This window comes from Psammomys obesus, unplaced genomic scaffold, assembly GCF_907164565.1.
Source record: "Psammomys obesus unplaced genomic scaffold, mPsaObe1.curated_primary_1811, whole genome shotgun sequence".
Taxonomy (NCBI): domain Eukaryota; kingdom Metazoa; phylum Chordata; class Mammalia; order Rodentia; family Muridae; genus Psammomys; species Psammomys obesus.
In genome coordinates, this window is record NW_026592776.1 from 1463815 (window position 1) to 1535903 (window position 72089).

Below are 72089 nucleotides of genomic sequence, written 5' to 3' on the forward strand. Positions count from 1 at the left end.
CTGTAAGCAAAGACCCCAAGCACAACATTCAGACACATTCTAAAAGTGTACTCTGGAAATTTGGCAAATGCCATTTCCTGTCTTTCACATGTGACTGTAAATTTCCAGAGTTTCCCTATTCAAGGGCAGCTTAAGTAACCCATAAAGAAAGGGTTAAACATTTCAGATGATCTGTTTTTACTTTCTTTATTTTGAAAAAGCACTGCTTTGAAGAGAAAATAAAATTGATAACTGAAGTAGATGATGGAGGAAGGGGGAAGATAATAGGGGTAGGGATTAGGTATGGGGAGAGCGGGGTGGTGGTGGGGAGGATCAGGAGAGAGAATGGAAATCAGTGGGGTTAGGCACCTCTGGGACAGGGGAGTCTATGAGGGTGACCCTAGCTGAGACTTCCAGCAGCAGGGTTAAGGAGCCTGAGGTCACCACCTCCTGTATGTAGCCAGGTGGGACTTCCAGTGGAGGGATGGGGGCACCAACCCACCCATAAAACCTTTGACCCAAAATTTGTCCTGCCTCCCAGAAGTGTAGGGGTAAAGATGGAGCAGAGATTGAGAAAATGGCAAACCAATAACTGGCCCAACCTGAGACCCACCCCATAGAAGACTGCCAACCCCTGACACTATTGATGATACTTCCAGACAGGAGTGTAGTATCACTGTCTTCTGAGAGGCTTCATCCATCAGCTGATGGAAACAGATGCAGAGAACCACAGCCAAACATTAAGGGGAGCTTGGAACGGGGTTGTGGAAGAGTGGGAGGAAGAATTGAGGGAGCTGGAGTGGTCAAGGACACCACAAGAAGACCTACAAAGTAATGTAACCTAGGCCCATGGGGGCTCGCAGAGCCTGAACCACCAACCAAAGAGCATGCACAGGCTGGACCTAGGCCCCCTACACATATGTAGTAGATGTGCAGCTCGGTCTTCATGTGGGTCCCTTAATAATGGGAACAAAGGCTGTCTCTGACTCTGCTGTCTGCCCAGATTACAGATTATAGGTATATAGATTCCATGATGTACATACAGGCAACATAATAAGGAGAGAAAGGAAACTTTTCCTAACCCAGAAATCAAAATCTAGTGTATGAATTGAAGTTTAGAGGTGCTGCCAGGCCAACAGGACAATCAAAATCTGCTCTCCACATTCCACAGTAGATCAGAGGGCAAGTCCAGGTGTAGAAACAAGTCCACACACTGAAGTCCATATGGGAGAGAACACTGGCATTGTTGTTGAACGGGGAAGCTAGGCCCAGGGTTTGACACTCTAGAGCCCTGATACCTAAAGTAGAGTCTGCCATCCACTCAGGAGGCTGTAGTCTGAGGATGTCTGGACACCTAAGAGCTCAAGACAGACTAATCATTGGGGTGGTTCTGAAGACAGCCCTTCAACATGAACCTAGTGGCTATTTAGTGGAGGAGAACTGGCATCAAGATTTTTTTTTTTTTAAATCTGCTATGTACTTTGCAGAATGTAGACATTCATGGCTGTAGAGTCATCGGTAGCACTCTGAATTAAATGGTTCGGTACATCTGATTTCCACGGGGAATGGTATTGCCTTTGCAGACTGGTTACCCAGAGTGTGTGTTTCCAGTTGCTACCTGCCCTACCCTATTTTCTAACCGGGATCTAAGCATAAAAGGTTCTGGAATAGAATTCACCTGTCTGCTGAATGCCTTGTTAGGAATGGCCAAAGGTTGTTGTGCCTGTACATATGTATAAAAGCATGCGTCTACCCCTGCCCCAAAATGTGTGTGTGTGTGTGTGTGTGTGTGTGTGTGTGTGTTTGTGCGTGCATCCTGAACAAGTGGTCTGCAGGGTTTGAAGATTGTATGTTACTACTTGAGGGTGAATTTATAACTTATTAATTTTTCATCTGGCATTTTCCTTTTATGTTTCAAGCCCTGGAACCTGGATTTAGGAATGTACAGATGTTGGAAAGCCAAGACACTTCTTCTGCTTGGATATTAATTGGCTTTGTTGTGGAAATTATTTAACTTTGTTAAACTATTGTATAGCTTAAATATACACAGTACAATATCCTAAATAAACGAAACATAGGTGGGCTTGTTAAGTTGAAAATGACTACCTAGTGTGCTAGCAATTTTTTTTTTCTTAACTTGGAGCAAGCTTATAACCAAATGAAAAGGGGGAGCCTCAATTGAGAAGATACTTTCACCTCATTGGCCTGGAGGGAAGCCTATGGAGCATTTTCTTTGTATCTTTTAATTGAGAATGTTTTTTTAATACAATCTACTTTGATCACAGTTTCTCCTCCCCCACCTCCTCTCAGATTCTCCCTACCTCCCCATCCACTCCCTTTTCTCTCTTTAGAAAACAAATAGGTAAATAAAACAAACCAGAATTTAAAAAAAAAAAAAGAGCACAGGAAATGCACACACACACACACACACACACACACACAGTCCACAATAACACAAAACTCATGAGCATTACATACAAACAAAAGACTAGTAAAAAAGTCTGCATTTTTACAGTTATAGAAAAATTTATTAATAACCCCCATCAGTATATTACAGTTGTTAATTATTTGCTTTATTTCCTTTTCTGTAAATAAGGCAAATGGTTAAGTAGGAACCTTTTCCAGAATAATCAGTCTATAAAGAATGATAAGTTGCAGCAGTCCAAGACAGTATCGACCAGCGCGCACCGTATCTGAGGATCACAGGATCTGAAACTCCGAAACTGGTGAGTGGAGGGGCAGCTGAAGCTAGAACATCCACATTGACGCTTCCTTTGAGAGAGAAGACAACCTGTGAGCTGGGACAGTTTGGATCCAGGTCACCTGTGGCCTTCTTCAAGAATGAGAGTGGCGAATAGTCAACACCCCTGCACTTCCCCTAATCCCAAACACCGGCCTCCCTGCTTAGCAGTGTATGTCTGTCCCAAGCAGGGGCCTTTGTGCTTGGGGACTGAGACAGCAGAAGCTGCTGCAGTACGGGCAGTAAGGGCTTCCCAGGCTAGTGGCTGCGGCAAGTGGCTGTACTGGCTTCCCAGGTCTGCAACTTTGGCTAACCCAAGCAGGAGCCTCCACGCTCACTGACTGAGACAGCAGAGGCAGCTGTCCCAAGTAAGGGTATCCCTGCCCTGTAGCCAAACAGTGGACACCACTGAGCTAACTGATCTCCTACACTCTCAATTGCCCCTGTGAACCCAAATTTGAGAGTAGTTAACGGGAGAACAGGCAAGCTAGTGAGGGTGCCTTCAAGTTACTGCTTGCAGAGCCCCAGATCCAGGGTCTGTCTACATTAGCAGCCAGACATCGGATCCCTCCCACCCATACCCCCACTGTGGGCAACACAGGGACCCTAGGGACAGTGTTCTCAACAATGAAGGTCCTGTTCTGTGGGTCTACCAGTGGAGTCCAGGCAAACAATTCCTGGAGCCCAGACAGATCTAAATACCAGGAGGACAGTACAACAGGCCTGTAGGCCACTGAGGTATTCAGGGCACTTGTGCATTCATATTGTGCCCGCGAACAGTGCCAGCACTCCCTACTGCACTTAAGCTCCATTCTTCCAGGCATCTAACACGCTCTAGCACTGTGCCTTTAAAGGCACACTTCTACCCCCACACCCACATATGCACCTGTGACCTTACTGCCTCAGCTACAGCTAAAACACCAACATCCACCCTCTCATGGTGGACCTTTCCCATCTTCCTGAAGAATATATTCCAGAGACAGATAGACCCAATAGGAAGTACAGACTCCAGGAACAAACAGCAAAGGTTACAGATAAGCAGATGGCTAGAGGTCTGCATAAGAACACACCCAACAAAAATCAGGACATCATGGCTTCACCAGTAATACTCAAAAGCCAATGGATAGTTTAATTAATTGGAAACACAGGTAAATGATTTTAAAGCTATGCTTATACAGTTATTAGAAGCATATAAAGAGGAAGAGAACAAAACTCTCAAAGAAATAGCCACACAAATAGAGGCAAATTAAGAGGAAATGAACCAAGCTCTCAAAGAAATACTGGTAAATAAAACAACACAAATAGAGGCACATGGAGGAAATGAATTTAAAAAAAAATAGAGGCCATCATGGAAAGACAGGAATCCACACTCAAACAGGTGAAGGAAATGGTGCAAGACATAATGAAATAGAACAAATAAAGAAAACACAAACAGAGAAAACCCTGGAGCTGGAGACCTTAGAGGAAAGATGAGGAACCACAAAGGTAAACATCACCAATAGAGTACAAGAGATGGAAGAGAGAATCTCAGGTGCTGAAGATACAGTTGCAGAAATTGATACATCTCTCAAAGAAAAAAATAAAATGAAAAACGTTCCAAACACAAAACATCCAAGAAATCAAGAATGCCATGAAAAGTCAAAATATAAGAATAATAGGAATAGATGAAAAAGAAGATTCCAAGCTCCAAAGTCCAGAAAATATTTTCAAGAAAATCATAGAAAAGAAAATTTCCCAACTTAAAGAACAAGAAGTCCATTAACATACAAGAGGCTTACAGAACCCCAAATAGACTAGACCAGAAAAGAAACTCCTCATGTCACATCACAGTCAAAACACTAAATCTACAGAACAAAGAAAAAAATATATAAAAATCAACAAGGGAAAAGGCAAAGTAACATATAAAGATAGACCTATCAGAATCATACTAGACTTCTCAACAGAAACAAACAAAACCAGAAGATCCTGAGCAGATATCATACAGAGACCACAGATGTCAACCCAGACTACTATACCCAGCAAAGATTTCAATCAACATAGATGGAGAAAACAAAATATTCCATGACAAAACTAAACTTAAACAATATCTACACAGCCATACAGAAGATACTAGAAGGAAAACTTCAATTCAACGAAATAAAATACACCTCCCAAAAAACCCACTGGATATAGATAACTTCACAACAAAATTAAAAGAAAACAATTAATAGTAACACTATCAACTCCACAACAAAAGGAAATAACATTCATTGGTCACTATTATCTATCAACATCAATGGATTCAACTCTCCAATAAAAAGACACAGAATAACAGAAGGGTTGCAGAAACAGAATCCAACATTCTGTTGCATCCAAGAAAACACACGTCTGCAACAAAGATAAACACTATCTCAGAGTAAAGAGCTGGAAAAATATTTTTCAAGCAAACGGACCCAGAAAACAAGCTGGAATAGCTATCCTAATACCTAATAAAATAGACTTTCAACCAAAATAAATCAAAAAAGATGAGGAGGGACACTACATTCTCATCAAAGGAAAAATCCCCCAGGAGGACATCACAATCCTGAACATCTATGCCCCAAATACAAGAGCACCTGCATTTGTAAATGAAACATTATTAAAGCTTAAATCACACACTGATCTCAACAGCTTAATAGTAGGAGACTTCAACACTCCACTCTCACCAAGGGACAGATCATCTGGACAGAAGACAAATAGGGAAACAGTGACATGTATAGAGGTCCTAAGTCAAATGGTCCTAATAGATGTCTACAGACCTTTTCACCCAAACTCAAAAGAGTATACCTTCTTTTCAGCAACTCATGGAACCTTCTCAAAAATTGACCATATAGTCAGGCACAAAACAAGCATCAACAGATACTGGAAGATCAAAATCAGAATGGCCAAGATCATAAACTCAATTGAGAACACATACTGGAGAGGATATGGAGAAAGGAGAACCCTCCTCCATTGCTGGTGGGAATGTAAACTTGTACAACCACTTTGGAAATCAATCTGGCGCTTTCTCAGACAATTAGGAATAGTGCTCCCTAAAGATTCGGCTATACCACTCCTAGGCATATATCCAAAAGAGGCTCAAGTACACAACAAGGGCATTTGCTCAACCATGTTTGTAGCAGCTTTATTTGTAATAGCCAGAACCTGGAAACAACCTAGATGTCCCTCAACAGAGGAATGGTTACAGAAAGTGTGGTATAATACACAAGGAAATACTATTTAGCAATTAAAAACAAGGAAATCATGAAATTTGCAGGTAAATGGTGGGAACTACAAAAGCTCATCCTGAGTGAGGTATCCCAGAAGCAGAAAGACACACATGGTATATACTCACTTGTAACTGGATATTAGGCATATAATATATGATAAACATACTAAAATCTGTACACCTAAAGAAGCTAAGCAAGAAGGAGGACCCTGGGGAAGACCATCAATCCTTATTCAGAATGGCAAATGGGACAGACATCGGAAGAGGAAGAAAATGAGGAATAGGACTAGAGTCTACCACAAAATGCCTTTGAAAGAGTCTACCCAGCAAGGTATCAAAGCATATGCTGAGATTCATAGCCAAACTTTGGGCAGAGTGCAGGGAATCTAATGAAAGAAGGCTGAGCTAGAAAGATCTTGAGTGGTCACGAATTTCACAAGGAGAGCAACAGAACCAAAAAATCTGGGTAAAGGGGTCTTTTCTGAGACTGATACTCCAACCAAATACCATTCATGGAGATAACCTAGAACCCCTGCACAGATGTAGCCCATAGGAGCTCAGTATCCAAGTGGGTGCCCTAGTAATGGAACAGTGACTGTCTCTGACATGAACTCAGTGGCTGGCTCTTTAATCATCTCCCCTTGAGCAGGGAGCAGCCTTACCAGGCCCTAGAGGAGGACAGTTCAGTCAATCCTGATGAGACTTGATAGGCTAGGGTCAAAGGGAAGGGGAGAAGGACCTGTGCTATCAGTGGACTTGGGGAGGCACATGGGAGGAGATGATGGATGGAGGGTGGGATTGTGAGGGGATGAGGGACAGCAATGTGAATAAACCGTAATTTATAAAAAATGAAATAAATCAAAAAATGATAAGTTGCTGATCATATTCCAAGCAAGGACCATGCATGGAGATAACCTAGAACCCCTGCACAGATGTAGCTCATGGCATCTCAGTCTTCATGTGTGGGTTCCCTAGTAATGTGAACAGGGGCTGGCTCTGACATGAACTCAATGGTTGGCTCTCTGAAGGGTGGGGGGAGAAGCAGCCTTACCAGGCCACAGAGGAGGACAATGCAGCCTGTCCTGATGAGACCTGATTGGCTAGGGTCAGATGGAAGGGGAGGAGGACCTTCCCTATCAGTGGACTAGGGGAGGGGCATGGGAGGAGATGAGGGTGTGAGTGTGGGATTGGGTGTGGGTGATGGAGTAGACTACAGTTGGGATACAAAATGAAAACAAATTGTAATTTTAGAAAAAATAAATTCATTACAAATAACATAAAATTGGTTACTGAGCTACCATGGGCTTCATCCGAGCAGAGGTTCTAGGTTATATCCATACATGGTCCTTGGTGGAGTGTCAGTCTCAGAACAGACCCCTGTGCCCAGATATATTTGGTCCTTATGGAGCTCCTATCCTTTCCACGTCATACTAACTTCCCTTCTGCCAAAGGTTTGGTTATGAGTCTTAGTATCTGCTTTGAAACACTGCTAGGTAGAGTCTTCCAGAGGCCCTCTGCAGTAGGCTCCTGTCCTGTTACTTGTTTTCTCCTATGTCCAATGCACATCTTATTTGTCTTTCTAAGTGGAACAGGGACTATTTCTGACAGGAACTCAATGGCAGGCTCTTTGACCTCCCCACCCCCAAGGGAGGAGCAGTCCTGCTAGGCCACAGTGGAGGACTTTTCAGCCAGTCCTGAAGATACCTGATAAAACAGGGTCAGATGAAAGGGGAGGAGGTCCTCCCCAATCAGTGGACTTGGAAAGGGTCAGGAAGGAGATGAGGGAGGGAGGGTTTGGGAGGAAATGTGGGAGCAGGATACAACTGGGATACAGAGTTAATAAAATGTAACTAATAATAATAAAAAATAATGGAAAAAATAACATAAAATAACTTGCCAAAAAGAAAGATACTGAAAAAATTTACTAGAAAATTACATTTTTCCCAAATATATATTAATATGAACTTTCACAGTCCCATAAATTAAAGTCTGTATTCTTAAAATGTTCTGAGACTTGAGGGAAGTTACTTAACCCTTGAAAATCTGAATGGTAGTTTCCAAATCTATAAAACGGGGATAATGATATTTGGTTTAAGATATGTTTATGAAGATAAAAGAACACATAGAGATTGTTTAATGTGATTCATTGCTTGTAGCAAGTATAGGGAAAATGGAAGCAATTGCTGTTAGAGGTAAAGGTACCAAGAGAAGGTATGCCACCCAGCAATAGGATTCATTATATTTTTACACTATGGACAGAATTGTAAAACTAATTAAACCAACCTCACTGATAGTGAGGTTTATTTGCTACTCTACAAGGTACTTAAGAGTTTAATTCTCTTCCAGAAAGACAGAAAGAGCCTTTTTTCACCTTCCAACAGGCAGAGTGATTTTTGTAGACCACAGATGACCTCCCTTCAAACCCAAGCATTTGTTATTTCTACATCAATTAATAATTCAAAACAACCTCTCAATAACAAACTTCCATTTCAGTAAAGCCAAGAATACACTACTGGATGCTTCTAAACCTGGCAAGCACACCAATGCATCCCTGGGTGGGTTTTTGCTGTCTCCCTCATCATGTCCTCTGGCGGGCCAGCACTGCGGGCATTGGCGAGTGCTGGATACAACCAGGCAACTTTCCAGGGTCAACTCCTTCACGGTCTGCAGGTCCTAACACACTTAGAGGGGACTTCCAATCCGTTAATTTGCCGTGAAAAAAGTAAGAGCGATGCGTTCTGTCATCGACAGTCTCAAACAGCCGAATGAGATAGACTAGGCTGCCTTCCAAGATGGATGAGCTCAGCTGATGCTGGGAGTAGCTGAAGAAAATGTTCAGTACAGCTGAGATAACCCAAAAGTTCTTTCCTGAGCTGCTCACAAACCCTGACACTGGAGTGCATGTGGAGTTTATTTTACTCTTTCAAATTTGGATTGAGAAATGCTTCTGACCCTCTCAAACTGCAAGACTCCTAATCTGCCCCCCTCCCACTGCCTGACCTCATCAGGTTTTGTTTCAATTTGTCTGTTGAACTGTGTGCTTTCATTCCATATTAGATGAAGAGCTAGGCTGAATGTTAGTGGGTGTGTTTTCAGCTGCTTAGGAGAGGCAGACAAGCAAAGTAAGATACATGCTCAAGACAGGCATGCTATTGGGTGCTGGACAGAAGCCCAAGTGAGTTACATGCCAAACCATGAGATTTAGATCTTTAAAATTTAAGTTCAAGAACAGCAGAAAGGAGTGCTCCAAATCCTTCCTCCCAGATCTTACAGTGGCTTGGAATAAGTAGGCCACAGCCAATCAAACACAAAGGCAAACTACGGAGAAAGAGGGTGGCTTTAAATTTTGCTGGTGTGTGTGCAGACAAGTGGAAGCTATTTCACTCTCTGGGACAGCCAAGGGCAAGGTGGTGAATATTTATCTTAATTCTAATTATTATGTTTTTGCAGATGTTTTCTGTAGTTGGGGCTGGTTACATAATTGGCAGGGCTAAAGTGTTTAAAAACCCCATGTTCAAAAAAACAGGAAAAGGACTGGGGAGATGGCTCTATGGGCAAAGCGCTTGCTGTAGAAGCATGAGGACCTGATGTCTGATTTCCAGCACCCACAGAAAACGCCAGGCGTGGAAGCTGCTCCTGTAATTGAGTGCGGAGGAGACAGAGATCAAAAGATCCCTAGAGTTCACTGGCCAGCCAGTCTAGTCAAGTGACAAGCTCCAGGGACAGTCATAGACCTTATCAAAATACATATGGTGGAAAATAATTAAAGAAGGCATCCCACATCAACCTACGGCTTCCACATACACGTGTGCACACAGACAGGAATATGGATACGCATGCATACAGAAAAGTAAGCAGGAAGATAAGTCAGTAAAATATAAAGTGTTTCATGAATGCCACCCCTTTCCTCTTCCTGGCTGTGTTAGTTCTTGCTTAGTGTCACACTAACCCCCGCAGGCACTTGAGTATCCATCCTGGGATGTAATGTACATACGTCTTCACCCTCCAGGTTCCTCTCACCAGCCACTTGACCAACACGCAGGATCCTAACTCTGCTGTGGGAGTCAACCCCCTTCCTATAGTCGACCTCCACAGCACCCACAGTAGATGATCAACCGTCGTGGAATTGGAATTCCTGTACGTAGATTAGGGCAGGCTAGAAATCCATGCCTACCGAGTTGCCTGCGGAACCCATCATTGTGCTGTCAGACTGAAGTGACCATGTCACACTTGTGGCCATGTCCCATAAAAGACTCTGTGAGGCCCAGGCCCTGCTCTAAACCAGGTAGCATCTCTCAGGCACAGGACCTGCCTTGACCCTAACATTTGTGGCACTAAACCAGGTGACATCTCTCCCTTGGTTCCACATTCTGTTCTCCCCACAACATTCTACTACTGCCTGGATACTGCCTCAAGTAGATGATGGCAGCAGCCATAGGGAAGAGACGGGTATGATCAAATCCCCACTGAAGGGTAGACTTGACTTCAAACCATAAACCACTGTTTCATTGTTCTGCAGGACTTCATGTACAGGACAAAATTAAGCCAAGCATTCTAGTTCTCAATTGGCCTCAGCTACTCTGATGGTTGAGGCAACGGGATTGTTCAGTCGATCCCAAGTTTTTTGCCATTTAACTGGACAATGTAGTGAGACTTTGTCTCAAGAAAAGCAAAACAAACCACAAAAACAAAAGCCACTAACAAACGAACAAACAAAAAACCACTCCAAAATTCAAATATTAAAAACATTAAGAATTGCAATATCATAACACCAAAACATTGAACCATAGATAGTGACTTTCTGAGATTATGAGTTTATGCCAGACTCTCATAAAACCATCTGCAGTCTCCAACGTTTCTTAAAAAGAAGTCCTCCAGGCTGATTCTAAGCAGACAGTCAGCAGAGCTGAAATTTAAGGCTGAAAATATTAGGTCTTGGCACAGCTCCATTTGCTGACACTTATTTATAGGTCGTTTGTGCTTTTGAGTTTCTCTATAAGTGTTTGTCCCATCTGAATTATGGAAGCATAATCTCCCAGGGACAGAGAATGCCTATTTCATATCCTGAGATATTACTTTGGCCTCAGATCCACTCCTGTTAACCTAGCATGACTGAAGGAAAGAAATGAGGCACTGGCAACTCTTAAGGCTTTGGTTTTTTGTCACATAGGATCATCTGGATCATTTAGAACCTAACTGACCCTTTTCCATGGGTCTTTGAAGTGGGAGTATTTGGATTTTGGCTGCACTGGTTTATAGAAAGCACTGATGATATGAAGCCTCCAACATAGCCACTGTTTTCCAGTATCCAGAGGCAATGATATTGTTAGGAACCTGACAGCTACTGCCTTTACTTCTTTCTACATCTGTGTATATAGAGAAAACTCTCTGCAAGGAATCCAGTGTCAGCCAGAGGTTCTCAACCTGAGGGTTGTAACTCCTTCAAGCATCAAAGGACTTTTTCATAGCAGTTGCATAGCAGATGTTCTGCATATCATAGATATACAATTCATAACAGTAGCAAAAATACAGTTATGAAGTAGCAATGGAAATACTTTTATGGTGAGGGTCACCACAATAAATTAGGATCTGTATGAAAGGGTTGCAGCATTGGGAAAGTTGAGAACCACTGTGAAGGTTCTTTTTTTAATTATTTTTATTTTTATATTAATTACACTTTATTCACTTTGTATCCCCCTCCCTCTTTCCCTCTCAATCCCACCCTCCCTCCCTCATCTCCTCCGATGCCCCTCTACAAGTCCACTGTTAGGGGAGGTCCTCCTCCTCTTCCATCTGACCCTAACTTATCAGGTCTCATCAGGAGTGCCTGAATTGTCCTCCTCTGTGGCCTGGTAAGTCTGCTAACCCCCTCGTGGTGGGGGGTCAAAGAGCCAGCCACTGAGTTCATGTCAGAGACAGTTTCTGTTTCCCTTACTAGGGAACACACTTGGATACTGAGATGCCATGGGCTACACCTTAGCAGGGGGTCTAGGTTATCTCCATGCATGGTCCTTTGTTGGAATATCAGTCTCAGAAAAGACCCCTGTGCCCAGATTTTTTGGTTCTGTTGCTCTCCTTGTGGAGCTCCTGTCCTCTCCAGGTCTTACTATCTCCCCCTTCTTTCAGAAGATCCCCTGCACTCTGCCCAAAGTTTGGTTATGAGTCTCAGTATCTGCTTTGATACACTGCTGGGTAGAGACTTCAAGAGGAGTAGATGGTTGGAACTATTGAAGCTCAGGGCTGAAATCAATGAATTAGGAACAAAGAAAATAATTCAAAGAATCAATGAGACCAAGAGCTGGTTCTTTGAGAAAATTAACAAGATAGACAAACCCTTAGCCAAATTAACTAAAAGGCAGAGAGAAACTATCCAATTCAACAAAATCAGAAATGAAAGGGGGGACATAACAACAGACACTGAGGAAATCCAAACAATCATTAGGTCTTACTACAAAAGCCTATATGCCACAAAATTTGAAAATCTAAATGCAATGGACAATTTTCTTGATAGAATCCATTTACCAAAATTAAATCAAGATCAGGTAAATAGATTGAATAGTCCTATATCCCCGAAGGAAATAGAAGCAGCCATCAAAAGTCTCCCTTTAAAAAAAAAAAAAAAAAAAAAAAAAACACCCAGGGCCAGATGGTTTCAGTGCAGAATACTATCAAACCTTCAAAGAAGAGCTAACTCCAATTCTCTTCAAACTATTCCACTCCTAAGCACTGTGAAGTTTCTTAAACATGACCATCCTCTGGAAGGGGAGAAGGAGAAGAGGGAAGGAGGGAGAGGCTACAGCTGGGATACAAAGAATAAACTGTAATAAATAAAAAAATTAAAAAGGAAAAAAAAGCCCCTAACCATCCTCTTTGTCACCATCCAAAGCATTTTAAAAGCCCTGCTTCATCAAAGACCCCTAGGCTCAGATTTATTGGTTCTGAGACTGATGCTCCAACCAAGGACCATGCATGGAGATGGATGACCTAGAACCCCTGCACAGATGTAGCTCATGGCAGCTTAGTCTCCATGTGGGTTCCCTAGTAAGGTGTACAGAGGTTGTCTCTGACATGAACTCAATGGCTAGCTCTTTGATCACCTCCCCCTGAGAGTGGGGCCAGCCCTATCAGCCCACAGAGGAAGACAATGCAGCCAGTCCTGATGAGACCTGATAGGCTAGGTTCAGATGGAAGGGGAGGAGGACCTCCCCTATCAGTGGACTGGGGAAGGGCCATGGGAGAAGAGGAAGGGAGGGTGGGATTCCAGGGGGCCAAGGCTACAAGTGTGATACAAAGTGAATAAATTATAATAAATTAAAAAAATTTAAAAAGTAAAGGAAGAAAAAAACTTAATAACATTTTTAAAAAGCACTTTTTCACTTCTGTGATAAGCAAATTCTTCAATGTTGTTTCTAACAGGCTGCCTCTCCTGTCTGCAATTGGCAGTCACTGTTCTCATCTTTCAAAAACAGTGACATTAGTCTGTACTTTTTGTGAAATACACCGTCACATTACACAGAGAACATTCAAATAATGATTTCAGTGATTGCTCAGCCGTTAAGAACACATACTACTCTTGCAAAGAACCTGAGCTTGGTTCCCAAGTCCCATATCTGGCTGTTTGCAACTACCTTCATTTTATGGGGACACACTCCCTGACCTCAACCCACACATACACATAATTGAAATACATAGTTTTCAAAAGAAATGACACAATTCAGTTGCTAACTTGTTAAAAATCATTTAAGCTAAGCAATATAATACTTGATTTCCTGACATTTATTTCTGTAATATTAGCATGGTAATGAGCTTGAAAATATTTTGCCCAATTACCATGGAAGCTGTTTCTTCTAGACACCATCTGTCTTCTTTCACTTACATTTCCAATCATAGGTCATAAAACTGTAGTATTCCCCTTGAATGATGTTTCCTTCTGTGTGTGATCCAGGTGCAACCACTGAAGGCTTCTGGACCACAGTTTCTTTATTTGTAAAACCAAGCTAAGACTCACTCATCCCACAGAAATATTTCCAGCATCGAGGGAGAAAACAGGACTCATGTACCAGCACAAATGGGAAAAGCCCATGTGAACCCAAATGGTTCTCTATTTGTAATGCTTACTTTCAGGAATTGACTATTTGTGCCTAACACTATTGACGAGGTTCCAACCCAGGTATCTGTCACAAATTCGACTATATGAGCCCTAGTGAGAGCAGTGAGTATCTCACTTTCTATCTTTTCTCCTAACTGATTTCAGTGAAGGCCCTAGATGCCCAAGCCCAAAGTGAGCACGTTAGCAGGGCCAACTCAGTTCCTTAGGCCATGTTTCAGAAGGAGGAGGCTTGAATAGTAAAGGCTTTGCTGCAACCTAGAAACAGGGCTGGTTTCAGAGCTTGTGTTTCCTTCCATAGGGTCCTCTCCCCCCACCCCCAGGAAACTCCCCTCTGATCATCCACCCTGACAAAGCTTTCAGGGGCATGCCATTTCACACCAAGTTTCTCTGATCATAATGACCATCTACACATAAGGACTGCTTCAGAAAGCAGGCTGCATGGCTGGGTATACTGGTTTCATATTCATTTCTCCAATTCCTTTGTTTTCAGAGGCAAACCTTGCCACCTCTGTGAGAAGGGTCAGACTCTTTCATTTTAACTTGAGTTACAAGATTAAGCACACATGGCCAGAACAAAGCACCATTAAAGCAGGATATCAGTGAACTAAAAAAAAAAAATCATTTTATTTAGAATTAATTTTAGAGTTGCAAAGCCAAGAATACCTTTGTACACTTGCACTTGTTAATATATTACCTTATTTCTCTTTTTAAAATTTTTTTATTATTATTAATTACACTTTATTCATTTTGTACCCCCCCATAAGCCCTTCCCTCCTCCCCTCCCGATCCTACCCTTCCTCCCCTTTCTGCATGCATGCCCCTCCCCAAGTCCACTGATAGGGGAGGTCTTCCTCTCCTTCTTTCTGATCTTAGACTATCAGTTCTCATCAGAAGTGGCTGCATTGTCAGGGTTCTAGGTTATCTCCATGAATAGTCCTTGGTTGGCGAATGAGTCTCTAGGAAGTTCCCTGTGTTCAAATTTTCTTGTTCTGTTGCTCTCCTTGTGGAGTTCCTGTCCTCTCCAGCTCTTGCTATTTCACACTTCTTACATAAAATTCCATTCACTCTGCCTGTCAGTTGGCCGTCAGGCTCAGCATCTGTTTTGATAGTCTGCAGGGCAGAGGCTTTCAGAGGCCCTCTGTGGCAGGTTCCTAGGTTGTTTCCTGTTTTCTTCTTCTTCTGATGTCCATCCTCTTTGCCTTTCAGAATGGGGATTGAACATTTTAGTTAGGGTCCTCTCTTTTGCTTAGTTTGTTTAGATGTACAGATTTTAGTGAGTTTATCCTATGTTGTATGTTTATATGAGTGAGTATATACCGTGTGTGTCTTTTTGCTTCTGGGACAACTCACTCAGGATGATCCTTACCTTATTTCTCTTAACAATTACTGTACCTGTATCTCCTTCACCTTTACCTGTATCTCCTTCACCTTATCTGGGTATTTTTCCCGAGTCTCTCTCTCTCTCTCTCTCTCTCTCTCTCTCTCTCGCACTGTGTGTGTGTGTGTGTGTGTGTGTGTGTGTGTGTGTGTGTCACACACAGAGTGGGCGAGAGAGATAGAGATAGAGAAAGAAAGCTCATGTGCACATTCACACAAAAAGGCAAATCAATGCTCCTTCAATCACTTATATATATATTTTTTGAGATGGACTCTCACTGAACCCAGAGCTAAACTGGTGACCAGCAAGCCTCAGAGATCTTCTTGTCACCATCTCCCTAGTGTTAGGATTACAGGCATATGTCACTGTACCTGAATTTTTACAGGGTTGCTAGGGATCCCATCCAGGGATTTTCTGGGTGTCCTGAGGTCAGATTTGATGTTTCTCCCACATTGGGGTTTCTTGCTGACAGGGAGACCCAGTCTGTGGTATTTTAGGGCACACAGTTCAGTCTGGGATGGTGTCAGAGCATGCAGGTGTGTGGTTCTGGGCTGGAGACTGAGTGCCTGCTGGGACCCAGGAATTCTTCTGGGGGTTAGCTGGGTGACCTGAGAATGGACTTGATTGCTAACCACACCGTGGGGTTTCGTTTCACCTGGGAAACACATCTTACTAAAAGCAATCTACATATTCAATGCAATTCCCATGAAATTCCCAACAAAATTTTTTCCATCCTTGAAAGAACAATTCTCAACTTCATATGGAACAACAAGAAACCCAAAATAGCTAAAACAATCCTCTACAATAAAAGATCTTCTGGAGGTATCTTCATCCCTGATCTCAAGCTGTACTATAGAGAAACAGTTATAAAAACTGCATGGTACTGGCATAGAAACAGACTGCTGGATCAATGGAATCTAATAGAAGACCCTGACATAAATCCACACACTTATGGACACCTGATCTTTGACAAAGATGCCAAAACCATATAATAGAAAAAAGACAGCATCTTCAACAAATTAAGCTGGGATAACTTGATATCTACACGTAGAAAAATGCAAATAGTTCCATATTTATCACCCTGCACAAAACTAAAGTCCAAGTGGCTCAAAGACCTCAACATAAAACCAGACACACTAAATCTCTTAGAAGAAAAATTGAGGAAGAGCCTGGAACTCATTGACACAGGAGACAACTTTCTGAACAGAACACCAACAACACAGGCTCTAAGATCAACAATCAATAAATGGGACCTCATGTAACTGAAAAGCTTCTGTAAAGCAAAGCATTTTTTTCTTCTGTCAGCAGAAAAAAATGACAGCCTCCAGACTGGGAAAGGATCTTTACCAACTCTCTATCTGACAGAGTGGTAATATCCAGTATATATAAAGAACTCAAGATATTAAAAAAGCAACAAATCTAGTAAGCCAATTAAAAATGAGGTAAACAGAGAAAGACAATTCAGCAAATCCTGATGAGACCTGATAGGCTAGGGTCAAATAGAAGGAGAGGAGGACCTCCCCTATCAGTGGACTTCTGGAGAGTCATGGGTGGAGAAGAATAAGGGAGGGCAGGATAAGGAGGATGAGGGAGGTATTACAGCTGGAATAAAAAGTTAATAGGTTGTAATAAATAAATAAGGGAAAAAATAATAAAAATAAATCTTCACACTATTATATCTGGAGGCCTATAGTATTGGTCTGTTACTCAACAATGCAATTAATTTATATTACCCAACTTCTTCCAGTATCCTCTCAGTGGATTACCCCCTACCCCTCCAGCCTATATACAGTATGGATGGAGTTACTTTATGCTCATACAAATATCATCAATGGCTTTTCATCAGAATGCCATTGTAGATTTACAATTCATTGATCATTCTTTCTTGAGCCAGTCTTTAACAGAAGTGGTAGAAGATGATTTACCCCCAACACCAACACCAAAATCACACTGACTTCCTGCCTCTTGATATTCCTCAATAAGTAGAAGCCAATTTCTTTGTTCTACTTAGCCAATTTTCTGTGCATGCATCTTCTAAATATTTATCTGCCTATCAGTACAGTCCCAAGAATTCTTATCTTTATCTGGTGGTTTGCTGTTGGAACACAATTCTGGAATGTAGTCATGTGTGGAGATTGCTTGTGAGAAAACTCTAAGACCTAAGTTCCTTCAAAACCATGGAATTGCTTTTGGATTATGCTTTGTGCCCTTCCCAGGCATAGAGGATAGGAGTGAGTTCACTTCAAGTTATTCATTACAGGTTGCTATTGTGATTTATTCATGTGCCTTTATGAAAACATATGTTTTTGTTGCCACATGTGGCTTGTCTTTGTGACTGTACACTTTACTCAGGTAATTCTTCTCAGTATAAATTGGCTGGTTCTCTGAATAAAGTTCGCTTTAGTTTGCTTTCTTTTCAGTGCCAGTCTACCAGGTTGAACTGCCTTTAAAATGGTAAACACTTTGAAATTCATCATTCTTCTTAATTATGTTGGTGCTCAAACTTTCCCAGATTTGGTCAGGGTGAATCCTGCATCTTTGTGACAGGCCCCAATCATTTTTCTCTTTTTGCGTGTTATGGTTGCTTTTCTCATTCCTGAAGTAATAACTGACAAAGGAACTTTAAGGGGTTAAATCTTTATTTTAGCTGGTAATTCCAGGGGATACATTCCATTATATGATATGTCATCAGGAATGACCCTGACTGGTCACATTGTAACCACAGGGGGGCTAGTGCTCAGCTCTTCAGAAATGAATAAACAGAACTTTATTCAGTTCAGGACAGCAGCCCAGGGAGTGGTGCCACGATGATGCTGTGCCTTCCCACCTCCATTTCCTTAGACATGCCCAGAGACTTGTCTCCTAGGTTATTCTGACCCTGTTAAGTTGACAGTGAAGACTCACTACCACAGAGCACATCTTTACTTTCTTCCTCTTGTGTGAATGCTATTAGATATCAAGATCTAAGTACTAGATGTGTTCATTTTATTGGTGCATCTTTGCTTGTTGGCTCCTTCACTGGAAAGAGCTGAGACATGTATACATCTCTTATATATGCATGTATTTACATACCTATCTATACACATACTTATCCAGACATGTGTGCACAAAACATGCATATGCATGTACTTATATGTAATTCAGAAATCGTTAGTTTTCACTAATGCCCTTCATTTATCCCTCACTTTTCCTGTTTTATATTTCATTGCTTCTTCCATATTCAGAATGCTGACTCTCACTGACATCATATTTTACTAGTGTATACAATTCTATGTTACATCTGAACTAGTTCAGCATTGTATAACTCAACAAACAATAGACAGTATGCAAGATGAATCTGAATTGTCATCACCCTGACCAGCTAAGGATTCGCAATCAAATACTGTGCCCTTTAGTTACTTAATTTGATACTCTTCATTGCCCCCTGTATGGTTATAATGCTTCCTTGATATATAGTTTTCTCTCATTTTTTTCTGTTTCCTTCCCATTCTTATTGATTATATCTCACTTTTGTACATGCAGAATACTAATGCACTTTCAAAAAGTCCATCAATAACACAACTCACACTCAGAGAAGTGCCATGTTGGTCTCAAGTTCCTTTGAGGTTCTTCCCCCATAGGATGCCAACACTAAAGTTTTCTGGTTTCCCATTTTGGAGGGTTTCATTTTGTAAAGGAAAGCAGGACTGTTCTTCCTGTTTTCTGTTCTTTTTGTACAAACTTAAGAGGAGTAACATCCTAATGGACTTCTCCAAAATTGCTTTCTCTAAGACACTCATCAGTTGATAACGATCTCTTATATAGTTCTACCATTGTTGTGTGGTTCTCCACAGAGTGCTTCAAGTTCATTTAGTTACTCTCCCATGCTTAGGCATTGGCTGCATTTCCAATATCTTGCAATTGTGAATAATGACACAGTAAAGTATAGATTAAGAGAGAAGTCATGAGTACATCTAGTAAGAACAGCAATTTCAAGTCACCTTGCTCAGATCAACTTAACCAGTAACTGGCATAGTCCAATCATTCCAAAAGGTAAGCATGGTCTTAACTGTAATCTTGTCAAGTTTTTAGTGGTGGTGGTGGTTTCTTTGGTTTTTGTTTGTTTGTTCAAGACAGGTCTCATGTAGCCTAAGCTGATCTCAGTCTTAGCACGTAGACAAGGATGACCTCAAACTCTTGATCCTCATGTCCTCACCTACCCAGGGTTAGTATTGCTAACTTTCTTTACCCTTGTCCCCATGTACCAAAGGTTGGTATTGCAAACTTTATTTCTTTCCTTTAGAAAAAATGATTTATACATTTATCAGAAGAAACACATATAATCTCATTAGCCACCCTACTTGGGTATTTTTTTAAAAGATTGATTTATTTTATCCTATGTGCATGAGTGTTTTGCCTGCGTGTATGTATGTGCACCATGTATACATGTGTGACTGGTGCCCATGGAGGTTAGAAGAGGATGCCAGATCCCCTGGAACAAAAGCTATTGATAGATGGTCGTGAGCTACCATGTAGGTGCTGAAAACTGAATGTGGGTCCTCTACAAAAGCAAGCCAAGTACTCTAAACTTCTGAGCTATCTTTCCAGTCCCAGCTTTAAACACCAGGAACAAGAGCAACAACCCATTTTATAGAAATAGCAGAAGGAACACATATGATGCCTTCCTTATTCTTGGATTTCTGCCTGCCTAGTATTAATCAAGCTACACTCAGTTTTTCTTAAAGTTCTATAACTGCACATAACAAACCCAAAGAAGAGTAGGAAGGGTTACTCATACATGTGGGAACAGACTGTGTCAGCTCAACTGGTATTTATTGCACATTAAGTGCTTGCAGGAAATAAGATAATAAAAGGCAATGTACAATGCTGTCGTGAAGTTAAAATTCCACCAGATCTTTCCAACAAGTTTCCACCTGATTTTATGTATCTTTATGACCCACCGAGTTTAATTAGGGTTGATTGCCTGAGCATGGGTGTGGAATTTTTTACTGGAGCATGGATGACTTACCTGTGGATACACACTCAAGAAAATGACATCTTTTTCTCATTTAGTAACCACTATTCAGTAACCGTTCAGTAATCTTATTCAGTAACCGTGAGCCTATAGCTCCTCAGAGAGAGATGTGGCTTCATAAGCTCCTCCTCTTCCTTCATGACAGGATGTTGATGGGCCCCATGTTGCGAAGATTTGTGCATGTAAGCACAACTACTGTGTGTTCCTGATTCTAACAGCCATGTAATATCCAGATGACAGTGTTTAAGAACACACCTCTCAATTCTGTGGCTCTTATATTCTTTTCACTCTCTCTTCCATGTAGAACATCCTTCTATGAACTGGAATCAATTGTATTCCTGTTTGTGTCAGTGTTTGTTTTAAAAAATGTGTGTAGTTTCTCCCTTAACCTGGCTAGCACCCATATAATTGAGACTGGACTATTTTATTTGTTTAACATGCTTTAAGGCACAATACTGATCAGGTATTACTCTATTCTTAACCCTCTAGGCTAATCTGACTTCCTTTTTGCCAAAATCCCCAAGATATTTGCATTTTATGGCTTTTACTTCTCCAGCTCCATGTCTCCTGGATCTCTGCAAGTGGCTGAATTCCCACTTCTCTCTCCTCCTCCTTCTCGGGCTAGCATGAAGTCCAGCTCTATTCTTTTCTCTGCTAAGTTATTGGCTCTTGACATATCAGGGAACAACTGGGGGGAAATGTTTAGACAGGAGAGTCTCAAAACAAAGATTGCAACCAGATATGAGGGCACAGAAATCAGAATTCGAATCCTCATGCAGTACACAATGACATTATGCCTACATGTTTGTTAAACATTGTGGTGGTCCTTCTCATGGGAGGATCATATTTCCATGCTCTATGAAACTTGGACCCAGCCATGCAAATTACTTTAGCCCATAACATGTAGACAGAAGTAATGTCTGTCATTTCTGAAGATAAGCATCAAATGCCAGCTTTGTATTCATCCTGTCTCTTCGTTACCTTTTCCTAAAGGAGATTCCACATAGAGACTATTCTGAGCCCTTCACAAAATAAGATAAAATAATAAGCACATGAATATGTGCTACTTTAAGATAACTCAAAATACCCATCAACAGGAAAATTATGAAAAATTTCAGTATATACTCATATTGTGGAATATTTTCTGCAGTGAAAAGGAATAGATAACTGGCATGAATTATAGCAAAAAAAATTCAAATATCTAATCATGAGTTTGAAAGGTCAGATAGTAATCTATATATCTTGCATAATTCCATATATAAAGTTCTAGAATAGGTGATTGACCGTGGTAGAAATCAGGCTAATAAATGCCTTGGACCAGTGGAGGAGGGTTTGACTAGATAGGAGGATGAGGAGTAGTGTGTGATCACAGCAATACTCCATGTATCTATTGATTGCTGCTCACACTGCTCTCTATGTCTATCCATAGAACTGTGCACATAAAAAATTAATACATTTTATCATAAGTAAAACAAAAAGTTCTACAGATAAAACATCCCATTCCTCTGTTCTGGTTTCCAAAGTATAGATTATGTGCAGGAGAACAAGTGGCAATTAAGCATTTGTTGACAGAAGCCAAGGAGATTGTGGAGCAATTTCTTATTGCAGCATGGTTCTCATTCGTTGCCTCATTGGACTGACTCCCCATTAGTGCATACAATGATTTGAGAAAACCTGCTTGCCAGAAGAAGGCCCTGGATCTCATTACAGATGGTTGTGAGTCACCATGTGGTTGCTGGGAACCGAACTCAGGACCTTTGGCAGAACAGCCAGTGCTCCTATCCTCTGAGCCATCTCTCCAGCCCCGCTTGATGCTATTTTATCTAGTAGTTCTCAATCAATTTTGAGTATTGAGTATTCTTTCTTCAGAGAACAGAAGCATAGTACAAAAGTACTCCAACAAATTACAATCTGCCTAATCTTTCACATCCATTTGTTTTTCCTGTCTCTCTTTTTTGTGATACTGGGGGTTGAATACAGGTCTTCCTAGGCAAGTGCTCTAATACTATATCTATAACCCTCCTTTGTAGAATCTTAGAACCCTCTCTTTGTAGAATCTACACAGCAATTAAAAACAAGAAAATCATGAAATTTGCAGGCAAATGGTGGGAACTAGAAAAGATCATCCTGAGTGAGGTATCGCAGAAGCAGAAAGACACACACAGCATATACTCACCTATAAGTGGATACTAGACCTATAAGATAGGATAAACATACTAAAATCCGTACACCTAAAGAAGCTAAACAAGAAGGAGGACCCGGGGTAAGATGATCAATCTTCACATGGAAAGACAAATGGGATGGACATTAGAAGTAGAAGAAAACAAGTAACAGAACAGGAGCCTACTACAGAGGGCCTCTGAAAGACTCGACCTAGCAGTGTATCAAAGTAGATGCTGAGACTCATAACCAAACCCGGGCAGAGTGGAGGGAATTATATGAAAGAAGAGGGAGTTAGTAAGACCTGGAGAGGACAGGAGTTCCACAAAGACCAAACATATTTGGGCACAGGGGTCTTTTCTGAGACTGATTCTCCAACCAAGGACCATGCATGGATATAACCTAGAACCCCTGCTCGGATGGAGCCTGTGGGAGCTCAGTATCCAAGTGGGTTTTCCTAGTAAAGGAAACAGGGACTGTCTCTGACATAAATTCAGTGGCTGGCTCTTTGACCTCCCCACCCCCAAGGGAGGAGCAGCTTTGCTAGACCCCAGAGGAGTACATTGAAGCCAGTCCTGAAGAGACCTGATAAGCTAAGGTCAGATGGAAGAGGAGGAGAAGGACCTCCCTTATCAGTGGACTTAGAGAGGGGCAGGGAGGAGATGAGGGAAGGAGTGTGGGATAGGGAGGGAATGAGGGACAGGGCTACAGGTGGGATACAAAGTAAAAAAGCTGTAATTAATATAAAAAATAAAAAATTAATAAAAAGATACAAGCGTAACCACAATAATAATTATGACCAAATAATGAGAACTATTAGCCTTTTGCCATTGACTTAGTCCATCATGACAATTATATTATAGGTACTCAGAAAAATATTCACTGTCCTTTTCATCAGCTTTCCTAGATTTCTGATGGTCTCCAGATAGGTACCTGATGTGGTTTACATGTATAATGTCCACTATATGCTCATGTGTTTGAACATTTGACCCTCAACTGTTGGTGCTATTTTGGAAGGTTGTAGAACCTTTAATACATGGAGCCTCATTAGAAGAAGTGAGTCACTGGAGATGGGCCTCGAGGCTTGGTAGCTTACCCTCAATTCCATTGCTCTGTCTACTTCCTGACTACGGAGATAATGTGCCTGTCTAGCTCCTACTCCTGCCCTTTATGCCATGATAGACTGTATCCCTTACACTGTGAGCTCAAATAAACCCTTCTCCTCTTAAATTGTTTTTTTGTTTGGGGGGTCAGGTATTTAGTTATAGTAAGAAGAAAATTAATTAATTCATTACGTGTCCCTGCTACATGAACTATCATCCTCTATTGCTGGCCATTCTAAGATCTCATGGGACCAATGCTATGGGGTGGTCTGTGATAAGACTAACTAAGATAAGTAAGAATGCAGGACACCCTGCTGGTCTTAGTATGCTAGAGAGTGCTTGAGTGGAGCTCCTCAGCCTTAGGAACTAACCACTATCTTTTTAGTATTTCAGAACCTTCATCAGAGCAGACAAGGGGCAGACATCTTCTATTTTTGCCTCCAAATTAAAAAAAAAAATAATAATGAGAATCAACTCCAGAAAAAAAAGGCCTGTAAGTATCCATAGCCTACTGGTTCTGCCAAAAGACTGGCTCCTGGTTTAAAAGATGTCAATTTGGACACTTTGCTTTGTGAGGGTCCTTCATGCTCTCTACACGACCGCTCAAAAGTTACAGGATGCAGCTATGGGGAAGTTTGGAGCCACAATTCTGGTGTCATCAAGCACTGAAAAAATTTTTAAAGTTTTGGGATTGTTCCCACATTTAATTCAAGGACACTAAGTCACTGGGATGAAGAGGTAGCCAATGTCTTTAGGATGTAGTCTACAAGGAGATAAAGCCTTTCTCTCTTTTTTTTAATTACTTTTATTCCTTGTCAATCATATGCATATATGCATGTTTGTAATACATTGTAATCATACATATCGGTCTTCTCACTTTTTTCCTCTTCCCAACCACACCAACATCATTCCCTACCCCCTTCCTCCTACTAAGTCCCCATCCCATCTCCATTTTTTTGCTTTTATTGTGTTTTTAGAGTTAAGGTCTTTCTTTCATCTTTAAAAAAATTATAGTACTATATTTAAATATTTCCATCTAAATTTTCAATCCCATTTACAAGGAATTTTTCGGGAAATTTCCTAACACTGAAGTCATGGTAGGGTACTTAGCTTCAGTCCCACTGAGCCCTTGTGGGAAGGAAAAAATTCAGTGGTAAGCTTATAAATGGAAAGATGGGAAAGTAGACAGCATAGGTGAAGGAAGGAACGAGATAGTAGTAAATCTGATTCTGAAAATGGCTTGCAATTTAAAATTCAACTGGAAACAAGACCTGGAAGCAAAATTCAGGGGGGAAAATGGTATGAACTATAGGTAGCTCATTAGTAGAGCATGTGTTTAAGCATCATGAAATGGAGCCTTGGGGTCCATCCCAGCACAAGATAGAGGAGCCTATCTTTTCTTAAGCTGAGAGAGAGAGAGAGAGAGAGAGAGAGAGAGAGAGAGAGAGAGAGAGAGATTAGAGTGGCCGGGAACATGGCTCAGTTGTTAAAGCACCTGTTGTGCAAACATTATAACCTGTGATCAAGTCCCCAGCACTCAGGTAAAAGCTGGCTGTAATGATGCATGCCTATAACCTCAGTAATAGTATAGGAGACTTGAGAGACGAGTAAACCCCTGGAGCCAATGGACAGCCAGACTATATGAATGTATTAGCATCAGGTTCTTTGTTCTTAAAGAGCCTGTTTCAAAAAATAAGATGAATCATAACTGAAGAAGACATTCTATGTTGACTCCATTAATCCATTACCTGTCCCTGCTACATGAACTATCATCCTCTATTGCTGGCCATTCTAAGACCTCATGGGACCAACACTATGGGGTTATTTATAAATAGTGGATATATATTTTTCACAGTTCTTGAGTTTAGGAATCCAATATCAAAGTGCCAGCAGGTTCAGAGTCTAATGTGAGCCTGGTCTCTCTCTGCTTCCAAGGTGGACACTTGTTGTGGAGTCCTCCACAGAAGACACAAATGGCAAAATTAAAAAAAAAAAAAACACCAAAAGACTCAAACTTTTCAAAATCTCTGTCCTAATGGAATGCATCCACTAAGAAAGTCAGAACTCTGCAAAGGCCTAGCCTGTAATACTACCACAGCGAAGATTAAGGTTCAAGATGGATTCTGGAAAGAACAAACATTCAAACTCTATGAGCTAGTTAACTGCCTTTTAATAAGAGCAATAGAAACTGTCAACCACGAAATTACAATCCACAGACAGTCACGTATGCATCTCCCTGTCTTATCAGAGTAACAAAACAGAACTAAGGCCCTAGAAGTGTCAAGGCATACTGACGTTGGCACAACCTAGACAGACATTGCAAAATTGCATTAGTTCCATTGTGGGAACTGATTGAGAGAAAATCCTGACAAGTGCACTTAATTCGGGAGTTGGGGAGGTGGCTTGATTGGTAAAGTGCTGGCCGTATGAACACAAAAAAAGCAGAATTCACCCCCACAACCCATGTTAAATAGAAGGGCATGGTGGAATGCATGTAATCCCAGTGATGGAGATATGAAGATGGTGGAACTCATGGTCGCACTGACTAGCCAGCCTAGTCCAACCAACAAGGTGCAAGCCAACAAAGAGAGTCTGTCCCCCCAAAAAAACAAAGTAGATAACACCTAAAGAATGACATCTGTAGTTGACCTTTGACCTCCATATGCATTTGCACTTATGTGTGCCCATGATTACAAGCACATAGCATGCACACACACACACACACACACACACACACACACACACACACGCACACATACACAGAGGAGATTCAGTGGGGGTCTTACAACCTTCCTCTCTGAACCCTACATTCCCAAGAGAAAAGAAAGATCTCCACAAAGGCCTCTTGTTGTGCTTCATAGAGGACATTAATCTATGACCTGTCTTCTAGATTTGCCAGCAGCTCTCTAGTGACAAGGAGAGGATTCTAGCCTGATGTGAGCTAGCCTTCTGCCTGCTGATGCCCAACTAACAGTCTCCCTGAGCAAGTTTGCTTCTCACAGATGGTGAAACAATCTTTCAAATCCATGGTGCTTCCATGTTGCTACTTGCAATTTTGATATGAGTTGATGGATTTGGGGAGCTTTTTAGAACCTGAGACACATGAATTCAGTAAGACAAAGATGAATACAAGTGAGAAGTTGGTAAAACCAATGATGAACATCCTTGAGAATGTCCGGGCATCAGGAAAAGCTTTTAAAAACCAATCGCTAATTCAATGTGATTAATTATCTTCAAGTAGTTCATAGAGTGTTTCCTGAGCAGTGCTGGTCATTCCAAATGAGGTAAATAAACCACAGCTAATGTGCTGACATTTTAAAGAGGAAAGGCAGTTGCTAAAAATGCCCATCCAATTTCCACTGCTTACTACAAGTCATTAGGAGCAAGCGACGAGCTCATCGATCCGAAGGGTCTCAGATGCTATTTATTTGATTCAAACCGATTTAGCCAGAGAGAAATTTCCCTGAGACAAGCAAACAGACAGACAGACAGAAGACTTGAGCTGTCTAGAAGCTACGGTGTCCCAAACTTAGATAAGCTCACTCGAGAAGAATAACTGAGATCCTGTCATAGTAAATCAACAGAGTGACTTCAAGGACCTCACAGGTTGGCATCATGTGGAAACTCATTAAAAGTGTAGAATCTGCCCCATCAAAGAAAATGTTCTGGGAATTCATATGCACATTAGTATTTTAGAAGCACTGGTTTGTGCCACCATGCCTCGTTATTTAAGCACTCAGTGAAAAAAAAAAGTTGCTGGGTAAGGAAGAAAGTGCAGCCTGATAGACGTATCTCTCTTCAAAGATGTATGGATGCAAACAAACTCTACCCTTTCTGCTAACCCAGCCTCAAAGAAAAAAAAATTAATAGCCCAGCAGCCCCACAGTTGAGCACAAAATGAATCATCCGTGGTTAGTTGAGTGAGATCCAAAGTGTCAATGTGACACAAACTTCAAAGAACAAATAGTGATCTGATGATTACACAAAAAATTCTTTGCAAGTTTTTTTTTTCTTTCTTTTAATTGCTAAAGTTTCCAACCAGCCAGAGCTTGCCAAGGTGGGACGAAATTCTAAGGACTAAGATATGCCTTTGGTCTTGGACATAAGGAGTTTAGGAGAACTCAGCTAGAGCAAACCCAGAAGGCTGGCTCTTTGAGGCAAAGATGCCATGAGGGAAGACCGATGCAAAACATCTGGGCCAGGTTTGGCAGCCACCCTGCAAAACCATTTGGGGAGAAAGGCGATGTGAAAGTGTTCACATGCACAGTGTGATATGGGGGAATTTCTTTTGCATTGTATTTGATACCAAAGTGAACAAATTTGATTTCCCTACTATGATAGTTTAATTCCAAACATCATGGAAAAGCAAACCTTGTTGTCTCCATTTTTTCCTTGTGTAAATCTATGGCTGTTTGCTTATTCTGAGGCTTTAGAGATAAAGGGCTGAAAATAGACACATGCTGGACTCAGGAAATGGACGTACAGGTTTACCAACTAGAGCAAATCAGTATTTAGCAAATTTATTAGCAAGCAAAGCACTTGAATTTTCTTACTTTAGCTTTTTTTTTTTTTTTAATGAAAGAGAAAACATGTATTTTAAAACCAAGTAAATGCTTCCCTTTCCTCCATTCCATGATGAAAAATCTTGGAAAACATTGACTAATTTCATGGGGAAAAAATCCTGATTGTAGTTACTCTTTGCTCAGAACAAGGGTTTAAATAAAATGAGCTCTCAAAATCCCTTGCTTCTCTTTTCCCTACGCTCGACCCGACATCATGCTGTTCACTTGGTTGGAGATGGAGCTCAGAAAAGCAAACTATTTAAACATTCTATTTAAGGAACAGTTTTTTGCTTCAAAATACAAAAACAGACAGGTGTGGAAAAACAAACTTTTTTTTGTTGAAAAAAAAATTTTTTTCATATAGCATATTCTGATCATAGTTTTCCCTCCCCCAACTCCTCCAAAAAAAAAAAAGTGGGGGCATCTTCACAATCCTTACCATAAAGCTACTCTTACTACTCTTAGGCCAACCTGCTGCTGCCTGTCAACATCCCTAGAAAAAGGCTCCCACTGAGGCCTCTGGCCAGTAACTGTCTGAATTTGCTTGAGAGAGGGATTCTCTAGCAGATGCCTGAGAACAGACACCTGGAATCTCAGCTGTACTTGATGTTAGGCTTTCAAGATATCCTGAGCCAGAGCCACCCAACAAAACTGTTTGCTTGAAACTGTGAGATAAGAACTCTACACTGCTTTTATGGTGCTAATTTTGGAGGTGACTTACTATAAAGCAATGGATAATACACAGGGGTATTAGGCTTCTTCTAGACTTATTCTCTCATCATTTCAGCAGGTATTTATTGAGACACTACCATATTCTAAGCACTACTCAAATGGAGGCTGATCATCTACACAACTAGGAAACATATTGTATGACCCTCCTGGTTCCTCAGCCCTAGGTATATAACACTGAAGGATTTACACATAGAAATTTTCTTGTGACACTCGCCTTTGGAAATGCAACATGCCGTCTCAGTTAGCATTATTAATTTATTTTATACTAATGGCTCAGTAAATGTTCGCAGATGAATACTTTTCTATGACATGTGCCTACTTGTGTACTTGAACACAGAAATGATGCTATGTCATGTGTCTTTGTCTATTGCTGTCCACTTCATTTTTTGAAACAGGATCTCTCCTTGAACCAAGAAGTTATTGATTGTGTATACTTGCTTGCCAGTGAGCTCCAGGGATCTTCCTGTTCTCCCCCAGCACTGGTCTTACAGATATCCATGGATACTGGTTATCTGAACTCAGGTCCTCAGGATTGTGCAACAAGCTCTTCACTAAGCCATTTCTCAAGCCTCTCTAGTTCTCTTAAATTATAATTTCATCCTTTTTTTCACATCATCACCTCTCTTTTAATTGAAGCCATTTTGTCATCTTTTGGGGAAAATATTCTCCATTCTGCCAACAATGTAATATTTAAGATATGAGGATTCCCTTCCAATTTCATTCTCTTTAGTACTTCTACATGGTTCTTACACTGTTTGTGTGGCTCTATGATAGATCTTTCCCTACATGCCTGTCCTTATTCCTCCATTTCTCCCGTTGCCCTTTGTACTACAGGAATATTGAAGGGTTTATAATTTCCTGAACATGTTTTTTAGGTATCAGTGGTTTTATGCATTCCTCTTGCTTGGAGACTTACTCGCCCACATCTAGCAAGGGACTCTTATTCCATACTCTTGATTTTCCTGTGTACAGAAAGAACATCTATTGGTGTAGACATCTGATATTGCTACCATTGTGGTCAGAGAAGAGTGACTTACCTGATTGATGAGTTTAGGGAGAAGGTTTAAGCTACCTCAAACCAGTGTGCCCCTGGTCTCCCTGAGAAAACTACCCTCATCTAAGGAGCTAGTTGAACATCTTCTCCAACACCCGCTGACCTGAAATTAGAGTCCTAACTTTGCATCTTTCTATTCTTAGAATTTTCAAGAAATTTCATCTTTTATAACTTTGAAGTTTGTTGATTTAATATGTGGTGCTGTCTTTTCCATTATTCATTGAAATAGCAACCATGTTCTATTTTTAATAAAATACTTGGCCATTTCATGTTGGCTTACCTATTACTAATGTAATTGATTATAATTGATTATCAATGTCTTGAGGGTCATTTTATGGATCATTAACAACAATACACAACTTGATTGTCTTGGTCTTTTCACGTTACCGTAGCAAAACACCATAGACTAAGATAATAAACAGAATTTATTTCTCACAATTACAAAGGCTTAGAAATCCAAGGTCAATGTACTGAAGCATGCAGTGTCTGGTGAAATCTACTCCCTGGTTTATAGACGATGCCATTTCTCTTTGTCCTCATGTGAGGCGAGGCTTCTTTGGGGGTTCTCTCTTATGAGGGCATAATCCCAAACACAAAGACTTTGTGATCAGGACCTAAACACTTCTCAAAGGCTCAAAGTCCAAATACCAGAGCCGTGGGAATTAGGATTTCAGCATCTGAATGGGAGGGCCATGGCACTAAGAACATAGCACTGAAACATGTAGGTGTACAGTGACTATCAGTTTTATGAACGAGTCATTGATAGCAGGATATGTTCTCTGAAGGGCTTTTCATATTTTTTGGTAAATGGATATAAACTCATTATCAACCTTTTAAAAATAATAGAGAACCTCTTTCAGATGAGTCAAACACAAAGAATTTTCAAGAAATACAGTCTCTCTTAAAACTTTGAAGTTCGTTGGTTTAATGTGTATTGCTTTGTTTTTTCCATTATTCACTGAAAATAGCAACTCTCTTTTTAAGAAAATACACAGTCATTTCATATAGGTTTATCCAATGGCTAATATAATACCTAATTAATTACCAATGTCTTGAGGGTCATTTTATGGATCATTAACGGTTCTATAAAAAGAAAAGTGAAAAGAAGGGGCAGGAGAGATGGCTCAGTGGTTAACATCAGGTACTGCTCTTGGAGAGGCCCAGAGCGTTCATGGAAACACCTGCATCTCTGGCTCCAGGGCATCCATGAGCACCTGCGCTCACAGGCCCATATCTACACAGAGACATGCACATTTCCTAGTAATGCCAGGGGCCGCTCCTGTAAAGTCTCAGCAACATCAGTGCCTAAACATGAGCTGAACCAGGACAACAACAATAGACATGCTAACATGGACAAGCAAAAGCCCACAAGGTCTCAACTCTACACAAAGAACTACAGGCTGCATTGCCCTCTTCCCATTACTATGGAAGCCACAATGCAGCCACTCCTGATGAGATCTGATAGATTAGAATCAGAAGGAAGGAGAGAGGGACCTCCCCTATCAGAGGACTTGGGGAGGGGCATGTGTGAAGAAGGGGGAGGGAGGGTGGGATTGGGAGGGGAGGAGGTTAAAAAAATACAAAAAGAACTACAGGCAACTAAGGAATGCTGAGAGTGGGAGAAATTATCTTTCCCAGAACACATAAATTAGTTATTCAATACTAAATATTCAGCCATTAAAATATATACATATAAGTAACATACAGAGTAGATTATATTTGTGTATTTAGGAATATGTACACTTGTGCAATATATGTGTGTAACAAAGAAAAAAGAGGTCACGAATTTGAAAGAGAGCAAGGGGGTGTGTGGGAGGGCATGGAGGGAGAAAGGGAATGGGGAAATTATGTAATTATATAATAGTCTCAAAAATAGAATAAATAATTAAAAATTCAAATAAAGAAATAACTAAAATAAGTTAAAAGGTAAAAACTCCATGTTAGCTACTTCATAAATGTCTTTTCAATAAATTAATTGCTCAAATTTTAAAATGATGGCAGTTCTGTCATACTCTTTAATCATCATCATTATCATCATCATTATCATCTTAAATAGGCTGAAAATTCATTTGTTAGAATAACCCCTAAGGCCATTAGCTTCCATCTTTGGTTTACCTGCTGTAACTATGGATGCCATTTTTTTTTTTAAGCTAAAGCATACAATCATTTTTAACACCGTAAGTTTGGAGAATGAGAAATTATGAAGTCTGTGGCCCAAGACTTGACACCCTTGCGATACCTGGCTTCAAGTAAAGTTTCTCTCACTTCTCTAAATCCAGGTCTGCATCATCTCATGTGGAGAACCTCAGTACTTTTGCATGAATTTGTTCATTCAGTTATCCATGGGACCAGAGTAAGGCAACTAGAGCCCTTGATCCAGAGTAATGCTAAAGAGGGCAGGGAACATACAACCCACATAAGTGCACCAATGACATGACTAGGTCCCTAAAACTTTGAGACGTGAATTTCTGTTATTTATAAGCCCCTTCCCACAAAAAAGGAAATAACATTTGTTTTAATTTTATTTTTATTTTGTATTAATTACAGATTATTCACTTTGTATCTCTCTGTAGCTACCTCCCTCCTCTCCTCCCAATCCCAACTTCCCTCTCCATTCTCCACCCATGCCCCTCCTCCAGCCCACTGATAGAAGAGGTCTTCCTCCCCTTCCATCTGATCCTAGCCTATCAGATGTCATCAGGACTGACTGCATTGTCTTCCTCTGTGGCCTGGTAAGACTGTTCCCCCCTCAGAGGGATGTGATCAAAGAGCAGGACGATCAGTTCATGTCAGAGACAGTTCCTGTTCCCATTACTATGTAACCCACTTGGACACTGAACTGCCATGGGCTACATCCGTGCAGGGGTTCTAGGTTATCTCCATGAATGGTTCTTGGTTGGAGTATCTGTCTCAGAAAAGACGCTTAGGCCCAGATTTTATGGATCTGTTGCTCTCCTTGTGGAGCTCCTGTCTTCTCCAGGTCTTACTATTTCCCACTTCTTTCATAAGATTCCCTGCACTCTTCCCAAAGTTTGGCTATAAGTCTCAGCATCTGCTTTGATATCCTGCAGGGTAGAGCCTTTCAGAGGCCCTCTGTAGTAGGATCCTATCCTGTTCCCTGTTTTCTCCCTCTTCTGATGTCCATCCTCTTTGCTTTTCTGAGTGGGGATTGAGCATCTTAACCAGATTTCTCCATCTTGATTAGCTTCCTTAGGTGTACAGATTTTAGTATGATTATCCTATATTCTATATCTAATATCCACTTATGAGTGAGTATATACAGTATGTGTCTTTCTGCTTCTGAGATACCTCACTCAGGATGAGCTTTTCAAGTTCCCACCATTTGCCTGCAAATTTCATGATTTCCTTTTTTTTAATTGCTTTTTTTTCCCTTTTTTTTTTAATACTCCATTGTGTAGATGTACCACAATTTCTGTACCCATCCCTCAAGTGAGGGACATCTGGGTTGTTTCCTGATTCTGCCTATTATAAATAAACCTGCTATGAACATGATTGGGCATATGTCCTTGTTGTATACTTGAGCATCTTTTGAATACATGCCTAGGAGTGGTATAGCAGGATATTGAGGAAGCACTATTTCTAATTGTCGGAGAAAGCACCAGATTGATTTCCAGAGTGGTTGTACAAGTTTACATTCCCACCAGCAGTGGAGGAGGGTTCCCCTTTCTCCACAGCCTCTCCAGTATGTGTTGTAACTTGAGTTTTTGATCTTAGCCATTCTGATGGGTGTTAAGTGAAATCTCAGAAAATAACTTTTTAATGCACCATTTATACAAACAGGCAAAAAAAAATGATGCAAAAAAATCCCTGCTGAGCAAAATATCAACATTTAAAATAAACATAGGATCACTATGAATTTTCCCTTTTGACTCAGGTTCTGTGTTACAAATTCTAATTTTGATTGTTTAGAATTGCCTTGAAATATTGCTCATCATGTTCTGAGTTTGTCATTTGAGCTCCTCTCAGGTTGGTGCTGGATGTCATGCCTCCTGTGTCTTGCCTAAGTATTGTCCTTTGATACAGCTAATGAACACCAGTTGATGCTAAGCACTGTGGAGATTTCAACCTCATTTGGAAAGTCAGGCAAGTTCCACAGACATGCATTAAAACACTGGGACAAGTTGGAATAGAGCTAGCCATGGAGATGATAATAGTAGTCATGATGACGTGTCTAAACAATACAGTGTTTCATCCTAAGGCAGTAAGATACAACAGCCATAAATATAGACCAGAGCTGGTTCGAGCCCCAACTCTTCCAATTCTTGATCCTGCTGTCTTGCCTTGACTTCTGTGCATATGAGTTCTCCCATTTACAAAGATGAGAACAATATTCATACTTAGTCCGTAGAGTTCTCAATCTTAAATGAAGTAAGATGTAGCTTGTCCCAAGTATAGTACTATGCCTAGGCTGTGGCAGAAGTTGGGAAATGGGAGTTATAACTGGAAAGCCTCATTCTTTAGCAAGAAAGTGCTTGACCAGATAAGATGAACGCAAAGGCTCTTCTTTTTTTAATTATTTTATTTTATTTATATATTTATTTATTACAATTTATTCACTTTGTATCCCCGCTGCAGCCCCCTCCCTGATTTTCTCCTAGTCTCACCCACCCTCCCTTTTCTCCCTCTATGCCCTTTCCCTAGTGCCCTGATAGGGGAGGACCTCCTCCTCTACTATCTGTCCCTAGCTTATAGGGTCTCCTCAGGACTGGCTGCATCACCTTCCTCTGTCTCCTGGCAAGGCTGCACCCCTCAGGAAGAGGTGATCAAAGAGCCAGCCACTGAGTTCATGTCAGAGACAACCCTTGTACTCTTACTAGGGAACTCACTTGGAAACTGAGCAGCCAATGGCTTTTCAAAGGCTCTTTTAAGCAAGCTGTTAGGAGTAGATTTTTATTTTTCCCTGACTTGTCACTCTCTGTCCCAAACCAGTTTCCATAAGTTCCTGTTGAGTAGGAAAAGCTGTTTTATCTTTGGCCAGTCTTTCAAATTCAACAGACTGACCAGGTCATTGACAAAGTTAATGAACAATTCCTGGCTTATGTGCAAATGTACAAAAATATCATCATTGTCTTTCTGAACCTTTGATATAAAGAACACTGTAGTAATGTTCCTTTTTAAAATAGACAAGGAGTTTTATTCATATTGTCTCACAGCAAGACCAAAATGAGCCTTTTGAGGTGGGTAGAAGAATGTCCTTCCAGTACAGTCTACATCCTGATGAGCAGCACAGAGTAAAAAGCGAATAAGATTTCTTTTTTAAAAATTATTTTACTGATGAAAGTATAAGGGGGCAGTTTACCTTTGTAGCTTAATAAGACTCCATTATAGTCTAGTTCACCTGGATGTTCTCTGACGGTCTGAGGACAATCTTTCCATAACCATCCTGGCAGGAGAGATGATATTATAAAGAGAGACACTTATGCCACCCAGGTAGTGAAACAATGGACCCCAGAGGGGAAAAAAATCCCTAAGAACATTAAGCTGGAGAACAGAAATGGTTAAAGCCCTCATGCCACCAAAAGAAGACCTTTCCTTTCTAGGGTCTTTCCCACAGTGCTGACAGTTTATCAGACCACTCCGCAGGATAGACCAGAGCAAAAACAGGGGTAACTTAGTAAGGGGTGGGACAACATTAATCAGGACCATTCAGTTATACACACCTCCTGCCTTCTGTTTAAACCGAAACCTCATGTTAGTACCACAGACACAAAACCGTGGAGTTACTGGACACTTAGTTGTTCCTCCTTCCAGCATGACCATCCTGACTAAACCTCTGCTTTTCATGGATGTTTGTCAATCACATTGGCATACTGAGGACAGGAAGTCCAGCCTTAGGTCTGCCACAGGCTGCTTTGACTTAAAACACTATTTTTATTCCAAGTCAGTCTCCAATGTAGTCAAAAAGGGGGATTTCCAATGACAAACATAGTCACCCCATCCCTTGTTGGAGATGTATCCTTATATATGTTTTCCAATTTTCTAGAAATTTAACTGTGGACTGAACAATAGATATATTTGTGAATTTTTGTTAATTGTGAAAATAAGCATTGTGGCTACACAAGAAAAATTCTTCTCTCACTCACTCTCTTTTTATGTTCATACTGAACAAAATAAAAATGACATGACAACAGAGATTTGTGTCACAGAAGCAAAAGACATAGGAAGGACCAGATGGGTACCTGATAAAGCAAGCATGGCAAATAAATGTGGTTGAATTCACCTGATGAAGATGAAGGACTTACTTAAATTCTCTGTTCTTTTGTTCCAATTAAGTTTTAAAGGTACATTGTTCCTTCTTGGGGCATTTGCAGGCTTAGATTTTTCCATCAAACCTGTTTTATTTGGGGTTCTTAAACACCTTTTCCTCCATTCCAACTTTCCTCCCACCCCAAATCTTAGGTAGGAAATTAGTAGGAAAAGGGGCTGTAGACCTCTTTTATCTACTTCCTGCTAATTAGGGTCAATGGGTCTTTAGGGGATTGCCAAACTTAGTCAACAGGATACCAGCAGTCCACTCCAACAGCCAACACCAAGCAGCAATACGAAGTCAGCAAAATCTGCAAGACTCAGTTGGATTGTCTGGAGAAGCTCTCTGGAATGTTTCTCTCTGTGAAGTCAAGTGTCAAAGCACAAAGATCAGCACAGCAGAGACGTCGATCCAAAAAGGCTCACTGAGAGTGGACCTCTCTATATCTCCTCTCCTCAAAGTCCACCCACTGATGTTCTTAGCTGGCTAAAGTCACGACCCTCATACATGAGAGCTCATAGCAAAATATCACGTGCCCTCTCATAAGCCAATCCAGGCAAAACATCACATGACAAAACTCAGTCTTCAAAGAAACCAGAAGCTTCCACTTCAGGCACTGGTTCTCCAATCTTTCCTTGGCTCCCTGGACAGCTTACTGACACCATCCTTTTCTTAGTTGTCATATATGATGGTGTGGGTGATAGGTATGGATGACCGGTGTGACTGAGACAAAGGCCCCCGGTGAGCCCTTGGAGCCACTAATGTGGGTGTAAGACAAAGCAAGGAACTCTGAGTAACCAGAACCCTGGTGCCAGTAGCCTCCAACTAGGAGCTGCCCATCTCTTTACCTGAGGGTACTACTCTGCTAAGCACTGTACTGTGTCCTCAGTTTCTAAACAGGTTTTCAGAATCAGCATCTTGTAAAATCCCCCAACTCCCCGTATCCATTTTGAAGTGGCATGATCTAATACAGAAAACTTAAGTGTTTTCTGTGGTGGTCAGTAACAAACATGGGGTCTCATACATGCTAAACCTGCTCTACACAACCCCAGTTCTGTCCTCACTATTATTTCAAATATTAATGTCTATTTTTTTAGATTTTATTTTATTTTTAATCGAGAGAGAGAGAAAGAGAGAGAGAGAGAGAGAGAGAGAGAGAGAGAGAACACATCACCTGTGAGTGAGGTGCCCATGAAGGCCAGAAAAGAAAGTCAGATCACCTAGTTGGAGTTATAGGTGTTAATGAGTTACTCATTCCTGGGTCCTCTGGAAAATCAACAAGTGAGAGAGCCATCTCTCTAGGTTTCTAAATAAACATACAACCACTTTTTTTGGGTCTCAGGTTTTGTTTTTAAGGAAACTGAAATAACAATTTCTAGAAAAATAAGGCCTGGGAAATAGCCACTAGATTTGACAGTCATTTCCACTGTGTCCTTAGTGAGAAAACTGAAACATAGAGGGAAGGCAGCTGCATTTCAGGGAGACAGAAAATGGAGAGGGGCTAGGCAATGGCATGGTAGCTTTTTTTTTCTGTATGTCTGAGGGCTTACAATATGTAGTGTCCCTTCTTCTAATCTTTTTAAAAATAATTTTTATTTTTTTATATTAATCACAGGTTATTTAGTTTGTATCCCAGACATAGCCCCCTCCTTCATTCCCTCCCAATCCCACCCTCCCTCCCTCATCTCCTCCAAAGTCCCTCTCCAAGTCCACTGATAGGGGAGGTCCTCCTCCCCTTCCATCTCACCTTAGCTTATCAGGTCTCATCATGACTTGCTGCAATGTCCCCCTCTGTGGTTTAGCAAGGCTGCTCCTCCCTCAGGGGAGGCGGAGAGGGAGGTAAAGGAGTCAGTCATTGAGTTCATGTCAGAAAGAGTTCCTGTTCGCCTTATTAGGGAAACCCACTTGGTTACTGAGTTACCATGGGCTACATCCAAGCAGGGGTCCTTGGTTGGAGAAACAGTCTCATAGAGGGCCCCGTGCCCTGATATATTTGGTCCTTGTGGAGCTCCTGTCCTCTCCAGGTCTTACTAACTCCCCCTTCTTTCATATGATTCCCTGCACTCTGCAGAAGGTTTGGTTATGAGTCTTAGTATCTGCTTTGATACACTTCTAGGTAGAGTGTTTCAGAGGCCCTCTATGGTTGGCTCCTGTCCTGTTTCTTGTTTTCTCCTCCTTCCCATGTCCATCCCATTTGTCTTTCTCTGTGAGGATTGATCATCTTACTCCAGGTCCTCTTTCTTGTTTATCTTCTTTAGGTGCACATATTTTAGTATGTTTATCTTATTTTTTTAATTTAACTTTTATTAATTACACTTCATTCACTTTGTATCTCCCCATAAACCCCTCCCTCATTCCCTCCCAATCCCACCCTCCCTCCCTCATCTCCTCCCATGACGCTCCCCTAGTCTACTGACAGGGGAGGTCCTCCTCCCCTTCCCTCTTATCCTAGTCTATCAGGTTTCATCAGGAGTGGCTGCATTGTCTTCCTCTGTGGCCTGGTAAGGATGCTCCCCACATAAATTAAGGAAGAAATCACTGGCATTGTGGTGTGCATCTGTAAGTCCAGAACTAGGAAACCTGAGGCTAGGGTTGAGATTGTAAATTAGTTATGGGTGTTGGTATAATGTTCTTTTGGAATGTATACAATTTACCCTTGTTCATTCAAATGCTGATGCTTATTCTAAGTATAACCTGTCTCAAGTTTGTGTAAACATGCCACCATTTGTTCTTTGTGTTGTCAATTAAACAACCAGCCCCAATGCAGAGCAATGGAGAGAACAGAGTGGAACATCCTGGTCTGGAGAGTGAGGAGAGGAAGGAAGCAGAAGAGGAGAAAGGAAAATTGGCAGGAGAGGTCTTGGAACCACGTGGAGAAATGAACTCGACCTAAGATATGACTAAAACCAAGTGTAATGGGTGAAATCTGAATGGTAGGAAACTTATGTGGGTTTGGAGGTTTAGGATGGAGTAACTATTGCCCAACATTGTGCTCCAGGTTAATTAAATAAAGCCTAGTCTCTGTGTGGTGATTTGGGTATACAGCTGGTTTAGAAATAACTGCTGATTAACTAAAAGATAAATCAATAATACATATTAATAACCACAACATAGGTGTGAGGCCCTGATTCCAAGAAAGAAAGAAAGAAAGAAAGAAAGAAAGAAAGAAAGAAAGAAAGAAAGAAAGAAAGAAAGAAAGATCAGTAAGATGGTTCAGTGAGTCAGGCCTGGTAAAAACACTTGGCTTGCTATCAGACATGATGACCTGAGATCATTTCCTGGAACTCACAAGCTGGAAAGACACATGACTCCTGCAAATTGTCTTTTGACCTCTGCATGTGAACCATGATATGTACACTTGAGCTTACAGCCCCCCCCCCACATGCACAATGCATACACATAAATAAATAAATGTAAATAAAGTTTTAAAACTAAATTTTAAAAGGGAATAGAGGAGAGAGGAGGAGGGAGGGAGAAGAAGAATGAAGAAGGTAGAAAGGCAAATAGGAGGGGAGGGAAGCGGATGAGGTAGGGAGAGGAAAAAAATGATGGAGAAGACATCTCAGAAACAAATTTATTGAAATTCTACTCTTTAACTACAGTGTCATATTTTTGGAGGGTTAATTTTTCTGCTATAGGAAAATAGTTTCTACTTCTTTGGGTAGATATTAATGGGACCACTCCTTCACCTTGATGTGGGTGACCAAATGTTACCACAGGACAGGAGACCTTCTCCCTGGTCATTGAAGACTGAGTGATATCATGGGAATGTAGATAAAGGACAAGTTATCACAGGAGACCCTGGCTTACCAGGCTCTCCCATATCTTTTCAATAAATTAACTGTTTCCCAAGATTGCCAGAGTACTTTCTGCACCCAAGAATTCTGATTTAGTAAGACCTTAAAGATAATGCAGTGACATGTTTTATTTTTTTAAAGTATTTCTGATTATAAAAGTAACTTATGCCCAATGCAGAAGATGGACAAAAACAATGTAGAAAAGTATTCAGAAGCAGGAAACACAAAAGAGAGAACACAATGAACTTGATAACCCTGTTACTCAAAGACAAACAGCATTTAGATTAGATGTGAATTCAGTTTAGCAGCCAGTTTATAGAATTTGGCATAATGTTTTGGTTTATAACTTAGCATGATGCCCATACATAATTTCTTTATTTTTAATAACAACCTCTCAAATATAATTTTAATGATTGATAATGTCTGACTTACGGATATACTATGGTTCTCTAAAATTTCCAGCATCGTTTCATATTCCAGCTCTCTCAAAATTCCCTTTATAGTAGTGAGTATTCTCTTGAATATCTTTGTTCATAGATCTTGGTCTGACAGCAAATTCTTTCTGTAGGCTTGATGCCCGGAAGTGTAGTAATCATTTCAAAAGGAATGGACATTGAAAGCTCTAGAGACCTAGTGCCAGAATCATCTTTGCTTAAGATTATGCCAATTTATTTTCCACGGGTGTGCTTTTTAATATTTATGTTTTGGTAATTTACATTATTTCTACAGAATAATGAGTTCATTTGTGCCATTTTCATGCAGGCAACTAGCCCATTTTGTTCATGTTAATCTCATATGTTCCTCTGTGCTTTCGGGGGCGAGGTGAGAGAGGGTTACATAATATATTCAGGGTGGTCTTGGACTGGCTAGGGTAGGCTGACTTTGAACTCACAGCATCCCTTCTTCTTCAGCCTCCCAAATGCTAAGTCTACAAGCATGTGCCACCACTGCTGGCTTTCCCCCAATGCTTTTTAGTAGGATTTCAGAAATGATTAATGAAAAGGAAGATAGTTATATCTTTTTGCTCATCTGCTGAATTTGAGTTACACTGACCCAGTTTCCTGAATTTTGAATTTTCTTTATATTAGTGTTTTCTCAGAGATGTATACAAACTCTTCATATAGTAAAGATATCAATCTTGTTATTATACTAGTTTAAATTCCTTAGTTTACTTGGTCAATTGGTTCATGTAGCCTTTATAAATTTTTTTTTCAAATTTTTATGTGCCCTTAGGAGGTGGACACACGAGGATCAAGAAGAGTTCAAGGTCAGCCTAATCGATGCAACTATTTTGAGGCCAGCTGGGATACATGAGACCTTTCCTCAAAACTAAAAATCTCCCCAAACGCTTTCGATTCTTTGAAGCTTGTGAAATCCTCCCTTCTCACTCCCGTGTTAGATAAATATGCTGTTTGGATAGTGTTTTTACTTCCCAATTTTGTGTCCAATAACACTATCAGCAATGTGTTCCTTTACCACCTTTAATTGATGCAATTTTATTACATTTATTTATTTGTGTGTGCATGCATGGGAATGGAGTACAAGCCACAGCATGCCACTGTGGAGATCAGTTTTCTTTTTTTCACCATGTGGGTTCCAGGGATCAAACTCAGGCATTGGGTTTTGATTGATTATATTTTTAATTCACTCTTTAAATTTTATCTTTTGGTGTTTTGTTTGTTTGTTTTAGATGGTCTTTTTTAGGCAGCATAAGAGCGGATTTATTTGTACTGTGTATAGCATTTTCCTGTTTATTTTCTTTTTTATTGACTGCTAATTTGTAGAAGGTGGCTCTTAATTTTGGTGCTGTTTACTCTTCCTTAAAATTTGTATTGATGTGTTTACCATTAAGTTTATGAAATGTAGCCCTATATCTAAATTTCTCTAGTTTTGAAATGAAGACTAACAAAAGAACTTTTAAAAATCTAACTAATGATTGGGTAGGTTTTATTTTTGTTTGTTTTTATTCCTGACAAATTCCTGACTTCATTAATTTAAGGTTGTAAAACTCAGACAATTAATATGCTATTTATTATGTAAGTACTCCTGTTCAAGATTTTGGGATTTACATTATTTGTGTGTGTGACTTTTAGTTCTTTTCGCCCCCCCCCATTCATTTTTAAGTACATTTTTTTCAAAATTTATTTTATTTTTATTAATTACAGTTTATTCACTTTGTATCCCAGCTGTAGCCCCCTTCCTCATCCCCTCCCAATCCCATCCTTTCTCCCTCTCTCTTCTTCTCCTATGCCCCACTCCCAGTCCAATGATTGGTGAGGTCCTCCTCCCCTTCCATCTGACCCTAGCTTATCAGGTCTCATCAGGTCTGGCTTCATTGTGTTCCTGGTAAGCCTGGTAGGCTGCATCCCCCCCCCCCCCATCACGTGGAGGCAATCAAAGAGCCAACCAATCAATTCATGTCAGAGACAGTCCCTGCTCCCCTTACTAGGGAACCCACTTGGACACTGAGCTGCCATGGGCTACATTTGTGCAGGGGTTCTAGGTTATCTCCATGCATGAACATTCATATTTAGATAATGTTTTTGTTTAAAATTTGATGTTAAATAATGCAACTGAGAATCACAATCAAAACAATTCTTTTCATAAAACTAATAAATAATTGGCTTCCAAATTTATTGGCCAGCTTTTTATGATATGATATAAATTTTAAAATAGAATATGTAGGACTGCTTCTGAGTGTTCTGCTTTTCTGCCCCCAAAGAAAAGTAAAAAATAAAATCTACATGTTTCATAAAAAATATAATTGTTTCCAGAATAAATACTAGTACATTTTCCTCAAACAATGAACCTGGTTCACCTTGACCTTCATTGGGCTGGTGTAAAGGTATTCATTTTCAGAGGAAAGAACAAAATTTAAAACTATGTCTGAACAAAAGAAAATTTGCAAAGTTAGATCTAGGATTCATGTAGGAATCCAAAATGTAACTGCATTTTCTCTTTTCTAACATGCCATTAATTGTAAATGTTTTGAAGCAAGAAACAGGAAATGTAGAGTTGTACTGCCCAATATAGTAGCCACTCGTCATATCTGGCTACTTAAATTTAAATTCATTAAAGTTAAAAATCTCCATTTCACAGTTTCATTAGATACATGGCAGTGGTAGGTACATGTTCTGTACCATAAGACATATCCATACTTGTATAAAGTTTTACCAGATAGCATTGCTTGTTAAAACACTGGCCAACAAAATCCTTTGGAGGAAATGGCTTTTAGCATATGGGGCATACAGGCTGTAGCAGGACCTTTGCTTATTTCAAGAGGAGAAAGTAAAGTTGGAATGTCATGAAATAGAAGTCCCGCAGCAAAAGACATAGAACTATATAATGGTAATTATCAGCATTTTTATTGAGCTTGCCGTTTCACTGGATCAAGTACTTTACAGATGGTGTATGTTTCCAATCCCAGGAAGAATTAAACTTTTTTTTTTTTTTTTTTTTTTTGTAAATGCAGTATTTGAGGGCTAAGAACCAAAGAACTTCTGATTAAAGAAGTGGTGGCAATGGATTTGAGGCCAGTTTTTAAGTCTTATTCCCCTTCAACTCTATCAGCAGTTCTCAACTAGGGATTTAACTAGGAGATAAGATATGGGTGCCAGCAAGTTTGGTTTACTCTTAGGTTTCTTTTGGGTTTGCAGACAGCTGCCCTTTGTAGTGCTTCTTCTGGATGTATTAAGGCCCACTATAACATCTTCACTTTAATTTAATCACCTCCACAAAGACCTTCTATCTCAATATGACCATATCCGGGGCTATTGGGAGCTGGAACTTCAGTATTTGAACTTCTTATATATTAGGGCATAAGTCCCAACAATTTTCAAAGCAGAGCATGAGGGCTTATATGTGGATGCTGAAAGGCGGCTTTTGCTATAGGCATCTAGAATGACTTCTCTCCCACTCTTGGAGGTCCGAAGACCGAACCTCACATTCGGCTTGCAGTATCTGGTCACCGCTTTAATCTGGAACTGCTTTGTTTTAGTGTTGCTCTGAGACAGTAGGGATACAAATCTGTTTAGAGTCTATAGTTAACATCTGGTAAAAGAACTTTTTTTTTTAATTACTTTTCTTGGAAGCTGGGGATGAAGCTCAGTTGGTAGAATGCTTGCCTGGCATGCACAAAGGCCTAGGTTTGCTCTCCAGCACTGCCTGAATTGGGCGTGGTGGCACATCCTTGTATTTCCAGCACAGAAGGTTTCAGCTACACGGAAAGTTCAAGGCCATTCTGGGATCCATAAAACCCCATCTCAAAGAATTGTCTTTCTTTTTATTTTTAATTTTTTTAGAATTGCCTTTCTTTTTTTCTAATTCTTTTATTCTTTTTTTATTTTTAATTATACTTTATTTACTTTGTATCCCCCCTCTAGTTCCCTCCCTCCTCCCCTCCCAATCCCTCCTTTCCTTCCCCTTCTTCACACACTCCCCTCCCCAAGTCCACTGGTAGGGGGGGTTCTTTTTCTTCCTTCTGATCCTAGTCTGTTAGGTCTCATGAGGAGTGGCTGCATTGTCTTCCTCTGTGGCCTGGTTCTGCTGCTCCCCCCTCAGGGGGAGGTGATCAAAGAGCAGGCCAATCAGTTCATGCCAGAAGCAGTCCCTGTTCCCATTACTATGGAACTCACTTGGACACTGAACTGCCATGGGCTACATCTGTGCAGGGGTTCTAGGTTACCTCCATGCCTGGTCCTTGGTTGGAGTATGAGTCTCTGGAAAGACCCCTGTTTTCAAATTTTTTGGTTCAGTTGCTCTCCTTGTGGACCTCCGGTCCTCTCCAGATCTTACTATTATTTCCCACTTCTTTCATAAGATTCCCTGCATTCTGCCCAACAGTTGGCCATAAGTCTCAACATCTGCTTTGATAGTCTGCAGGGCATATCCTTTCAGAGGCCCTCTGTGGGAGGCTCCTAACTTGTTTCCTGTTTTCTTCTTCTTCTGGTGTCCATCCTCTTTGCCTTTCTGAGTGGGGATTGAGCATTTTAGCCAGAGTCCTCCCTCTTGATTAGTTTCTTTAGGTGTACAGATTTTAGTAGGTTTATCCTATATTATATGTCTATATGAATGAGTATATACCGTGTGTGTCTTTCTGCTTCTGGGATAGCTCACTCAGGATGATCCTTTCCAGATCCCACCATTTACCTGCAAATTTCATGATTTCCTTGCTTTTAATTGCTGAGTAATATTCCATTGTGTAGATGTACCACAATTTCTGTATCCATTTTTCAGTTGAGGGGCATCTGGGTTTTTTCCAGCTTCTGGCTATTACAAATAAAGCTGCTACAAACATGGTTGAGCAAATGTCCTTATTGTGTCCTTGAGCCTCTTTTAGATATATGCCTAGGAGTGGTATGGCTGGATCTTGAGGAAGCGCTATTCCTAGTTGTCTGAGAAAGTGCCAGATTGATTTCCAGAGTGATTGTACCAGTTTACATTCCCACCAGCAGTGGAGGAGGGTTCCCCTTTCTCCACAGCCTCTCCAGCATGTGTTGTCACTTGAGGTTTTGATCTTGGCCATTCTGATGGGTGTAAGGTGAAATCTCAGGGTCATTTTGATTTGCATTTCCCTGATGGCTAATGACATTGAGCATTTCTTTAAGTGTTTCTCTGCCATTTGATATTCCTCTATCGAGAATTCTCTGTTTAGCTCTGTACACCATTTTTTAATTGGATTACTTGATTTGTTGCTTTTCAACTTCTTTAGTTCTTTAAATATACTGGATATTAGCCCTCTGTCAGATAGAGGGTTGGTGAAGATTCTTTCCCAATCTGTAGGAGTCGTTTTGTTTTGAGGACAGTGTCCTTTGCTTTACAGAAGCTTTTCAGTTTCACGAGGACCCATTTATTGACTGTTGCTCTTAGAGCCTGTGCTGTTGGTGTTCTGTTCAGAAAGTTCTAGGGTCTTTCCCACTTTTTTTTCTAGCCGATTTAATGTGTCTGGTTTTATGTTGAGGTCTTTGATCCACTTGGACTTCAGTTTTGTGCAGGGTGATAAGTATGGTTCTATTTTCATTTTTCTACATGTAGACATCCAGTTAGACCAGCACCATTTGTTGAAGATGCTATCTTTTTTTCCATTGTATGGTTTTGGTATCTTTGTCTAAGATCAGGTGTCCATAAGTGTGTGGGTTTATTTCTGGCTCTTCTATTCGGTTCCATTGTTCCACCAGTCTGTTTCTATGCCAGTACCATGCAGTTTTTAGTATTGTTGCTCTATAGTACAGCTTGTGATCAGGGATGAAGATACCTCCAGAGATCTTTTATTGTAGAGGATTGTTTTAGCAATAGAATTGCCTTTCTTAATCATTAAAACAAACAATGACAAGTGAAACTGCTTGGGGATGGAGAAATGGAAAGACATAAAAATTCAGAGAGGAAATGGCATCACAGTCCTGGAGTTGTTGCTCATAAAATCCTGTTGTTATATTTCTTTTTTGTGAGCAATCAAAAATGAAACAGTGAAAAATGAAAAGGGAAAAGTGAAAAATGAAAGAATGGGACTAAATCACCTGAAGCTGATGTCATAGTTGTAGAAATTCTCAAATACTCTGATGGTTATATAAGATATTATTTACATATCTATACATAAAGCCATTACATACGCAATGTTCAACATTAAAATTTAAATGGTCTGGACCAATTAGGTGGCTCACCTGGTTAAAACACTTGCTGCCAAGCCTGGGGACCTGAGTTTGATCCCTAACACAGACATGATAGAAAGGGAGAACTGTCTTCAACATACACTCACCTGTAGGAGAAAATGCAGGCAGGACCTGGCGGCCAGACTACTTGGCATACTGCCCTTCCAAATAAGAAGCATGCAGAAGTCATAACACTGAATTCTGAAGTAGTGTGAGTAGCCAGCTGGCCTGCTGTCATGCCTGCACTCTCCACATCTCCTTTAATGTGCTTCTACCACATAGAAGCCTTGGCAGTGTTTGCTCCCTATCCAATCTGAGGTAATGTGCTAACCAATTACAGTCGAAGGGCTTCCTCTCTATAAGTGGCTGCTTGTGTGCAATAAAGCAGATGCTCTTCCCTGAAACTGTCCTCAGAGTGGTTTATCTTGACACGCTTTACTGACCCATAGGCACCACTGTCTTGTCATGACATGCTTTGGTAATGACAGCACTCAGCACCAGATTTTGTGATACAAAATCTGTCATCGTACCTGCAGCTTCTCAGTTTGGCTAGGCTGGCTGGTCAGCATGCCCTAAGAATCCTCTCATTTCTGCCTCCCCAGTGCTAAGGATGGAGGTTCATGCTGCCACACCTGGCTTTGTAATTTGGGGGGGGGGTGGGGATCCAAATTTCTCAGATCCTCGTGTTTGTGCAGTAAATACCAACTGAGCCACAGCCGTCTCCCCAGGCCCTCAGTGCATGCATTCTGATATTTATTTATTTGTTTGTTTGTTTTGAGATTAGGGTGTCATGTAGTTGAGACTGCTCTTGAACTCACTATATAGTCAAAGCTGGCCTTGAATTCTGATCCTCCTGTCTCTGCCTCTCAAACACACAGGTGTGTGCCATCATGCCTATCTAGAAACATTTTTAAACATGAGAATCTAAATAAAAAGTATGATTAGCACCAAGATTTACATTTTCTTTTTAACTTTAATATCAGTCCTGACATTCATCAGTACTGGTGTATAATAGGAATCATAATTTGTTCAATATAATGCACTATACCCCAGAATATTAAAGGCAGTTATAAAGTTATTACTGTATGAGTACACAAGCACAATCACTTTTGTACAGCTTCTTCTATAAATTGCTGTTTAGCAAATAAGCTGTCTCAAAGATTTATGCTTCTAAGTACACATTAATATATACCAGTAAGCACGTCCTAAAGACATGAGCACGTTTATTCCATTTACTTCAGAGTACCATGGTAAGACCAATAGTAAGAACGTAATTTAAAAGTCAAGCAAAGAAAAATTAATACAGTGCATAATAGATGTTAGCAGTATTTCCACTTACTGCAGACTCCTTCATGCCAGCTCTTATCATTTTAATTATGTAAATGTTTGTGTTATCCTAAAATGATAGTTCATCTTTGACTCTTGTCTAATCATATATTATAGCAACTTTCTCAGTATAGTTCGTGGGAGCTCCACAGGATCCTCACCTGCCCATGGATCATGATACTGAACTAGTAAGGCTTCTTCATCTTTGTAATCCACTGCAGGAGGTGATGGTCGAAGCAGTGTGGTGTCATCTGGTGGAGGTGGAGTTGGGCTAGCCACAACTGATCCAATAGTGGACTATGTTCTTGGCTTTCACTTCCACCACTCTTTGCACTGTGTGTGTGTGTGTGTGTGTGTGTGTGTGTATGTGTGTAGTTTAAAAATCTTCCTGGCTGGACTAGGTTGACTTCCTAGCTTTGTGGAACTAGTCATGTAGTCCTTAAGAACTTTTGAGGGTCTGACACGTTCCTGAGTTTTATTAGGACTAGTCTATCCTTGCTTGACATGGGAGGATTTGTTGGTTTCAAAGTAAGAGGATTTGTTCTTAGCAGTGTGCCAGTTCTTGCAGGCTTACTATTTCCATGCTCTATTCCATGGCCCATGCCATCTACAGCTGTGTAGTCAATGAAGTTCAGGATACAGGGAACTCTATATTTGCAAGTGCTATTCTTTTGTGAGTTCTCAATATATTCTTATTTGTTGTCAAAATATCCATCTCCAAAACAGTTTCTCTTCACAAACATTCATGGGTTGTGAAGTATGATGGAATACTTCATTTCCAAAAGCTAAGCGGCTTGGATTCCAGCAATAGGAATACATTCTTAGCCAATGCATATTTTTCAATAAAGCAACAGTAGCTATAGATTGAGTTGTATATGCTTTGGTATATTTTAAATTTTTCTCTTGGCCATAGTCTTTATGTAGTTGTCTTCATTGTAGCTTAAGATCTGGGTCAGGTTCTGATAACTCTATCAGTACCCTCTTACAAGATGGATCTCTCACTCTCTAGTAGCACCTAAAGCAATGCCATTTTCTACCCCTCTGCACTGCTTCTTCTTGCTAAGGTTCTTTGAGGCCAGTTCATATATTTTCAACAAACAGCTACGGTGTCTGGTGACTACTTCATGTAGGCACAGATGAGAAAGAATATACTGTTAAAATCATCATGGCAGTAATACTGAAAGGAAAAAATGGATATAACATTTTTTAACTTCATGCACAGAAATAATACAAAACTTCGTATAGCAATGTTGATGGTTCTCAGACTAAAGAGACAATGAGAGCAGAAATATCACTACAAAGAAACTCTGCCATTTTAATAAGAACAAAAGGTTCTATCAGTAAATTCTGACTTTAAAATATAAATGTATATTCCTTTTTTCTTTATTTTATTTTATTTTTCATTTTTTGGTTTTTTTATTTAACTTTTATAATTACACTTTATTCATTTTGTATCCCCCCATAAGCTCCTCCCTCCTCCCCTCCCGCCCCCCCCCCTTTCTGCATGTATGCCCCTCCCCAAGTCCACTGATAGGGGAGGTCCTCCTCTCCTTTCTGATCTTAGTCTGTCAGTTCTCATCAGAAGTGGCTGCATTGTCAGGGTTCTAGGTTATCTCCATGAATAGTCCTTGGTTGGAGAATGAGTCTCTGGGAAGTTCCCTGTGTTCAAATTTTCTTGTTCTGTTGCTCTCCTTGTGGAGTTCCTGTCCCCTCCAGCTCTTACTATTTCCCACTTCTTACATAAAATTCCATTCACTCTGCCCGACAGTTGGCCATCAGGCTCATCTGCTTTGACAGTCTGCACGGCAGAGGCTTTCAGAGGCCCTCTGTGGCCGGTTCCTACGTTGTTTCCTGTTTTCTTCTGGCTTTCAGAGGCCCTCTGTAGCAGATTCCTAGGTTGTTTCCTGTTTTCTTTTTCTTCTGATGTCCATCCTCTTTGCCTTTCAGGATGGGGATTGAACATTTTAGTTACGGTCCTCTCTTTTGCTTAGTTTCTTTAGATGTACAGATTTTAGTGGGTTTACCCTATGTTGTATGTTTATATGAGTGAGTATATACCGTGTGTGTCTTTTTGCCCCTCAACTGAAGAATGGATGCAGAAACTGTGGTACATCTATAAATGTATATTCTTGCTTATATTAAAATGTAACAAAACCCCTTATGATCACATTTGGCTTATTGATCAGTGCTGGACTCAAGGCTCATTTACTGTAAGCGAGGATTTGGAGGTACTTTTACAATTGGAGGAGGAGGCTGACTACTGTCTATGCACTATGTAAATGTTTTAAGGTCCATTTAGAAATTCTAGCCAGCTGTGATTTTTTTCATTTATTTTTTATTTATTACAATTTATTCACGTTGTATCCCAGCTGTAGCTCCTTCCCTCCTCCCTTCCCAATCCCTCCCTCCCTCATCTCCTCCCATGCCCCTCCCCCAGTCCGCTGATAAGAGAGGTCCTCCTCTCTTTCCCTCAGACCCTAGCCTATCAGGTCTCATCAGGAGTGGCTGCATTGTCTTCCTCTGTGGCCTGGTAAGGTTGTTCCCCCCGCAGGGGGAGGTGATCAAAGAACAGGCCACTGAGTTCATGTCAGAGACAGCCTCTTACTAGGGAACCCACTTGGACACTGGGCTGCCATGGACTACATCTCTGTAGGAGTTTTAGGTTATCTCCATGAATGGTCTTTGTTTGGAGTATCAGTCTAAGAAAAGATCCCTGGGCCCAGATTTCTTGGTTCTGTTTCTCTCCTCTTGGAGCTTCTGTCCCCTTCTATCTCCCCCTTCTTTCATAAGATTCCCTGCACTTTACCCAAAGTTTGGCTATGAGTCTCAGGATCTGTTTTGATAAACTGCTGGGCAGGGTCTTTCAGAGGCCCTCTGTGATAGGCTCCTGTCCTGTTCCCTGTTTTCTCCCTCTTCTGATGTCCATTCCATTAGCCTTTCTGAATGAGGATTGATCATCTTACCCAGGGTCCTCTTTCTTGATTAGCTTCTTTAGGTGTACACATTTTAGTATGATTATCTTATCTTATTTGTCTAATATCCACTTATAAGTGAGGATATACCATGAGTGTCTTTCTGCTTCTGGGATAACTCACTCAGGATGATCTTTTCTAGTTCCCACCATTTAACTGCAAATTTAATGATTTCCTTGTTTTTAATTGCTAAGTAATATTCCATTATGTAAATGTAACACAATTTCATATCCATTTCTCAGTTGAGGGACATCTGGGTTGTTTCCAGATTCTGGCTATGAACATGGTTGAGCAAATGTCCTTGTCGAATACTTGAGCATGTTTTGGATATATGCCTAGAATTCTATAGCTGGATCTTGAGGAAGCGCTATTCCTAGTTGTCTGAGAAAGTGCCAGATTGATTCCCAAAGTGGTTGTACAAGTTTACATTTCCACCAGCAGTGGAGGAGGGTTTCCCTTTCTCCACATCCTCTCTAGCATGTGTTTTCACTTGAGTTTTTGATCATAGCCATTCTGATGGGAGTAAGATGAAATTTCAGGGTCGTTTTGATTTGCGTTTCTCTGATGACTAAGGAAATTGAGTGTTTCTTTTAGTGTTACTCTGCCATTTAATATTCCTCTATTGAGAATTCTCTATTTAGCTCTGTAGCCCATTTTTAAATTGAATTACTAGATTTGTTGCTTTTTAACTTTTTGAATTCTTTTATATATTCTGTCAGATAAAGTGTTGGTGAAGATCCTTTCCCAATCTGTAGGCTGTCGTTTTGTTCTGATGACATTGTCTTTTGCTTTACAGAAGCTTTTCGGTTTCATGAGGTACCATATATGGATTGTTGATCTTAGGGCCTGTGCTACTGGTGTTCTGTTCAGGAAGTTATCTCCTGTGCCAATGAGTTCAAGGCTCTTCACCACTTTTTCTTCTAAGAGATTTAGTGTCTTTGGTTTTATGTTGATGTGTTTGATCCACTTGGACTTCAGTTTTGTGTGGGGTGATAAATATGGATCTATTTTCATTTTTCTGCATGTAGACATCCAGTTGGACCAGCACCATTTGTTGAAGATGCTATCTTTTTTCCACTGTATGGTTTTGGCATCTTTGTGAAAAATCAGGTGTTCATATTTATGTCTATGTGTGTATGTTTATTTCTGGGTCTTTTGTTTGATTCCATTGAGCCTCCAGTCTGTGTCATTGCCAGTACTATGCAGTTTTTATTACTATTACTCTACAGTACAACTTGAGATCAGGATGGAGATTCGTCTAGTAGATCCTTTATTATAGAGGATTGTTTTAGCTATTCTGGGTCTCTTGTTGTTCCATATGAAGTTGAGAATCATTCTTTCAAGGTCTGTAAAGAATTGTGTTGGTAATTTGATGGGAATTGCATTAAATCTGTAGATTGCTTTTGGTAAGATGGCCATTTTTACTATGTTAATCCTGCTGAACCATGAGCATGGGAGATCTTTCCATCTTCTGATCTGTTCTTCTATCTCTTTCTTCAGAGATCTGAAATCTTTTTCATACAAATCTTTGACTTGCTTGGTTAAAGCACCATGGTACATTATGGGTCACACCAAGGTACATTATGTCTTTTGTGGCTATTGTGAAGGGTATATTTGACTTAATTTCTTTCTTAGCTCTTTTGTCTTTGGTATACAGGATGGCTATTTTGTTGTTGTTGTTGTTAGTTTTATATCCAGCTACTTTGCTGAAGGTGTTTATCAGCTGGAGGAGTTCCCTGGTAGAATTTTTGGGATTACTCATGTATACTATCATGTCATCTGCAAATAGTGATACTTCTTCCTTTCCAATTTCAATCCCCTTGATCTCCTTTAATTGTCTTATTGCTCTAGCAAGGACTTCCAGCACTATGTTGAAGAGGTATGGAGAGAGTGGGCAGCCTTGCCTTGTCCCTGATTTCAGTGGGATTGCTTTAAGTTTCTCTCCGTTCAGTTTGATGTTGGCTATAGGCTTGCTGTATATCGCCTTTACTATGTTTAGGTGAGCGTCTTGTATCGCTCACCTCTCCAGGTGTGATTTTTTGTTTTGTTTTGTTTTTTCGTGTTTGAAGAGAAGCAAAGGGCATCTTATGTGTGTGCAACCATCATTTTGGTACACAGTACTCTTGGTTTCTGTGTCCCTGAGTTCTCTCACAGGCTTGTCGGCCATCTTTGGGAGGGATCTCTACCTCACTCAGCCTTTACAAATAGAAGAAACAATTCTGCTGGTCACTTTACATTCTGTGGTCACTCTGCAGTCTATTCTTGCTTGATACATTATGTACTGGGTCATCTATTAGTTATATGTCTCCTTGTGACAGAACTCCTGACATTCTGGCTCACAGTTTGAAGGTACAGTAGCATCTTGATGGGGCAATCATGGCATTATAAGTGCTTGAGGCAGCTTGTCACATTAAATCCACAGTCAGGAAGCATAGATGAATGCTGGTGCTCAACATGTTTTTACTTTTTTTTTTTTTTTCAGTCCAGGACCCCAACTCATGGAATGGCACCAGTCACATTTATTGTGTGGGTGTATGGTGTATGTGTGTGTGTGTGTGCATCTGTGTGTGTGTGTGTGTGTGTGTGTGTGAACATGTGTATACAGTTTGGCAGTTCAGGGGGTCATCTCCCACCTAAATTAACCTAACATAGAAATTCCCTCACAGACATGCCCAGTCTCCTTTTCCCTAGGTGATGCTACATCAGTTACATTGGCAATTGATAGCAACCATCATAGGCTTCTCTCTCTTTCTCTCTTTTTTCCTCTTCCTTTCCCTCTCCCTCTACTTCTTCCTCTACCTCCACCTCTGCCTCCCCCCACCTCTGATTTTTTTTTTTTTTTTCAAGATGTGGTTTCTCTGTGTTGCCTTGGCTGTCCTTGGCTTGCTTTGTAGATCAGGCTGGGCTCAAACTCACAGTGACCCGCCTGTCTCTGCCTCCCAGGGTGCTGGGATTACAGGCATGCACCACCAGCACGCCCAGCTCCATAGACTTTTTTTCTGCTGCATATTCCTTCAGGGAATTAGATCCCACAGCGGAGACCTCTGTACAGACATTAGGAGGCAGCTCTCTGCGTTCACAAACACTGTCCTTCCGCCACTAGTGCACTGTGTTATACCAGTGCCTTCTCTTAGAACTGGAAGCTGTATTGTGAAGTCAAACCTTATGACTCTCAATCTTATTTTTTTTTTTTCCTCTGATGAATTCTCCCTGTCTGCAAATCCACTTCTCCTGTAATCAGTCTGCCGGATGTATCTGTATAGATCATTCAAAGATTTATTTATTTATTTTCCCCCTGAATAGGTGTTTTACGTGAGTGTACATATGTGTACCACATACACGTCTGGTGTCTGTGGAGGCCAGAAGAGGATGTCTGAGCCCCTAGACACAGAGTTACAGACAGTTAGCCACCATGGGGGGTGGGGGCTGAAAGCTGAACCCAGACCTCTGCAAATACAGCAAGCACTCTGAACCACTGAGCCATCTCCCCAGATCCTTCTGTATGGATTTTGTATAGATCTCAAGCTATGGGCTTAAGGTGAAGTGTTTGTTCATTTGTTGTTTCAGAGCCCATGTGTAACAGTTATTTCACATCTCTACTCGGAGGATGGAAATGCACAACATATTAAGTCTCTGTACTGGCCTGACTGGAACTCTGCTGTACTGACTAGGCCAGTTCACCCATGATGGGGCTGGTGATGCAGCTTTTCATTGTTCTTTTTTTTTTTTAATTTCCATTTTCAATGTTAACCAAGCATCAAAATAAGGTACTTCAGATAAAATAAAGCTATCAAGTCATGTTATGAAGACACTGAAAATATAGATCAGTCAATAATGAACTGAGTTTGGAAGGTAAGTGAATTGGTAAAGAGCTTGTCTTGCAAGCATGTCCCAGGGTGTGATTCCTAGAACCGTTGAAAGAAAAAGAGGAGAGGCATGGAATAGTGCAGACTTACAGTATGCACCAGCCTTTGGGAAGCAAGCAGCTAAGAGAAATTCTACGGAAAAGACTTTTTTGAGAGTTTAAACTCCTTCAATGACTAAAGAAAGTAATATTAAAGTATTTTGTCAGTTCTCTTTAAGACTTTCAAGAGTAGAAATTGTTCACGCTTCTACAGTTGATTTGGCTGCCTTTAAAAATTATCCGCTGGCAGGATTTGCCAGCTAAAATTTTAACTGTATCGTTGCACAGCTACTGAAAGCTAGTAAAGTTTTAAATAATGCTATATAACTGTAAAAATTGTTCGTGCTTTAGTCTCATCGTTGTTTAAAATAACAACTAGAATTTTTTCACTTAGGGTAGGCAAAAAAGACTGAAGTGAGAAACTCAGTTATAGCTTTTTTGTCTATTTTCTGAAAAATATCTTTTTCAATTAACAATTAACAATATAATTAACAATTAAATTGATTTATAGTTAATCATACGGCGTTAGTGCTTTGAAGACATAAAGTTTGTACTTTACAATTATTACCATAATATTTTCAATCTTTAATGATTTCACATCTATTTTTCAATGTAATTGTAAACCAACATTTAAATCATGTTAATTTTGCTTTTCATTGTTCTAATATTACAATAATAAGCATCTTTTCATGGATCTCTGGCAATCATTTGTACCTCTGGTAATATTTTCAGGAAGAGTCATATAAGGGAAATTATGGTCACAATGTATAAATGTTTAAAAGGGTCTATTACACAGTACAAATTACTTTTTATGAGGTAGTTCCAACGTTCAGTTCCATCTACCACAAAGCACAAGAGAGACTGCACATTAGAGCAAACATTCTTGAATTTATAAGAGCATGAATGGGTGATGGCTGCACTGGAGCTGGAGCTGGAAAGCCTTGCTATAAACTCTGGCTTTTCAACTATGTGACTAGAATAGATCTTTACTAAACTTCCTTTTCTTCTCCTCTCCTTACCTCTCTTCTTCTGTCTTCATCCTCTTTCTTTGCCCCCTTCCCCTCCCTTCTCTTCCTCTTTCCTCCCCTCTCCTATCCTTGTCTTGACAGGCCCTCACTCTGAAGACCAGGTGTTCTCAAGATTGAAGCAATCCTTTTGTTCTAGCCTACCAATTTCTTCAATTAAAGTAATAAGCCGTCATGCCCAGGTCACTTATTTTTTAAAAACATGGTTTCTTCACATGTGTAATGGAATTGAAGATACTTTCTCAACAGAAGTACTGGAATGAATATATAGAAAATGCACCAATGAAGCTGGACCCTGTGGCGCCTGCCTGTAATTCCAGGACTCAAGGAGGCAGAATCAGGCAGATTTCTGTGAGTTCGAGGCCAGCCTGGTCTAGGATAGCCAAGGCCATACAGAGAAGCCCTGTCTCGAAAAAACAAAAGAAACAAACAAAAAAGAAAAAGTACACCTATGAGAGTTGATACACATCCTTTTTGAGTGAGTGCTGTGGGTTTATCAGGTGATTTTAAAACCCAATGAGAGTTTACATTCTGATTACCAATAACGATCAGACAGATAACTCTGCCAGGCATCCTGCAGTGATGCTAGGTAAGTCAAAACAATCTTTTCTTTATGTACTTTCTCCATGTTGGTCCTCCCTTTCCTTTTTCCTTCCCTCTTCCTTTCCCTTTGCTTTTCTTTGTGGCTGGTGAAGTGTAAAGGCTATTGGTGGAGGTTTTCCAGAAATACCATACCAGGCTTCAGCAAGGAAAATGCCACGTGGAGAATGTAAAGCTGTGGACTAGCATTTCTCTTTTACAGATGGCTCCATGGTGTGGAATTCAGCTGACTGTTATACTTGCCAACAACAGCAAAGTGAGAATACAATTCAGCACCTCATTAATCCCAATATTATTACATGTGTGATTTTCATTTCACATTTTATATTTATTTTTCTCAGGAGGAGGCCAGGACTAAATTAAGCATGTTCTAGTCATCCAAAATTAAGGTCAGAAAGGTACTGGTCAATGGGGAGAGGCCAGGATTCCTGCAAAAACTGAAGACTGTGCAGCTGACTTTTGCTGATGCCCTGATGGGCGACACTTACTGTAAGCCTTGCCACTCTGAGGGGAAAGGTATCCTGTCAGTCCAGAGCCAAGGAAAACCACACAGTCACACTGCACAACAAACCTCACACAAGAGATTCATTGGGAAAGACAGAGGCTGGCCGCCTCTGCTCGGGAGATCAGCAGGAAACAACAGAGCAAAAGGCAGGCTTATATAGGGTTTCTTGAGGGTGGGGGGATGTTTTCCAGAGTGGCCTGGGATTGGAAGGATTTTGCAGACTGATTTTGGGACAGATTTGGGGATTGGTGGGATTTTTTGTGTTCAGATCATGGTTTGTTTGTTTGTTTTTCCTTTGGGGTGGGTCCTGGCTCCTTTATCTCCCAGAGGGCCTGGGAACTACCTCTAAAGTCCTTAGAGAAGTCTGGGGGCTGCTTGTGTCTCAGGGGCTCATCCTCACTGTCTGTCATTGGGGATCTAAAAGATTAAGCGGACTTGAGACTGACTGAATTAAAACCATGGGATGAACGCACCCATTTGCATCGCTATGTGCTGCTGATTCATTCCCCACAACTACTCCTTCCAGTCAGGGTAAAAGTGCTTAGAGACAGCCTACTTGCTTCACAGATGAAAAAACTGAAAGTCAGCAAAGTTCAAACAACTTGCTCATTGTCATCTGCCCTATTCTGAATAGATCCAGAGCATATCTGAGGCCTCTTTTGTTGCTCATTCCAACACATGAAAGATACTGCCTCCTTCCGTCTTTGATGGGTTTATCATGACAGTGCCTATTGTCTGGGCTTAAGCACAATAGGAAACCCACTGGAAAAATTCGTGGCTTAAATCCTTCCTGGAATTTAATTCCTGTGCTAGAAACTATAAGAGGACATTCATATGTGGAATTCTGTTCTAATTGGACAGATAAGAACCTTATCTCTGGAATGAAAGACCTGGGGAAGCACAACTGTTTCTAATCTATTTCCAGTAAATTTGAAAGAGCAGTGAAGTACTTTGAACTTCTCTTAAGTAGGATAAAGGTAAAAGTCTAATGCCCACATGATTTTCTTCCTCCTCCCTTAAGTTTTTTATTATTATTATTATTTTAATTTTTTTTAACTTTTATTAATTACACTTTATTCACTTTGTATCCCCCCATAAGCCCCTCCCTCCTCCCTTCCCAATCCCACCCTCCTTCTCCCTTCTTCAGGCATACCCCTCCCCAAGTCCACTGATAGGGGAGGTCCTCCTCTCCTTCCTTCTGACCTTAGTCTATGAGATCTCATCAGGAGTGGCTGCATTGTCATCTTCTGTGGCCTGGTAAGGCTGCTCTCCCCTCAGGGGGAGGTAATCAAAGAGCAGGCCAATCAGTTCATGTCAGAGACAGTCCCTCTTCCCATTACTATGTAAGCCACTTGGACACTGAACTGCCATGGGCTACATCTGTGCAGGGGTTCTAGGTTATCTCCATGCCTGGTCCTTGGTTGGAGTATGGGTCTCTGGGAAGACCTCTGTGTTCAAAATTTTTGGTTCTGTTGCTCTCCTTGTGGAGTTCCTGTCCTCTCCAGATCTTACTATTTCCCACTTCTTTCATAAGATTCTATGCACTCTGCCCAACAGTTGGCCATAAGTCTCAGCATCTGCTTTGATAGTCTGCAAGGCAGAGCCTTTCAGAAGCCCTCTGTGGCAGGTTCCTAACTTGTTTCCTGTTTTCTTCTTCTTCTGGTGTCCATCCTCTTTGCCTTTCAGGATGGGGATTGAGCATTTTAGTCAGGGTCCTCTCTCTTGATTAGTTTCTTTAGATATACAGATTTTAGGAGGTTTATCCTATATTATATGTCTATATGAATGAGTATATACCGTGTGTGTCTTTCTGCTTCTGGGATAGCTCACTCAGGATGATCTTTTCCAGGTCCCACCATTTACCTGCAAATTTCATGATTTCCTTATTTTTCATTGCTGAGTAATATTCCATTGTGTAGGTTTACCACAATTTCTGCATCCATTCCTCAGTTGAGGGGCATCTGGGCTGTTTCCAGCTTCTGGCTATTACAAATAAAGCTGCTACAAACATGGTTGAGCAAATGTCCTTATTGTGTCCTTGAACCTCTTTTGGATATATGCCTAGGAGTGGTATAGCTGGATCTTGAGGAAGAGCTATTCCTAGTTCTCTGAGAAAGCACCAGATTGATTTCCAAAGTGGCTGTACAAGTTTACATTCCCAGAAGCAGTGGAGGAGGGTTTGCCTTTCTCCACAACCTTTCCAGCATGTGTTGTCACTTGAGGTTTTCATCTTTTAGTCTGTGAATTTGTAGCAGCTGGGACCAGGCACCACATTCAAGGATGTTGTGAAGCAAGGGTTTGAAGCACTATGGACCAGAGTTTGGGCTTTTGTTCTCATTTAGATCCTGGGGTAACAGTGAATGATTTTTAACGGAGAGAAGAACACATCTGCATAATTCTGTAGGGGGAAGGATGAGCTAGGAGCCATGTGTTGATAAGAAAGGAAAGCTCAAGAGATTGGAGTCTGGCAGGCCAGTCAGAGAACATATCAAATCATTGCACAGACTGGCAACGTGTCTTGGCATTAGATCACTTGCCTTGAATGTGTGGAGCCCTTGGTTTGAGCCCCAGCTTGGCCCCTCGCAAACATCATCAAGAATAGATATTTTAAAGGAAGGCCTAAAATAGGGTTTCAGAGCTATTGATTATCTTAATTTGAGTGTCCTCAGAAGCAGACTCTGCAATAGAGGATTCAGGTGCAAATGGTATTTGCGGGGAGATGACCCTGGGACCACTGGTTAATGACCAGGAAAGGGAGAGGGACAGAAAAAAAACTCTTAACAGGCAAGGGTTAGGATTTCAGTTTGGGTTTGGATTATGGAAAGGCAGGTCATTTACTGAGGATACACTGGAGCTCACTCCTGCTTGAGATGCCTTGGAAGATCATGATGAACACACCTCAATGGTCTCCCTACAAGGGACAAGGGAGGTGGAGAATTCATCCAGAATTTATGTCATTGGTTAAGAACTGCTTCCAGACACACTTAATCCTTTTTAAAGTTTTTTTTTTACAGTTTCATACATGTATGTAATGAATTTTAGTTGTTTTCACCCCATCCTTCTCTTTCATCCTCCAGCCTCTCCCACTGAAATTCTTCTTCCCAACAAGTTCTCCTATTATGTGGGACACCCTGAGTCTAAGTAAAGTTTCTTTCCTGAGCTGGGGTGAGAGGTTATTTACTGGAGCAAAGGCAACTTGTCACCTCTTGACACCCTCACCTCTGAGAACCATTAACTGTCAACAGTCCCTTAGGAAGAGGTGGGAGCTCTTAGGCCCCTCCCCTATCAATGATGAAGTGTTGATAGACCCAATCTTGTGCTGGTCTTATGCAGATAACCACAGCTGCAGTGAGTTCATGAGTGAAATGGCTATAAGGCATGTCCAGAAAACACCTTTTTCTGCACATCTCCCCAACCCCTGACTCTGACATTATACTGTTTCCTCATCTGTAAAATTCTATGAGACTTGGAAAGGGATATCTAGCTGTCCCATTTAAGTCCAGGGACTCCACCATCACTTACTCTCACCAGTTTGGCCAGTTAAGGGTTTTCTAGATTACCCACCACCTGCTGCCGTAAGATGTTTCTCCAAGGAAAGGTTGTGGCTAACAGTAATTTATGGGTACAAACACGAGTATTTAGAAGGCAGTGTGACTAGGAAGTCTGATGTAAGCATTTAGCAAAAAAGTAGTAGTAGTAGGTTCATCTCCTCCCCGGGGACCTATGATGTGCTTAACCAGGAGCTCTTGACCGGTTTTATAGAACCAGGGCTGTGTTCCTTTCTGTGGACTGACCCTCAAATTCAGGTTTCCAGAGCATGAGTTCCATTCTGTAGAGAGGCCCTCAAATCCAATCAAAAAATTAGTTGGTTAGCCCCACAACAGTCACACCACTATCGCACTAGATGGCCAAACCCACTAGTTCTTCAGTAGTTAAGGTTTGCCATGCCTGGAGGGACAGAGGTACTCCCACGAAAGTGCCCTTAGGAAGACTGTGGAAGCCTTAGGAGGAAAGAACTGAATGTCAAGAGAATATGCGGAGAGGACCAACAGTATCGGATTTTAATGGTGATTTCTCCTTGATGATACTGGAGCAGTTTTGGATCTTGTAAATGGAATTCATGTTTGGGAGGAAGACTTCTAATTAACTTTTTTCGATGAATACTGTGATTCCTGTGCTTCCAAAACTAGCCCATTGTATGAGCACACATGACATTTTTGTCTACATCTGATTCTAACTTTGAGGGATGTTTCAAGGGGTGGAATCCAGATCCTCATACATGCTAAGCAAATACTCTATCATTAAGTTATACTCCCAACCCCAATGATCACATTCAACACATACCCCCTTTAAAAAATATATACTCTGTAGTAGAAATTTACACAAGTAACATTAATATGCAATTAATATTTTGCATATATCATAGAATCCTATTTTTAAAATACTTCACACAGTAGAGAAGATTGAAAATTATAGAAATGAAGGTAATAGCTAGGCATGAGATACACAAGGTAAGAAAGAAAAACATACTAAAACAACTTGCTGTGACACACTTGAGTGAAGCTGGCGGCAGGCAAACTATCCATTTCCAGCATCTACCAGAAACTATTCAAAGTCCAGCTTTGAGAACAGAAAGTTGCCAGAACTTCATACTGGAAAGCGTTCAACATTCAAACCAGCATGACAAATTTTCTTTTCAGAACCATGCACCTCAAAATGTAAGAAATTTGAGGAATTTCTGGAAATTCGCATAGTAGGTCAATAGCAACTCCAACAACAACAACAACAAAAGATGTGACTTTGGGGTTGGGGAACAAGTTCCTTGGCATTTATCAACCTTAAAAGTGATCCCATTTATTATCTTTTAATTAGTTTATTAAGTTGGTAGGGAGTGGGAAAGCACTAAGAGCTCCAAGATGGATTTTTGAGCACTGATGTACACTCAGTGGACTCCAGAGCCAAGTAACCAACCCTTGAAAATCTGTTTACATCATGGAATTAGAAAAGTTAAACCCCAGCTAGCCTTTATGAGATGGTACAAATGGACACATGACACCTCTTAATGAGACAGCATTTACTTCATTTTTGTGTGGCCCTTTCTTTTGATGGCAGCCTATGTAGCTCCTCAGGAGTTGGTCTGAGAGACTCCTGTTACTTTTATACTAATTAGAGTGGCCCTAGGGGCTGAGCTGAATCCCAGCAAACACATTCACATTAGTCTAGTGGGTATTTATTGAGAACCTGATGAGTACAAGGCACTAAAGTCAAACTCTAGGCAGTTTGTAAAGGTAGGTTTGCCCTGGGGGACTTCAGATTTCAGTGGGCAAGCTAGGGCACACACAGAAAGTCTTCAATAAAGTAATATATATATATATAATATTATATATTATATTACTATATATAATATATATATATTATTCCTCTGTGATCTAAGCTCCCTTTATTCCTGTGACTGTTAGGATGATCACAAAAACAATAACAGAACAATAACAGAAAGCCACTGATAAAACACTTTTATGGAGTATAGATCCTATGAGGTAAGAACAAGGAGACTGGATAAATAACTCGTTCAAGTTCATCAAAATAATGAGTAGGAAAGCTGAGGATCAAATCTAAGCAGTAGGACTGGGGATGTAGTGCACTTACCTAACATACACAAGGCCCTGGGTTTAACCTTCAGAGCAAAACCAAGAAGAACAGAACACACAATTCAAACTATCAGAATCCATATTCTTTTATTATTATTTTTATTTGGGGATTTATAATATGATTATATCATTTTTCCTTCCCTTTCCTCCCTATAATCATTCCTGTATAGGTTTCCTAGCTCTCTTTCAAATTTATAGCCTCGATTTTTCATTATTTCTTTTTACATACATATATATATATATATATATATATATATATATATATATATATATTTCTAAATACACAAATACAAACAATTCAATCTACAAAATATTACCTCTGTGTATGATTTCAGGACTGACTATTTAATATTATGAAACCAATGGTGTACTGCACTCGGAGAAAGACTATTTCTCACCCACTCAGAATTTGTGAGTGTGTGTAAGGTTAAGACCTGGTGGTCTTTCCACATCCACTTTGATGTGTCTATTGGTATTGTCCTTGTTCAGCTCATGTTTGGGCAGTCATGTTGAGACTTTATGGGTGCACTTCCTGATATTTCAGGGAGACATAATCTCACAGCAAACTCTGTGATCCTCTGGTTCATATGATCTTTCTGGGCCCTCTTTCACACTCTTTCCTGAGCCTTAGGTGCTGAAGTTGTTTTGTATATGTATCCATTGTCACTGGGCTCTACACTCTGCATTTTGATTGGTTGTGGGTTTCTGTAATTGTTTATATCTGCTACAAAGAGAAGTTTTCTTGATAGGGCATGATGTTACACTTCTCTGTGGGTATGTGGACAGATATTTAGAATATAGTTAAAGATTATGCTGGTTTAATAAAGTGGGGTGTAGCTCTTTTCCAACATCCATGATTTCACTAGCCCTGGGTAGTTGGATAGCTTCTAGTACTAGGCAAAATTTCTCTCTTTTTTTTAATATAATTTTTTATTTATTACACTTTATTCACTTTGTATTCCAACTGTAGCCCCACCCTCGTCCCCTCCCAATCCTGCCCTCCCTTCCTCCCTCATCTCCTCCCTGCCCCTCTCCAAATCCACTGATAGGGGAGGACCTCCTCCCCTTCTATCTAACCCTAGCTTATCAGGTCTCATCAGGACTGTCTGCATTGCCTTCCTCTGTGGCCTCTCTCTTTTTGAATGAGTCTCAAGTCCAACCTTGAGAGCTAGTGGTTACCACAAAGGCATATATGACACTACTACACCCTTATGCATACAGAAACCATATACATTCTTAACCATTGCACCATCTACCACACAACTTCAAAAACTGAACTTGGAAGTTTTATTTCTTTTATCGGTTTTAAAAGTTAAAGGTTTTGTTTGCTAATTTATTTTTGTGTATATGTGCATAGGTTTGTACACTTTTTTGTGTGTGTGTGAGAGTGGGTGTACATGTATATGTAAAAACACACGTAGAGGCCAGAGAAGAACCTCCGGTGTCATCCTCAGGATCACCATCCATGTACTTTGAGATGTCTCAATGTACACATGTCTCAATGGTGTCTCATTGACCTGGAGATCACCAATTAAGCTAAGCTTGCTGGCCAGTAAACTTCTGGACCCCTGAATGTTTTCATGTTTTTAAGGGTTGGGATTACAAGCATATGCCACTAGGTCTGGCATATTTTTATGTGGGTTCGGTGGCTTTAAGCCAGACTCTCATGCTTTCACAGCAAGCACTTTACTGATTGAGCTGTCTTCCAAGCCTAAATTATTGCTTTTACTTTAGTGGTGTTTATATCCAGGGCCTCAGGCATGCTACATAAGAGCTCTGCTGCTGAGCTACACAAGCTCAAACACACACACACACACACACACACACACACACACACACTACACACACACACACACATATATATATATACTTATATATATTATATATGTATTAATATTAGTTTCTATGTCAGTGGTTCTCAACCTTCCTAATGCTGCAATCCTTTAATACATTTTCATCGCCATTTCATAACTGTAATTTTGCTGCTGTTATGAATCATATGTTAACATCTGATATCCAGTATATCTGATATGCAATCCCCCAAAGGAGTCGCAACCCACAGATTGGTAACTGCTGTCCTATGTGAATATAGCTTTAGTTACTTTGGAAAATAAGTTGAGATATGGGATTTTTCTTTTCATTTTTGTGTTCTAGCGCTTGGGACACAGCCTGCTTCCAGAAGATTCTTGATATATATTAATTGAATGAGTGAACTCAAAGCACCAGTGAAACTCTTTATCTCTTTAGAGGAATAAATATTCACTCACCAACATGAGGGAAGGCTGCAGGCAGGAATTGGCAACCTGGCTTCAGTCTTGCCTGGTAGTTAGGATACATAAATGCAGAAAGGCATATGTCATAGTTGCTTTCTTTCACCAAAACCAACTTGGGAAGGAAAGGAATTTTTTTGGCTTACACATCCCAATCACGAAGTTCATCATGAAGGGAAATCAGAGTAAGAGCTCAAGGCAGGAACCTGGAGGCAGGGACTGAACCAGGGGCCATGGAAAGATGCTGCTTACTGCTTTGTTCAGTGCCCATGGCTGGGTTCCTCGTCATTTGGGGTAGTCCCACAATGGCTGACTCTTACTGGGGAGACCAACAACCAAGTGGCTGGCCAGTCCACCAGGCTGGGTGTCTCAGCAGTCCTAATCTGGTGATGAAAGCCTGGAAGGTTCCTGAGGAGCTCCTGTTCCTGAGTACATGAAGACTGGCTCTGCTACAGACAAATGAATCAGCAACGGCAACAATAGAGTAAACCAACTCCGTGGCTATAGCCAGCAAGAGGTGAGTAACCTTCATCCCTTTTTATCTCTACTACCACAAAGGGCCTCCCACCATCGGACTGGCTCTTCCTGCATCCAGTAAGGCAGCCAGGGCAGTTTTTCAGGTGAGACTTTCTACTCATGTGATCTAACCTGTAGCAAATTTACCTTAAAACCAGCCATAACAGCATATTTTCAGCTTCTTCCTTCTTTCATTCCTTCCTTTCTTCCTTCCTTCTTTGTTTATTTCTTTCTTTCATTCGTTCATTAGTGTGCATGCGTGCGTGTGTGTATGTGTGAAGACAAACGTGCCATGGCATACATATGGTGGTCATAGGACAACTTTGTGCAGTTTGGTCTCTCCTTTTGCCTTTACATGGGATCCAGGGGTCAAACTTGAGTCATCAGACTCACATGGCAAGTCTTTTACTCACTGAGGCACCCAGCAGACCTGGCATCTTTTTTTATTCGTCGTTGTGTGCTGAGTTTGTCTCATGGGAAGCAAATGCTTGGTTGGAGGGCCTATATCTTATTACTTGGAGACTGGGTCTACATGCCTCCAAAGGCAGAGAGAATGCTGGGGCAGAGGGAAGGGGTATATGTTCTACAAATGGGAGTATTTATGGCAGCAAAGAAGGCTATTGGCAGATTGAGAAAATCTGGACAGTACCAAAGCCTGAGATGAAATCTTGTCGCTCTGAGGGAGATCACACCCTTTGGGACTTGGTAAGTCACTGTGGGAATGTATTTGGCATGATGACTTTAGAAGTTAGAAATTAGGGGCAACCAATATCTTTGTAACAAGGGAAACACATACGATACTTTTAGAGAATTCAGTGATGCTCTAAAGCCATAAGGAAAAGGACTCCTGGAGCTGATAACTTGGCTACATAAGCTCTGTTGACAAACAGCCCAAATAGAACGGTTTAGGGATTCATGATGTTAGAAGGTTGGTGGAGGACCTGCTGGGCTCCTCTTAGCTGTGTACCAGCCCAATCATTAATTCAGATGTTATAAACTTCCCACTCTTACATAGCTGCTGTGAAGGAAGCAGCATTAAATGGAACTAGAAAATCTAGGGCACAAAATATAAGCTGCATAGTCTTAATTTGCTACTTAATGACATCACAGCTTGGCATGTTCATAAAACTAGGGCAGGGCACTTGGATAGAACTAGTTAGAAACACTTGGCCTGGACATTAAAATCTTTAGCTCCACAGTCTCAAATTCAGCAATCATATCCTCTCTTTCCACTGTCCACAGCAACTACTCAAGTTTTATGACTCTGGAAAGCCTTCTTTGTCCAGTATGCCACTTCCTCACGCTACGCTAAGGACAGAAGCAAGATAGAAAGCCCCATCCTTCAAGTTCCATGTTCTCCAGCCAGCCAGATGCCTTCTCTGTCCTATCCTCAGTCTTTCTTTCACTTTTGAGGAGTGTCCACTTTCCCAGTACATGGGTATTGGGGCTCCTCCCTTCTGTTCCTCAGCTACAGGAATCTCCTGCATCTTTAACCCTGGCTCCCTTATGGCTTTCATTTAGCTGAGATATCAAACTTTCACATCAAGTCCTCTCTCCCTTCACAGGTATTTTCCCCAGTCCTGTTCCATGCAGCGCTTTAAGTTATGATCTTCACATCTAGCCTCCCTTCCGTTATGCAAACCACTGCACCTTTTCTTCAGCTCCCAGGAAGTCTCTGCCACTACACCCACTAAGGTGTTAGAAACCCAATTCTTGCCAAAACCAGTTCATAGTATAGTGTGGCCTCTGTCTTCATGCTTTCTTTCCATATATGCTTATTTGGAAATAAATTTAATCAAAATGTCCAAATAAGGAAATGAAAAACTTCTTGAAAGCACAATAAAATCTATAATATCGTTTACTGTGTGGGCAAATATCAACATTTTCAAGTTTTCCTTTCTTTTAAAGACAAGGTCTCATGGGGTTCAGGCTGGCTTTGAACTTCCTGTGTAGCAAAAGATGCCTTTGAAATTCCTGATCTTCTTGCTTCTACTTCCCAAGTGTTGGGATTACAGGTATGCACCACTGTGCCCAACTTAAGAAAGGAAATTTTAATGCAAATGTCAGATGAATTGAGCATATTCATGTAAGTGTGTGTGTGTGTGTGTGTGTGTGTGTGTGTGTGTGTGTAAGTATGTATGTTAAGGTCCTCCTTACTGCAAAACTTACCTAGAAAGGACTATGGATGTAACTCAGTCCCTGCTTAACATGCATGGATCATTAGATCTTCATGTATTACATAAACTGGACATGGTAGGTGCCTATCATTCCAGGAGGTAGATGTAGGAGAAGTTCAAGGGCATCCTCCACAGTACAGTGAGTTCCAGGCTATCCTGAATACAAGATATGTTATTTCAAGAGCAGAAGAAAAAAAAAACATGTATGTAGCAAAATGAGGATACAATTTTCAGAAAAGCATTTGGAAAAAAGAGAAAAAATATATTAGTGATTACCAAAAGTACTCAAAGAATCTCATATAAAACTATCTTTAATTTTTATCTCCTGGGCATGGTGGCCCATGCCTTTAATCCTAGCACTTAGGAAGCAGATCTCTGTGACTTAGAGACCAGCCTGGTCTACAAAGCTTGTTCCAGGACATTCAGGGCCGTTACACAGAGAAACCCTGTCTGAAAACAAAACAAAACAAAACAAAAAACAAATCCCCCAGAGGCAAACCAAACCAAACCAAACCAAACAACAACATCTTATGTTTAATTTTTTAAAAATTGGTACATAATATTTATACATATGATGTTACATATACATGTAAGTGAATATGTATGTGTACATAATGAATGAATAAATCATAGTGGTTACAATTTCTGTCTTTTCTAACATAGTATTATTTTAATTATAAAATTTCAGATTGAATACAGTTTAATGAGTTTGGGGAATATAATAAAACCAAAAGGTATAGTTCAGTATGGCCAAAATTATTTAAGAGACAAATATTTTCAGGAAAACTTTATTGCCTATGAAAAAGAATGGTGCTTTAGCCAACGTTTTCGGGAGGTTTATGGATAGTCTAATTTGGAAATGAAGTACTGTATTCAATTTTCTTTGGATGATGTAATAAAATAATAAACCAGGCAAAACAGATTGCTCCCTGGCCATATGGGGCAACTCCAGCCCACTGCTTAATTATGATCAGCTGCTAAAGTGAAAAAGAATAATATTTTCACCTGTGGAAATGATATAAAATTCAAATTCCAGAATTCACAAATTAAATATTGTACTGGCACATGGCCACACCCACTCATTTCTAGTTTGTCACTGTTTTTGCCCACAGCAACAGAATGTCTGTCTCAAAAAACCTAAATGAGTTTACTTTCTGGAGGCTGGGAATTTGTCTCAGCTGGCAGACTGCTTGCCTGGTATGCACAAAGCAGCCCTGAGTTCCATCTCCAGCATCTCCACACTGGGTGTGATGGTGCACAAGGGAGGTAGAAGGAGGAGGGTCATAAGTTCAAGGTCATCCTTGCTACATAGAAAGTTCAAGATTATTTTAGGCTGAGACTCTGTTTCAAGACAATAAAAACTGAGTTTGCCTTCTGTCTTATTGCAGAAAGCTTAACAACCCTGAAGTGAAATTCTTAAAATATAGTATTTGCCCTTTAAATCATGTAATTTACTATATTTGGATATAGTAGAAGTTGGGTTCACCAAAATATTATTGTATATAAAAATCTATCTTAAAGAAAACTAAAGAATCTAACCAAAAACTTATTTAAATGGGCAATACCAAAGTCAATTTTTTTTCTCAGTGGGTTTTAGGATATATAAGCATACAAAAGCAATAATTTGAAAGATTTAAATGAAACATCCTACTTTCTGACTCTTTGCAGGCACTTAAGATGCTGAAACAAGGACAGGCTGGGTCCCCCGGAGCAAAAATCTGGATTTCCCTGGGTCTTCTGGTAGCAGCTATGATCAGCTGTGCTTCTAACAAGAGCCAGTCACGTGTCTACCATCTCTGTGAAGGGAGTCAAGGGACGGCTGAACAGGCTTCCTGTTGCTGCTGTGGGTGGCATGGTGATGGCCACAGTTAAGAAAGGCAAACCAGAACTAAGAAACAAAGGTCCACCCGGCAGCGGGAATTCGACAAGAAAAATCATCTTGCAGAAAAGATGGGGTATTTTTTTTAATTTTATTTTTTTCTTATCAGTTACATTTTATTAACTCTGTATCCCAGCCGTGTCCCGATCCCTCATTCCCTCCCAGTCCCTCCCTCCCTCCCTCATTTCCACCGTGCCCCTTTCCAAAGGATGGGGTATTTATTTTGAAGATAATACAGGGGTCACAATAAACAAGAAAGGTGAGATGAAAGGTTCTGCTATCACAGTTTCACTTGCAAAGGAGTGTGAAGACTTTCAGCCCGGGATTGCATTCAGTGTGGGCAGCAGTGAGCAAATCTCCACTGTATTTGTAAATATATTCATTAAAGAGTCTTTGCTCAGGGGCTGGAGAGACGGCTCAGCAGTTAAGAGCGCTGGCTGCTCTTCCTAAAGGAAATTCCCAGCAGCCACATGGCAGCTCGAAACTATCTGTAACACCAATTCCAAGGGATCTGACACCTTCACACTAATGCACATAAAATAAAAATTAAATAAATCATTTAAAAAAAAAAGTCTTTGCTTCAAGTCGACTGCAAGTAGGCACCGGTTGCCTTCTGACTATTACGTAGTCATGCACTACACTCAACCTTGATCAGAGAAGCTGTGAATGCAGCTTTTACAGTGAATGACAGTGAACACGGAGACCTGTTGACATCGTATGTGTGCTGGTTGGTTTGTCGTTGACTTGACATAAGCCCCAGAGTCATCTAGAAAGAAAGAACTGAAGTTGAGAAAATTTCCCCATCAGATAACCTAGAACCATTTTTTGATCGAGGACTGGATGGGAGTGGTCCTAAATTGTATAAGAAAGCAGACTTAGCACACTATGGGGAGCAAAGCCAGTGACACCATTCCTCCATGGACTTTTCTGGCCTTGGTGATGAACTCTGAGCTATAAGAAGAAACAAACTTGTTTTTAATAGCTGAGTACTATTCCATTGTGTAGATGTACCACAATTTCTTTATCCATTCCTCTGCTGAGGGACATCTAGGTTGTTTCCAGATTCTGGCTATTACGAATAAAGCTGCTATGAACATAAAAAAAAGTCTTTGCTTCAAAAAAGGGGAAATTTTTCAAAAAATTCTGGGAGTGGAGTATATAGTCTAATGAGGGAATGTGTGCTTAAAACATACAAGATCTAGGCTTAACAACCAGTACTTGAAGGCAGATCAACAGAGACAGACAGACAAATTGAACATTTGCAAGTCATGAAAATGGAAAAAATATTCAGATCCATGGGGCATAGAACTGCAAAGCATTTTGGAGTTGTATGCTGAAAAACTTTTGTAATTAATTAAGGATCTCAAAAAATATTTTTTAAGAACTTTGGCTTAGATCAATGATATTCTGACTGAGGTATCAATACTTTTTTCATCTCTGTAAGAAAGAATGTTTCTGTATTAAAGCTAGCTGATTTATCAGATTAAAGTACATAAAACAAAATAAATTGACACATAAAAGAGGAGGAGGTTATCATGGAAATGATGAGTTAAAATATACTACAGAAACTGAAATTTCACCAAATGATGTTTGTGAATCTCTATGGATTGAAGAACAAATTTTTAAAAAGTTAAGAAAGCATGGCCTGAGGAGATGGTGCAGGGAGACACACACTTGTACGAGCTTGACGACCAGAGTTCAGCTTCCAGACTCCATGTAATGCAGAATTGGTAGTTCCCTTATAACCCCAGTGCTCCTGTGGTGACACAGGAGGCAAACACAGCATGCTTTCCAGAAGCCCACACACCAACTAACCTAGTGTGCACAGCGGCAAGCAATGAGAGACCCTGGCTCAAACAATGTGGAAGTCAAGGACTACCATTGGAGCTCGTCCTCTGACCTTGACACATACATACACAGTGCATGCTTGTACTTACATACACAAACGCATCATACACACAAAAATAAAAACGTCAAGGCAGCTAATGTTGTAAAGTACGATTGCTTTCATATGCATGATTGATTTCAAGTATATCAATATACTTTGAACATATTTTTCAAGTTTGAGACATGAAAATAAATGTTGAATAGTTAAAAAATTCTCAAAATTATGAGATTCAGAAAAATCTCCAAATATCAATGTTTAATAGAAGCTGAAATATGTACCAGCCATATGGATATGATATTAAGATGAATTACCCACTAGTTGAGATTGCAATTTACATAGAAGTGTGAAGTGGAAGTTTCTTGTTTCTTTGAAGACTCAGTTTTGTCATATGATGTTTTGCTACCAGCTGGGCACATGATGTTTTGCTGGAGGCTGGCTTGTGAGAGGGCACATGATGTTTTGCTGTGAGCTCTCACTTGAGAGGGGCATGATTTTGGCCAGCTGAGAACATCTGTGGGTGGACTTAGAGAAGAGGAGATATATAGAGGATCACACTGAACTTCATGTTTCAACACTTGACTTTGCAGAGATAAACGCTCCAGAGAACTT